Source organism: Rhamphochromis longiceps, linkage group LG2, assembly GCF_057381845.1.
Source record: "Rhamphochromis longiceps isolate RC_006_pf linkage group LG2, R_longiceps_female_GT1.1, whole genome shotgun sequence".
Classification (NCBI taxonomy): domain Eukaryota; kingdom Metazoa; phylum Chordata; class Actinopteri; order Cichliformes; family Cichlidae; genus Rhamphochromis; species Rhamphochromis longiceps.
In genome coordinates this window covers 26,066,892-26,131,484 of record NC_140558.1, presented here as the reverse complement: position 1 = coordinate 26,131,484, position 64,593 = coordinate 26,066,892, and the positions used below count along the sequence as shown (strand labels likewise).

General features: G+C 41.6%; 6 protein-coding genes across 13 annotated transcripts in view; 2 read left to right on the top strand and 4 right to left on the bottom strand.

The window, feature by feature from the left end:
• The first annotated feature begins 9,883 nt into the window (after positions 1-9,883).
• LOC146677298 (integral membrane protein 2A-like) lies at positions 9,884-16,952 on the top strand. The gene is made up of 6 exons (XM_085420371.1): positions 9,884-10,088; positions 10,447-10,584; positions 13,262-13,441; positions 13,540-13,650; positions 14,360-14,504; positions 15,713-16,952. The coding sequence occupies exons 1-6, from the start codon at positions 10,017-10,019 to the stop codon at positions 15,805-15,807; spliced, it is 741 nt and encodes a 246-aa protein (XP_085276497.1). The 5' UTR covers positions 9,884-10,016; the 3' UTR covers positions 15,808-16,952.
• A 208-nt stretch (positions 16,953-17,160) lies between these two features.
• On the bottom strand, positions 17,161-19,028 carry gpr174 (G protein-coupled receptor 174). The gene is made up of 2 exons (XM_085420333.1): positions 18,712-19,028; positions 17,161-18,133 (listed from the first exon to the last, which is right to left on the bottom strand). Exons 1-2 carry the CDS (start codon positions 19,009-19,011, stop codon positions 17,333-17,335), a joined length of 1,101 nt encoding a protein of 366 aa, XP_085276459.1. The 5' UTR covers positions 19,012-19,028; the 3' UTR covers positions 17,161-17,332.
• A 4,215-nt stretch (positions 19,029-23,243) lies between these two features.
• Positions 23,244-28,235, bottom strand: p2ry10 (P2Y receptor family member 10). 2 transcript variants are annotated; one of them, XM_085420318.1, is made up of 4 exons: positions 27,320-27,765; positions 24,929-25,168; positions 24,670-24,850; positions 23,244-24,388 (listed from the first exon to the last, which is right to left on the bottom strand). In XM_085420318.1, the coding sequence occupies exons 2-4, from the start codon at positions 25,075-25,077 to the stop codon at positions 23,540-23,542; spliced, it is 1,179 nt and encodes a 392-aa protein (XP_085276444.1). In that variant the 5' UTR covers positions 25,078-25,168; positions 27,320-27,765; the 3' UTR covers positions 23,244-23,539. The 2 variants fall into 2 exon arrangements, with proteins under 2 accessions (XP_085276444.1, XP_085276436.1); XM_085420310.1 differs by lacking the exon at positions 27,320-27,765 and adding an exon at positions 27,786-28,235 and having other exon boundaries at positions 23,539-24,388.
• A 2,037-nt stretch (positions 28,236-30,272) lies between these two features.
• lpar4 (lysophosphatidic acid receptor 4) lies at positions 30,273-37,433 on the bottom strand. 3 transcript variants are annotated; one of them, XM_085420345.1, is made up of 3 exons: positions 37,137-37,433; positions 31,430-32,179; positions 30,273-31,319 (listed from the first exon to the last, which is right to left on the bottom strand). In XM_085420345.1, exons 2-3 carry the CDS (start codon positions 32,003-32,005, stop codon positions 30,831-30,833), a joined length of 1,065 nt encoding a protein of 354 aa, XP_085276471.1. In that variant the 5' UTR covers positions 32,006-32,179; positions 37,137-37,433; the 3' UTR covers positions 30,273-30,830. The 3 variants fall into 3 exon arrangements, with proteins under 3 accessions (XP_085276471.1, XP_085276486.1, XP_085276479.1); XM_085420360.1 differs by having other exon boundaries at positions 37,141-37,433; XM_085420353.1 differs by having other exon boundaries at positions 37,166-37,433.
• Positions 37,434-48,105: 10,672 nt separating this feature from the next.
• On the bottom strand, positions 48,106-49,754 carry LOC146677294 (uncharacterized). The gene is made up of 2 exons (XM_085381611.1): positions 49,720-49,754; positions 48,106-48,931 (listed from the first exon to the last, which is right to left on the bottom strand). Exons 1-2 carry the CDS (start codon positions 49,752-49,754, stop codon positions 48,154-48,156), a joined length of 813 nt encoding a protein of 270 aa, XP_085237737.1. The 3' UTR covers positions 48,106-48,153.
• A 13,211-nt stretch (positions 49,755-62,965) lies between these two features.
• The window catches only part of cysltr1 (cysteinyl leukotriene receptor 1), a 5,585-nt gene continuing 3,957 nt past the window's right edge, over positions 62,966-64,593 (top strand). For 2 of the 5 annotated variants that reach the window (XM_085420280.1, XM_085420263.1), the window contains exon 1: positions 62,966-63,088. The gene's annotated coding sequence lies outside the window, so the exon portion shown is untranslated. The other 3 variants (XM_085420297.1, XM_085420288.1, XM_085420271.1) reach the window with 3 other exon arrangements.

Sequence of the window (64,593 nt, the reverse complement as noted above, 5' to 3'; positions counted from 1 at the left end):
GAAACTGACTCTACGGCACATTCGTCTCACTTGTTTGGATAGCTAATTCTTTTTGATGAAAATTGCTTTCTCTCTCTCCCTCTCTCTCTGCCTGCCTCTTTCTCTCACTAACTCCCCCTGGCTGCCAGTAACAGTGTGGTTAATGGCTGTGGTAAAAAGAAACAAAAACAGCCGTAATTGATAATGAGAGTCAGACTCTGCATGTGAGGGTCTGAGCCGAGCATCTTTTCTCCCTCGCAGACAGCCCAGACGGGGCAACTCTGCCAAGCAGGACGCTGATTGAACGGGGCACCGGGAAAGTTGGGATTTAGGAATAGATCCCTGGGAATGAGAGCTCTACTTCCCAGAAGGATGTCAAGGGGTGAAAAACTAATCTGCCGGGTGTTAGGGTGTAATTTTCTAATACTGTAATGTGTAACTACCACACGATTTTGGGAATGTTTGGATAGAGCGATGCATAAAAGTGAACGACGCTCCAACGTAAATACACTTTCTGGATGGCTCGCTGACTTGAGCAGGAGTTTGAAATGTGTTGAGTGCTCCTTTCGCTGTTGTTAACACGTATGGTGAGAGGGGGAAGTAGTAATTATTTGAGGGGGGGAAATCCGTCGTTTCACATGCATGCGGTGGAAAGCTGTTGAGGAACCGTCACGCATGTCTTTATCTGTTTCTGTCCCACAGCGCACAATCGTTCTGAACACCAATATTTATTTTTTTTATCAAAGCCACACCGCAGCAGAGGAGGGATTATTTTTAGATTTCCCTGATAAATGAGGGGTTTCGTGTATCTGGATGTGGTCGCAGGCGGCCAGGGAGAAGGGTGAAAATTTAGGAGAAGAAGAAGTTGGGTGGAAAGAAAAAGAAAGAAAGATCTGGCAGAGCTACAAAAGCTTTTAAAACATGTGAAAAATCAGCAGTTCTTTAACAGTTAGCTTGTCATTTTTATTTGCCTCTTCAGATGGTGGCAGCGGTTGTCTTTCAGGCTGTGCCAGCTGGGATTGGCTGCTGGCTCGAAGGCGCAGGCCTGGCCCCGGTTAGCACTCTTATTATCATCACCACACACTGTAATTCACATGCCAATCACAGCTCTGAGGAGCGCAGGACGGAGGGGAGCAGGGGCTGGTTAGAAGGGGGCCGCCGACTGGAGTGATGGGCCGGGCAGGGTAGCGACTGTGTGCTGAATACTTCCAGCAGGCCCTAATCGGACCTTTCATTCCCACATCTCTGCAGAATGAGTCTGGTTAGCGGTATGATCAGTTATACAGGGCTGGCCTGTGTTGAAGCAGGAGGCCGTGCTGGGCTGGCTGCTGTAAGAATAGGAGTGACCTCTGAGGAAGGTCAAACTGTCAGAGTTTGGCTGGTTTGGCCTCGAGTTAGACACAAGCTGGGAGAGACGGCAGAGAGGAGAAGAATATAGGAAATATTAATCTAGCAGAATTCTCAGTTTTTAAGCCAAAAGTCACAAAGCTGAAAATGCCTGTTTAAGCTAAAGAACAGTGGGTTATATGCTGTACATGAATAGTTTAGGAAATTTGTTTTAAGATGAACACTGTAATTCCCTTTGGAAAAATACTGTGCTGCAATGGATGTGTTTTTACTGCAGGGAAACTCTACAACCTTCTCTAGATGACTATCCCCTTTGTAAAATTGAGGATAGTTACTGGATTTAGATGCATCATTACCATTTAAACCATTTAATATGGGTTACACCACACATAGCTTTAACATAAAGATTAACTGTTATTAATTCTAAATCATGCTGGGAGTGCAGGAGTTACGAGATAGATAGATAGATAGATAGATAGATAGATAGATAGATAGATAGATAGATAGATAGATAGATAGATAGATAGATAGATAGATAGATAGATAGATAGATAGATAGATAGAACATTGGGATGTTGTTAGGGAGCCGGGACAAAACACACACACTGTATGACATGAATAATAATTAATACGTTCACCAAGCATCTGCAGTTATGTTTGATGTGAAAGCTGTTTTGTAAAACTGTGGTTTGAATTTAAAAGACTCATTGTGATGCTAAAATACAATTTCACATTCACGTGGTCGACTGTGCTACAGTGCTAGAGATGGTGTGATTCTGCCTTGGAGGGCATTTGTTTGAGCATGAAAACACCACACACATAAAAGACAGATGTAGTTTCTGCATTCTTTTTAATGGCCAGACAGGGGCGACTCCTCTGGTTGCATAAAGTTTCCCAGATATAGAAATTAATGGGAGACAACGCTTGGCTCCCCTGCTCTGTGACCTTTCCCCTATGGTGGCCCTGAGAGGCCAAACGGACTGCAACTTAAGAAAACACCAGCAATAAGAAAAATGCTGCAAAAGCACACAAAACACAACAGAAACAGGAAAAAACAGATTTCCAAAAAGCACAAGGGAAGAGTTTCTGGGGAGACAATAACCCCAGAAACACTTCAGGAACCAAACATGCTAGGTAAGTGTGTTTTAGTCTCATGATTCATATAATACTGATGATGGATTTTTAGGCTAATAGTTAGGCTAACACACTTACCTCTCATCTTTTCTTTCCTCATAAAACCAATAGACCCTCCACTTCTTGTAAGTGTCTCCAAGAGCAATTCTTAGCATATTTTGGTTCCTGTAACTGGTCCGTCGGGTTATTGTTTTCCCAGGAACACTTCCCTTGTGCTTTTGGAAATCAGTTTTTTCCTATTTCTGTTTTCTTTTTCCTATTTCCGTTGTGTTTTGTGTGCTTTTGCAGCGTTTTTCTTGTTGCTGTTGTTTTCTTAAGTTGCAGTCCATTTGGCCTTCCAGGGCCACCGTACCCTTTCCCTTTCCTGATTACTCCCCTGGATCAGTTTTCAGGTCATAGTAAATAGAACATCACATCTATTTTTATATATTATGGTCATTATTAAATTAAGAAAGGAGGAATATCCGTGGTATGCTCATTGGCCAGTGACTTCTCGCACATTCAGTTTCTAAACACCAACACGGTGACAATGAGCTTGAAGGTTCATAACGGGACAAAAATCCAATTAACATCGTTGCATGTAATCAGAAACTGTGTCATGTAATCAGAAACATGCGTAACCATAATCAACTTCGATTTCATTTGAAAAGATGTGCAATTATATTACAGTTACACTCTCAAGGAGTATTTAGCTGCATTTTATCAGTAATCTGACCTAACCCTGGTCAGCTTGTACAGCATTTCCATAAATCATTAGCCCGTGAGTGAGCAGTTTCTCATTTTTCACATAACGCTTTAGCCATTTAAAGGCAGCAGGAGGATGTTGTGGGAACAGCGCTGACATACAGCATCCCCCCTTAAGCTGATATTTCAAACTTGTTATCAAACACTTTCTTGTTCACACGTGCACTGATGTTTTCAACCACTTGTAAGAAATGCAAGTAAATGTAAAGAAAATCTCAACTATAGCACGCAATTTATCAGGTTCCACATTTGAAACTTGCAAGAAACAGTTACTAAGTAATTAGTGGTGACTTTACACATAAACTGGAATAATTTATGTGTAGCAGCTGGAACCTAACCTACGCCCCTTGTAATTTTACTGAAAGCCATCACCGCAAACGACACGACACCCGGTGACAGGAAAATTCACACGCGAGGTTTTGACACCAGTGTGAAGCTGGAGAAACTAATTAATCTTGCTACTGCAGCGCCTGGACCAGCATTTGGGGAAAATTAAGAGTTGTTCAACTTCCCTTCACTCATATCCAGAGTGTCCTCACATATACTGAAAAAAAACTTCTCTTTCCTGACTTTATTCCCACCCTTAGAGACGTTCTGCAGCCCCGCAGAGACACTATAATTTAAACGCTGCCGAAATGGGAGCTCAAAAGACAACATGCTATTTCAATCAAAAGCCCAGCTCTTGCCCCATCATCCCAGCTGCCAAAGCCTGGTGTGACTCTTGTACACACACACACACACACACACACAAGTGGTATTTTGCCTGCCAATGTGCGGTTTTCTTTCACGATGCCTTAATGCCTTGTGGTTAGTGCTCTATCAGGGCCATGAGAAATGATTTATTAGTGGCTCCCGCCTGTATTTATAGATAATGAGCCTCCGTCAGTGTTAATAAAGAGATCCATTCTCAGCCTGGAAAAGCAGCACTGCTTTAAGAGATTACTGCCACTGCTAAACAATAGCTCGCCCTCCAAAGATAGCCATATGTGCTGAAAGTGTTACCGTATATGTCATGGGAATCAAGGAAGAGGGTGGGGCGGGGGGGTAGACAATCCCTCTGCCCTTCTTAGCACGAGCTCATTCATTATGGATACACATTTGTCTTCACGCACGCTTATTTCCCATTATTGTTGCAGTCAGAGCTTTTCAATCTTCTCGTCGGGCTCTCCACTGATCCAGCTTTATGGAAGATCTTTGCTCTGCTTCAGATGTGGGAAAGGAGCAAAGCGGCGCGAATAAACGTTTTCCTTGTAGGCACTTTTATCTGTCTACATGTCAGTGACATATACAAGTCTGAGTGTGTGTGTGTGTGTGTGTGTGTGTGTGTGTGTGTGTGTGTGTGTGTGTGTGTGTGTGTGTGTGTGTCCGTGTGTGTGTGTGTGTGCAGTGATGATTGGGATAAAAGGGGGGACGTGGAGACACTTGAGAGCTTTGTGTTTGTCTGACATCACTCTGTCTCCCTCTGGTTCCAATCAGCCCATCCTCCCCCTCTTAATGACACCTGATAGATTAATGACTGATAAAGTGTGTGTGTGTGTGTGTGTGTGTGTGTGTGTGTGTGTGTGTGTGTGTGTGTGTGTGTGTGTGTGTGTGTGTGTGTGTATGATTTTGTAAGGACTATACATTTCAGAAGTCTAAAGCTCCAGTCAGGATGTAGTTATGGAGCGCTAATTTGAAAGTTGTCTGATTGAGGGCTTTGTGTGGGCCCCTACCTAACACACACACACACACACACACACACACACACACACACACACACACACACACACACACACACACACACACACACACACACACACACACAGGCTATCACTTTCATCCTCACTAGACATCATATTTGTCTTCTTTGCAACATGTTTACAGTTGTAACTTTTATATCATTCCTAAAAATGTTGTTCTGTATCATTGCATTTATCATTTACTGATCTATAAAATGACATACATGTTTAATCAGTGATCTCTTCAGTTAAAATAATTATAATAACAACTGTAGATGTGATCAAGAGACTACAAAGTTTGTTAGAAAAAAATGTAAGTTAGGCAGCACTGCGAGTGAATATAGATTTTTAATATATCGTCCTCAATATAGGCTGGTCTTTAACTAATGACTTTATAAGTGGTCTGTAAATCGGATTTTTAAGGCTTTATATTTCTGCTGGACTCGTTGGTACTGAGCACACTGACACCTAATGGCTTCGCAGTAAGGCCCCGGTCTGCTTTTGACCACAAAGTATTCTGTTGAAACGGTCAGTGGTCACTGGCACGTCAACAGCGGTTGCAAAAGGAAAGCAGTGTCACTCCTCCCCTCTCATTTCCCCTGTCATCCTAGGTTATAAACCAATGGCCTCCCAATGGCCTCTTCCCTAACCTCTGCAGGCTACTAAAACCATATTAGGGGCATGTTAGAGTCCAGCGAGGGACTCTGGCCTCATGGCTCTCAGCCATGAGAGTTTAAGTCTGTCAGTCCTCAGCTGTTCCCACACAATGATGTGAGGATAGTTCCTCTCTGAGTTCAGTTAAAAGAGGTGGAATTAAAAAGCCTTGATTTGACCTCTGTGTCATAAGTGAATCAAAATAGAGATCAAGCTGCTGCCCTCTGTTGGAAAGGCTCTCTCTCTCTGTGTGTGTGTGTGTGTGTGTGTGTGTGTGTGTGTGTGTGTGTGTGTGTGTGTGTGTGTGTGTGTGTGTGTGTGTGTGTGTGTGTGTGTGTGTGTTCCTCCCGTGAACCTGACAGAGGTGACGTTACTGAATCTGGAAGTGATTCGCACAGGCTATGATGCTATTGGCCACAGTTCAGCGGAGGGTGTGTGTATGTGTGAGTGTATGCGTTACCAGTGAAAAATCAACATGGCTGCAGCACTCTGGAGAGGTCTTGCAATGAGGTAATTTCCCCAGAGTTTAACCCTCAAGAACATAACAGACATACATCCGTTTCCATCCCTCTGTTCTCCTCTGCTCCTCCGTCTTTGTTCTCTTTCCACCTGCGCCAGTTGTCTACCTTGAGTTGAGCGCAGTACATGTGTGATTCACCTTTTACTTTTGCCCTTTCCCAAGATTTAAAAATCCTCTCGCTCCAGGGTCCTCTTGTTCTTTTTCTTTGTTGCTTTAAGCAGACAAAAGATGGACAGACAGGCAGCAACATGAGGTCATAAGTTAAGAAAACAGCCATTCATCTTAAATCTAGGCAGCCTTTTGAACATTCAAACTTAGCTAAAACTTTGGGTTTACTTAGTTGAAATGTATGTATCAGTGAATTAAAATTGGCTGAATGGCATAAATGTATTGAATTTGATAAACAATAACATTTATTGTTTTTAATTTGCTCCTAGTAACTGCTAAAAGGCTAACCGCTAAATGATTAAAGTTAGCATTAGCTTGCTAATCTGGCGTTTAAGTCTTTAAGAAAGTAAAGAGGGAAGCACTAATGCTTAGCAGTTGATAAAATTAATTTAGTAACATTAAATGTATAATAGCATACATATTTCACGATAATCCTTCAAAAACAATATACAAGACCTACCTTAAACTGCAAAAAGTTTCGCTAATTTTACATGATTTTAGTTAAATTAGCATATTAGGAATTTAGCTACAAAAAATTGTGAAAAATAAATCGCACAATATTTCCTTGTGTATCCACATAAATATAGCAAAGTTATACCTTTTGTGAAAAGTCAGAAAACCCATGATCCAGTAGTTTTCAAAACCACCTTTAGCAACAGTAACTTGAAGTAACTGTTTTTCAGTAATTGTCTTTTTCTAATTGTACTGCCATGAACTTTAACATTTAACATGCTAACTGGAGTTTTTTTGTTGTTTTTTTTTGTTGTTTGCTGTTTTTTTGTTTTTTTTTGCAGTTTCTCTGCACACTGCATGGTCTGACCAAGCAATTGCTTTTATAGAGGGGCTCACTCTTGCTGATGGTCAGTGCATTTGATTAGCAGGTACTTTCTCTGTTGCTATGGAAGCAGTAAGTGTGTACGTAGTTACAGGCATGCAGAGAGTCCTATGAACAGACATGACTGTGTGTTCACACACTTTATTTAGCTCTAAAATGTCTGTAGCTTGTAGCATTACTTCCTCTTTACAGGTTTATGTTTAGCATGGAAGTTGCTACAAATATTTTCTACCTCTCTGTAGCCAGACTATATATAAAGAGTTATTTACATACTGTCTATGGTTTAGAGTGAATGTATATATTTTTTAAAAACTAGTTAAAAGTGCTTAGGAACTTCATAAGGGAGTCACATATAAAACTTAAGAATAGCCAGTGCAACCCAATCCTACCCTATTATCCCCCAACCACCCCAAAAGAACTCCTTCAGCATGAAATTATTACATTTCCCAGAGGTGAGCCAAGCTGAGAGGATGAAGAGCACAAGACAGGCAGTGCTGTGAGGGAGCAAACGCAGCTTTAGAAGCTGATACTCATAGGAAAGACTCATTTGTCACCCTTGTCTCAGATCCACATGTGATTGCGAGAAGTGTGTGTGTGCGCGCGTGTGTGTGCGTGCGTGCGTGTGTGTGTGTGTGTGTGTGTGTGTGGTGGGGCAAGGATCACTCAAAATTTTGGATGCTGTGAAGCAGCATCGCTGCTCATTCCCCGAGAGATCCGCCGCTCTGTTTCTCCATCTTCTTTTGCTCTCCCGTTCTCTTTGACCACTAAATGTTCTCTCACTGGAGGCACATGGTGATTATGGTGGATCCACATGAAGACATGTCAGTGACGTTATGAAGCACCGAGCAGTGTCTAACGTTTTGGGCTCAACAAAACCCTGTGGCCAGCTGTTACCATAGCAGTATTTTAGGGCTGTGTGTTTCTGTCTGCGCCGTGTGTGTGTGTGTGGTGTGTGAACACCGAAAGGGACAAAGTCATTTGTCACTTGTGGTTTCACATGTCTGGTATTGAAATCGATGACAAATCTATGAGGTGTGTGTCTGTATGTGGGTTCATATTTACTGGCACGAGAGCCGGTGATGTCATGCATGAGAATGTCTTTGTGAAACCAGCTATGCCCCTGCAGACTCCCACACTGTGCTGACTTTGCAGGCGCAGGGTGTGCGTGTTGTGTACACATGTGCACGAGTGTAGCCTTATTGCTTTTGTTGGACGCTTGCTGCAGACCACAGGGGAACACTGGCGCTCAGACTCCCATCATACATGCCTGCCATCCAGCATTATGACACTCTCCCACCTATGTGTGCTTGTGCACCAAAAACACGGCTGTCCGATTGTGTTCAGCTGTGTTCAGTTCCACCTAGGAGGCGTGTTAGAAAGTTTGAGATCTAAACTGGATGGACTGCAACCTTAATCCGCCGCTAATCAGCTCCTCGGAAAACTCACTCAAGCATCAGACTCTGTAGATTGCTCTGCCTCTCCCGGCAACTCCTTCTCAGTGTTTTCCCCCCAGTCATCACTTTACGTTCTACCCGAATCACTCTATTTCACCCCCCACCTGCTTCCATGCCTCTCCCACCCCACCTCACCCCCAGTCATCCCTTGTTTCCCTCCTGGAATGAGAATCCTGCTCTCTCCTCTGTTTTTTCCCCTCTCCTGCTGTTGTGTGTGATGCCGAGAAGCCCTCAGGATTACATATAAGTCTTTTGTTTATCATCTCAGCTATTACTGCTAATGCTGTCTCTCCCTCTCTCTTTTGCAGCGTGTGTGTGGCGTGTCCGTGCTACGCATGTGTGGGCAAGCTCTCAGATCAAACACAGCGTAAGACGAGCCCATAAACAAGCCTTCAGGACCACTTAGGATTTTCAGGCAGAGCCAGTGTTGAGGGGGCGCGCGGAGGGGGAGTAAGGTACAGAAATCAGCTGCTCTGTTTATGTACCTTTCAGTGGTGATTACCGGTCCAATCTGTCTGTTTAACAGAGCAAATATCAGAGCCTTGCAGAGTGTGTGTGTGTGTGTGATGCATACAGTTGCAGTGCAGAGGGTTGGAGAGATGCCACCGAGTTGCGTGGAGTTAAAGCAGCAGTAGGCTACAGCAGTTAAGTGTTTATTTACTCATACGTACAAACCTAACTGAGAGAGAGGAAGCAGAGGGACCACCGCCGGACTGAGGATATGTGTCAGACATACTGTACGGCCTTGGCAGCGGCCCGTGTTTTGCACGCAGCGCAGTAAAAGCTGTGTACTGTGTGTGCTAATGCGAGTGGGCAGACACGCTGGCAGGTAGTGCCCAGCATGCAGGAGGGAATGTGTTTGCAGAGTGGAACATTCGCAGAGATGAATGAGCTGCATTATACACTCAGATATTATTTTTCATTGCATTACAGTGCAGTTGGTCGCGAGATCGAGTCGTTTGTCATGCAAGAAGTGAATGTAGGCAATGTAGCTGACTGAAAGTGTAAACAGTTGTGTCTTTGGGTGTCAGGTTCAATCTGATGAATGAATGGAAGATCTTGCATGGGGAATTGTTTAGGTTCCACCTGCGGCCACTGGATGGCACCAAAACTACACAAACACACCAAGAAACAAATAAAGGATGTGGAGAGAAACTGCTAATAAATAAATTATGAAAGCGGTAAATGTTAAACCGCTACCTGTAGTTAAACTAAGGTAGGTCATGGCTGCCTGCGTATTCTCAGACTGAAGCATATTCTCCAGCCTGTTGTGTGTTTGTTTTTTTTTTGATTCCGCCCCCCTGCAGCCACCGGAAACGCTAGATAAAGCCGAGGCTGGAAAGTGCGTCACACAGCTGAGCTGCGGAGAATAAACGGAACCTGCAGTCTAGCGCCGCAAGTCCCCCTCCCCTGTTATTTTTGTTTGCACAAGAAAAACCCAAGCTGACGTCTGTTCTTCCAGCATGGTGAAGATCGCCTTTAACTCGGCTCTGGCGCAGAAGGCGCTGGGCAAAGAGGTGCCAGCCGCTGTTAAGGTGAGCTAACGGGGCACAGCGCTGCGCCTGAGCCCGGTGTCCGACTTTAGCCTGGTAGCAGGCCTGCTGTGCCGGATCGGCCAGCAAAGCGTGTGGACTTCATCCATGTGAGCATTCACAGGGTTGTCGCGCATTGTTGTGCTAAGTGTGATTTGACACGCGGTGATTTTTGCATAGCGCATAGCGCAGGACACGATGGGACCGCCCATCTCCTGCACAGCTGTTTTTGTGCGGAGGACAAAGATGGGGTGGGATTAAGGGATTGTTTAATCAAAGCTGAATGTGAATGTCATGCTAATATGATGTGTGTGTGTGTGTGTGTGTGTGTGTGTGTGTGTGTGTGTGTGTGTGTGTGTAGGACCCTGAAGTGGCCTCTGCTCCAGTGGGCGCCGAGGGCTCCACAGGTCGCTGCCTGCTCACCTTGTTAGGCATCGCCTTCATCCTCAGTGGGCTCATCGTAGGGGGGGCCTGTCTCTACCGATATTTCACCCCAAAGGTGTGTGCGCGTGCGCTGCAGCTCATTCTTCGTGAATATTCTCTTACACATGTTACCATCTTTTAAAAAGGGGTTGCAAAGAGTGGGAGGGGGTCTTATGAAATCAGAATATTGATTTTAAAAAAAGCATTTAAAATCTAAAGTCCTCTCAAAGTAAGTACCTGTATGTATATGTGTGTATGTGTGTGTGTATATATATATATATATATATATATATATATATATATATATATATATATATATATATATATATATATATATATATATATATATATATATATATATATATATATATATATATATGTGTGTGTGTGTGTGTGTGTGTGTGTGTGTGTGTGTGTGTGTGTGTGTATATATATGTATGTATATATGTGTGTGTGTGTGTGTGTGTGTGTGTGTATATATATATATATATATATATATATGTGTGTATATATGTATATGTGTGTGTGTGTATGTATATGTGTATATATATATATATATATATATGTGTGTGTGTATATATATATATATATATATATATATATATATATATATATATATATGTGTGTATATATATATATATATATATATATATATATATATATATATATATATGTGTGTGTATACATTAGGCCATGATTGTGGTTTCATAACTGTGCATAACACTTTAATGTTGCAGATCCTTATAGTAGATTCATTTTCTGTCCATCCTTATGCACGTGAGGCACATGCCAACAGCTCTGCAAGCAAGTCACTGAAACGCGTAGAAAGTTAAACTACAACCCAAGACTATTTTACGTTATAACCTTTTCCAAATTGTTTCATTTTCACGTTGCAAATACAGGTCAGTGAAATCACCATGCACATATTGTAAAGGTTGGGGGAGGGGGGGGGGGGCATCTGTGGGGCAGACTTTGCAGACTTTGCAGACTGCCTCTGGGAAATTAAGCAGCTGTATGAATTAATTTGGTTATCCACTGACGTTATCAGATATGTTTTCTTCCTCTCATAAACTGTCACTGTCTAGAAGTGATGAAGAATTATTAACACTGGTTTGTACCGTTAGAAAACAGAGTGCTATTGTTCACTCCTTTTCATGTTTAGAGAAAGTGCAGACTTCACCTTTTTTCCCCCAGTTGTTGTGTTGCCAGCAGGAGGGTCTTAGAGTCAATGAGATGAGGCAACCCCACACCCATGCAAATGAAGCAAAGCGAGGTGGGGGGGAGAGCAGTGTGTGAAACTGTAACTGTCAGTATGTTGCTTGAGAAATTCTGATAAAATTGAGATTTCATCACAAGAATCTGTTGCTCTGAATTTTGTCGTGCTTTTGATCTCAGCTGTTTCCTCACTTCTAAGCTTTGAAACTGTAGTGACACATGATACACAGAAAAAGATAACAATGCAGCAAAACTCAATGGTCCAGTTTGTGGATTTGCACAGCATTGAAGTGAATCTTGGACTAAAGTGGAGAAACCCTTGCAAAAAGAATCCATATCAATAATAGGTGCTGCCCCCTGTTTTGGAGGAAGGAAGGTTCAGGGTTTCAGTAGTCGTCATCATGGGCTCATCCGATTAGAATGAAAATAAGCAGTCATCAATCATGTGCAGGTTTTGTTGTTTTATTGTATATTGTATAACGGGTAAAGGAAAGAAAGACACACATGGACTGCTCTCTTCAGGGCTTAAGCAATCAGCATCATGGGCTCATCCGGTTAGAATAAGAATAAGCAGTCATCTAATTATTCTCAGGGTTTTCCTTTTATTCTCCAAATCAATAAGGCAAAGAAGGAAGGAAAGAAAGACACACATGGACTGCTCTCTCTCAGCTGCTGCCCCATGTGGGAGTGAAGAAAGAGTGAGGGGTAGGTGAGTGCAGTCCTTATATAACGAGTGACAGGTGAGTGCAATTAAGGCCAAGCACCACACCCAATCAAAGGTGAGGAAAAGAAACAAGGTGCATCTGGTGAAGTGAATGTGCTGAAAGGTGAGCCTTTACAACAGCCCCCTCTGTTCATTTCATTCTGTTTGAAAGTATGATTCTTTTGATTGGATGCTCTTTGCAAACAAAAGGTAAGAGCACTGGGTGGGCGGGGCTTCTGACATCTCAGCCAGAGCCAGTGTGCCATAATTATCAGCATAATTATCACAATTTGATTTGCAAGAAAATAAATGCCTCACATATGCCAAAAATGTTACTGGAAATCTTTATTATCAGTGCCATGTGGAGAGTGAGTGTGTAAACATAAGCTTAAAACCTGATATTAAAAGAAACTATGATCAATAGTCATGGAAAAACTGTAGGCTTGTTTGTGTAAACGTAGTCCTGCTATATGCCGTGATGTAACTGTGCTGGAACCAAGCAGAACATGCGTGCTTTGGCTCCCCCTGGCAGCCTGAGCTTCCTCGACAGCTGCGTGATTGTTTTTCAGTAGTTGGTGCAGTGTGTGAAACGTGAACTTTAGACAGGAACAGAACACACAGGTTCACAGCTGATATTGCAGATTCACAGTAATACCAGATGATGCGTCTGTGGTTGTAGAGGCAAATCCCAGCTGCACTGCTGGTTGAAAATAAAATAACTCTATTACGGTGCGTTTTCTTTCTTTTTTTTGTAAAATGTACATAAGCAAAGGTTCCAGTGCCCCCACCTCACTTTACATGTTCTTAAGACTAAATGAGATGCATTCTTCATCAGAGGATGTATCATGGCGCGATGGAGTTCAGAGACGTGTCGTCCGGAGCAGAGAGCCAGCCTTACTACTTGCCGCGAGTGGAGGAGGAGGTGGAGATCTCTGACAACATCGCCGTCATCAGCGTCCCTCCTCCCCGCTTCAGGCCCGGAGACCCCGCTTACATCCTGCACGACTTCAACAGGGTGAGGATTGTGGACTCTGTCACACTTGGCGCAGCTCGGTGGATGATTTCTGCTGCTCTAAATTCTTTCCCGATGATTTCATGTGTGTGTGTGAGCAGAAGCTGACGGCCTATCTGGACCTGACTCTGAGGACCTGCTTTGTGATTCCCCTGAACACCTCAGTAGTTCTCCCCCCTCAGGACCTCATTGACCTGTTCTCACAGCTGATGGTGAGTACGGTCCCTCCTAGCAGCACCTGAAGACACAGATGAAAGTCCAGACTTGGATGACGGACAAACCGAACACATAAGTCTTGTTAAAGCTCATGCACACATAAGAAATTCAGGGATGTGTTGTCATTCCACAAACTGTCTGCTCTTTAATCCTTCTCAAATCTGTAATATCTTTAATTTGTACATATGAAGGTAGGTTTTAAATATTGGCTAAACTGTAAAGTTCCTGTAATTCAGTTTTCTATTATTCACTGGCAGAGACTATGCAATAATATCATCTTAAGTGAAACGTAGGTTCTTGACAGGAAACTAAAGATGATAAATGAGCGACTTCCACCCACAGATTGTCCCCTTCTTCCTTTATTCATGCAGTAAACTAGAAGTACGCTGCATTTATACTGCATACTTGTATTCAAAAAGTCTCCATATTCAAATAGGGACTTTTTAAAAATCATTGATGTAGTGTTGGGTAGTTTTAGCATGTGAAGGTGGAAAAAGCTTGGCGGAGTTTAGTTTGCTTAGTGAGGAAATCAGGAAATTTCAACACTTGGTGTAGAGTTGTTTCACAAATCTATGTTTCATCACCTTTTTTTAAAAAAAAATTTATTCAGTTTTCACTGATCTGTTTTATCTGGTGGAAGATCAAAAGTATTTTTTTAATTTAAAAAGGTGCCCTGACAGTCTCATGCTCTGGTCTTTGTTCCAGTCTGACTCTTACCGCAGCTACCTGGTGCACGAGGACCTGGTGGTGACGGAGCGCATTGATGATGTCAAACCCCTGGGCTTTTATATCCGCCGTCTTTGTGATGGAAAAGAAACGTACAGAATGCAGCGCCGTGCCAGCCTGCCAGGTATAGATGTGATGGAAATGTAAAACCTCTGATTAACGTGCAGCTCTGTGGCAACCCCTCGGAAATAGGGTGCAGACCAGAGGAACTTGTGTATATAACATGCATGTCTTTAACTGTATTAAGCTGTAATATATAATCCTCTTTAATCTTTATATTACTTAATTATATTATTTAATCTTTAATTACGACATCACTGCTGTTATGCAAGATTTTTTTGCTTTACTCAGCAAGTGCAAACTAAAAAGTTTGAGTTTGCAACTTTTCCATCCTGTACTTGTCTCGTATTTTAGAAAGGAAGCTACTTGGCTGACATTAGCTCTTTCATAAATAACCAGAACATCAAAATCAATGTCTGTATATAAAATATATCTGAAACTGGACTTTGTCTTACAGTTTCAGGATCATTTGCATTCATAGCTATGTGTAGAGCTGTTAAGTCATAAGCTAACATTAGCGGTAGCTAATGGTAATAAATAACCACACAGTCAAAATTAGGTCTTGTATTTAAAAGACGGATGCCCCCAACATGACTGTGCTCCTTAGTTTCAGGACTACAGGTTTGTAGTCATGAGTTAAGCTTTTTGGTAATATTGATGTAGTAGTGTTGTAAAGTAATCAGCTAACATTATCGCTAGCTAAAAAATAGCCAGACCATAAAAATTACTGTACTGTATTTCACACTGGTTATGTATAAAACTGTATGAGCTAGCTTGTTTAGCAGAGTGTTAGTGTAATTTATTATGATTTTATCTTTTGGCTAACAGAAACAGCTTTCAAACAAAATACGCTGACCACAACATAAAGGAAGCAAGCTGTCACATAATGCAGTTACAACTTTAGGCCTTCATACATTTCTGATGGTTGAGTTATATAAACATGTATCCCTGTATAGTTCTTATCAAGGATGAAGTTAGCTGCTGACATTGATAACTTTTTATTTACTAGGTACACATTAATATTGATTTTGGAGTCACTAATCACTATGGCTCAAACAGAAACTGCTGACTTATCAAGTAGATGCAGAAATTATACAGTGTCAAACACACTTTGGTTAGAAACCGAATAAGAGGACGAGTGTAAACAGGCACCAACCATGCTTGACACATCTTCCTAAATGTAGTTGTGTTTGAAATGTGTCAAACACGCCCACGGCTGAATATTGAGATGAATACTTAGCACTGCTGCTTATTTGTCTTTTTGTTTGTCAGGTGGAGGCATCCAGAAGCGCTCTGCGGACGAATGTTTCACCATCCATCACTTTGAGAACAAGTTTGTGACTGAGACCCGCATCTGCAAGGCTTAAGCATGAATATAGGTCATAGAGAGCGAGAGAGGGTAGGTGGGAGTGGGCGGTGAAGGGAACAGCAGAAAGTTACTTCTGTACAAAACTCTTTCCAGTTTTTGCCTCCCCTGCTTTTAATCTAGTGTTGAGTGAATTTAAGTTGCAGCATTAGAGCCTAGCCCCCTTCTCCTCTGATGTACTCCCTCGAACCCGTGATAGGTCACAAGTGCGTAAGTATTCATTAGCTAGTCTTGTACTGGTTATTACTTTAAGTCAGTAAGCTAAAGTTAGATATACAAGTTTCATTTATTACATTGCTTTCTGTTTTGTTGCTGTAGTTTCCTGCAGACAGATCTTATTGATGTTACTATATAACGACACATCCGCCTCATCCAGAGCAGAGCTATTAGTCATCCTACTGAATATTCTAGTGAGATCATATTAGGCGTGTGTTGCGTCAACCTCCTGTCGCCGCTCTGACCCGGGTGCACGGTGCAGGTTCGACCAGGTATTTGTATTCTGTTACAGCGTGATATAGCACAAGTCAGCATGGAGATGTCTGGTACAGTATACGTGTAACATGCTTGTCCATGGATGGTAACGCAACGCTCTCAAGTCACCACTGTTTGTAGATATCCCCCACAGTGCTGCTGTGTGATAACTTTAGTGTTTCTGATGGTCTCATACCTGATGGGAAACAGTCCAGCACCCTTACAATATATGACCAGTTTTTGTGTTTGTGTTTCAAGCTTCATGCGTGATCCTTAACCAGAGTGATGAGCTAACGATGAATTAGCTAAAGGGAAATTTCACTTAATTTGACTTGAAAACAGTCGGTTATCTAATTTGACTATTATGTATCCGTAGTGTTATAACACGAGATGGCTCCCTGTGATCTTTACACACATCGTGTGCTTAAATGGAAAACAGTCGTCCTTGATTTCTGAAGTCTGTCGAGCACATTTTAAGTCATTTTTTAGTAATTTCCTACTTGATGCCTGCACACAGAGACAATCAACAGGAAGTGTGTTTGTAAAGATGGGGTTTCTGTCTCTGCTTTTTAATTGAATACTAGAAGATATTAGGGGGGGAAACGCCCAATGTTGTGTGCAACTACTGAACTGAACTCCACTTTGTTGTTTGAATAAAGTTGCATTTGTTTACCTACTGAACGTCGCAGTGGCTTTGTTATTATAATGGCGGTGAAAGCGGCACCAACACTAACCCTTTTATCATCCTGCGAAGGACATCGGGTTATCAAAACACTGGATCTGGAGGAAAACTGTCGCTGCATTTCGGGGTTTTCCTCTCTTTCACTTGCTGACACTACTCGCCCTTCATCGAGGAAATGCAAATTGAGAGGGGGAAGGGGAAAAAAACATTTATTGAGAAATAAATAGGTTTAAAAAAATAACATTTTAAAACTCCCATATTTTCACATTCCCGTTTCAGCATAAATGTTATTTCCATAGTTTGCAGGAAGTTGAAGTTTGCATAGTCTTCAGTCTCAGTTAGTGGTTGCGGGGAGGCTGTCGCCACCAGAAGTTTAGTCCTCCTCTTCGTCCTGTTCTCCGGTTATACAGGACAGACGCCGGCTGAGATGTATGCTCTCCGGTATCTCTGGCTTGCTCAGTCGCCTCCAGAATTCATCAGTAGTGAAATAGTACATGATAGGGTCCAGGCTGCAGTTCAGGCTGGCCAGGCAGAGTGTGACTGGGTGACTTCGAAGAACCAGTTTCTGAAAGTCACAGCTGGTAACTTTCTTAGCTTTGACCATAAGGTCGAGAGGCATCGTGGCGTGGTAAGGTACAAAGCACACTAAGAAGACTACAGCACAGCTTAGTATCATCCTCAGCGCTCTCTTTTTCTCCCCTCTGTCAGAAATAGCATTTGCTGTATTTTCCCGAAGGCTCCAAATAGTCATGCACGTGCAGCCTAGCACCAAAACGAGAGGGACGAAGAAGCCGAACAGCTCTAGTAAAATCAAGAGGGCCCACATTGCCAAAGGACCGATATCCTTCCGCAGAGGCAGCTCCGTGAAACACTTATTTGTGTCGTTCCTTTCGGGCAAGGAAGGATCGTGTCTGAGCAGAGGGAATCCGAGGCAGACGGTACAGATGATCAGCCAGATGATCCCACATATTAACACGTCTCCTTTTTGTCGACCCGAGTTGTACAACAGCGGACGCATGATGAGCTCACAGCGACGTATGCTGACGAAAACCAGGAAGTAGATGGAGGCATACATGTTGACGTACTTGAGATAGAAGCAGAACATGCAGAAGAAATACCCAAAGGGCCAGGAGTTATTCAGGTAGTAGTAGATCCGCAGAGGCAGAGAGAGCACCTGAGGAGAGGCCAGAGTGACAAAATTGAAGGCAGAGAACAGCAGGCAAACGCTGATGTACATATTTGCTCTTTGGCGATGATGGTAAGGAGCTCGCTTGGTTATCTAGTAAACAGAAACATTTCTAAATAGATTTTTAAAATAAAATCCTCCCCGTTAGGCAGTTCATTGGAATAAAGAGATGAACTTCTGTAGTTGTTGTGTTCTATAATGGAAGTTTTTTCTTGTGGTTGGAATTCTCCCACAACTCTGCCAACATCTAAGAGTCATTTTGTTTTTTTGACTTCCTAATTTAGTACATGAAAGCAGAACAAAAACTAAAGAGGTCATTACACTAATTTGCTTTATTGCAGTTTTAAAACCGTATTGTAGGATCAGGATTACAACACTAAATGTAACTATTAGAGGCACGAGTAGTGTAACAAGTACTTCTTGCATGCAAACTTCTTCCCTGATTAAAGCTTGACCCCTGAGGACGGCTATGTGGTCACTTAACCACACAACCACATCATGTGATTTCACAGTAATGGTTTAAACTAGAAAGTAAGTGCGAAATACGACTGAAGAGGATTTTTTACCTGCAGTAGGTCGGCCACAGCCAGGTTCATCATGAACACCACGGCCTTCTTGGTCTCTCTGATGTAGGCCCTGAACACCCACAGCGCCAGCACGTTACCCAGCAGGCCCGGTGCTAAGATCACACTGTACACCACGGCATACAAATGGTGCTGGTAGTCTATTATCTCACTGGTATTGGAGCAGTTCATATTAGGAGAACTGACATTCATGTCAGTGTTAAGATGAGCTGCCTTGCAAACCAGCAGGAAGCTTGTATCAGCAGAGCTGCTTGTAGTCCGGTGACGGGTTGGTTTGAGCATCCATGCCGCTGGTTACATCATGCTGCAGCCTGTGCAGCTGGTACTCTCTGCGGCATGTCAGACAGAGGAAGAGTGTCTTTTGTTTTAAGTTTTTGTCCAGCGCTGATGTGTCCTCCAGGCTTCTCTGCGATCCCCAAAGAGTCTGGTGGTCTGGTAGAGGAAAGAAAAGTAAGTTAAGTTAGTGTAGTCGGAGGTGGAAAGCGTTACCAGAAAGAGGAAGAAAAACAACTACAGGTTTCTGTGCTGTCACCTCACACCAAGAGGTTCTGTCTCTGCCTGTGTTTTCTCACACACTGTAGTACAAATCAGCTCTTGACAGCGACGCAGTTGAGTTTTAACTGCTTTATCTTTCGCCTAGTGCAGCCTGGGGATATTAAAGTTACTGTTTTGCATGTTGCATAGATAGCCATCAGAATTGGAGAAGGAACCTTTTTAGATGAGACACAGATGACATTGTGCTCGGCGGCAGCACCTGCCAGCTATAATCTCCCATGTGTTTTTATGAATAACGTAATTAATCAATGATCCTTGATAGCTGTGTTTTTGCAGTGCCCTTTACAGCAAGCGTGCAAACCCGCAGAGAAGTCGGTAAAATCCCCCACGTGCTGCTTCACTGCCGAGCATTATGGTGCCTGCACTGAGTCTGTGTGAAATAACTACGGCGCAAGGCATCAAAGTGAAACTAGCGTGGTTAGCGCAGGCAGACCAGGCAACTGGTTAACAGCCCAGATCAAGGAAAAACCTGTCACTAAAGAGCACTTTGAGATGAGGAGCAGCACCGCGGGTGGTTTTTCGATGTAGGTGACGCCTGTAACGCGCTTCTTTTTTTCCCTCCTTCTTTGTGACACACACACAGAGCAGAAAATGAAAGTAACAGAGATGAAATTTTAAAGCTTTTAGATGACCTTCAACTTAGATTATCTTCAAATGCTTTCGGTTCAAATGGAAATAGTAATGTTAGGGACTGAACAGCCTATAGGTGCACACACCCACAGCTATAAACTTTAGTGCGTATAAACCAGTTTAAAATTATGTTTTTTTACTTACTGTTGTCATCCTCTTTTTGATCAGCTTTTGTTTCTTGTTATCTTATTTCTAATGAGACTTATTAGACCCTAGCAAACCCAGGAACGATGTGGTGTTGTGATCTTCCACATACCTAGTACCCAGACACCTGCTATGCTCAAATAAACATCTCCATGTGTTTATTTCTGGCCTCCATTAGTACATTAATCCTCTATCAGTTTAAAAGGGACAATGTTTATCATGTGGACCCTTAAATCATACACTGTCTTCCTCCCTTCCCCCTCTCTTTAAGCTAGCTTTCTTTTGATTGGCTGCTCCTTGCAACCAAAAGGTTTGAATAGCTGGTGGGTGGAGCTGCTGTGCTAACCGCATTGGGATATTTTTAAGTGACATCATCCAGAGCAAAAAGCAGTGAAAAAAAGAACAGAAACTGTGTTTAGAGTATTCTGAAGCCTGAACTTTGACTCACAGGGATTAGTAATGCATACTCTGATGTCATTATTTGGAACTTTGGCCTTGTTTAGCACTATGAGAACACTATATATGTATGGCAGAATGTTAGCAAAGCATATTAGACCTACTTTAACCAGTTTCAGGACATCTCAGGATCATTTATGAACCATTTTATCGATGTGAAAATGCAAATCAGCCAGTAAAATATTGTTCATATTTGACAAGAAACTTACTGCCACGTAAACTGTTCAGAAAAGCATTTTTTGTTTTGTTTTTTACACCTACTATACTCAAAACACGCAGCAAAAATTGTGTAGCTATTTTCGTGCGTGAGGGGGAAATGGCACTTGCCAAACACAAGACAAACAGTGGTTAACTAACTGCTCTTAGTTCTCTTTATGGGCTCCCTCAGCAGGTTTTTATACACGATATTCGCGTTCCTGTTGCTTAACTAAAAGAACGCCACATTTCTTTACAGGGAAATGACTAAATATAGTGGCACATTTGACTACATTTGAATGCATACATTTGGCTGCTAGCATTGCACTGCTGTTTCAGCTGCAACAGTAAAAAGATGACACGGTTTGAGTATTGCCTTCTCACCCGTGTGTCTGCCCTCCCCTAAAGAGTCACGAGATAAATTCTGCGTTGGAGTAAAATGATTAATAGGGTGGACCTTTTTAGAAAAAAACAAAAAACCTTTATTTGGGAATATATTTTTACTTTCTTCAATGTTAAAGCTATTTATCTAAGACATTTACACTTTTTTTTGTTAGTTTGTACTCCTTGTTTTTGTAAGCGGTTACAAGCCAAAGAAGTTTAGGCAGCAGTCTTTTGATAATGACCTGTTTAGTAACTTGTACCTTTAGCAGTGTGTAAGTAAATGTAGCGGAGTGTAAACAGCGATCCCTGCCTGGGATGTACCAGTGTAAATGTATAAAGTAGTATTTGGGCCTGAACTTAACTCCTCACAATCATACACAAACAAACAGTGGAATTTTATTTGTAAAAAGGTGGGGTATGCTAAGCTTGGACTGCTTCTCAGCTCCCTGACTGCCTTTTATGCTCAGGCCGAGGCCCCAGTAGACCGTCAGCCCTCGGACTGCCTTTTAACTCAGTGACCGCTGACCTGTGTGTTACTGTTTGAAAAGGATTCTCCACTTATTACTCTCACTTATGCACGTACCATGTGCTTCCTTCCAAGGCTGTGTGTTGATTTGTATGATGTGCAAAAGGCCAATCTGTGACAAGCTCTTGTTTCCTTCTCGCAGTAGAGGCTTTAACATGTATGTACAGGAGTCAAACCGAGACCATCTGTTGTGAAAGTAACATGTTTACGGTAACGAGCGTCGAGATCAAGCTGAAATTTCCATCTAACCGAGAGAAGTGAGCTGTTTTTAAAAAGATAAAGCTAAAAAGAAAAGGCAAGTGCTGCTCCCCTACCTTAGGACTCAGTAGTTTTCATCAGGTCTTGCCAGTGGAAACACATAATCTCATCTGCTGTGATTCACCTCCGTCTGTGGGCTGCTGGCATGTAAGCAGCTTTCTGAAGATCTGACCTCGTGTTTCAGAACCAAAAACGCTGCCGGTGAGCATCGGGGTCCCTCCACGTGTGTGTGCCCTGTTCAGATACACAAGAAAATATGCCGTGATCTCCAGGAAGTCCACTGACACATAAAGACCAGACACCCCAATACTGGCCCTCACACACACACACGCACTTCAACATAACAGGCATTCCACACACTGGAGAAACAGACAAGGTCCCCCATGAGCCATGACTCCACATAGAAAGCATCCACACACAAACCCCCACACACTCGCTACTTTCTCCGAACACTTCTGAACATTATTAGCAATTAATAATCAACCTCTCACCTCTGTCTTTAAAGATGCTGGAGAAACGAAAAGCTGATAAGACCGAGGCGTCAGATGAAAAACTCCATCCTCCTTTCTCCTCCTCTAACACTCTTTAATTTCAGTGTCCCGCCTCTTTCTCTCTCTCTGCCTCTCTCTTTCATTCTACCTCTCTATCTATCTTTCATATCCATTAACTTTTGTCTTCACTCGTACTCTTTCCTGTTTTGATTTCTTATCTATCACTCGTTGCATGTGTGTCGCCCGTCTGTGTGTCTGCTGTTCTGGGGATTTTAGCGCGCACACACACACACACAGACACACACACAGAGGGCTTCCTGTGAGCATAGGGGTGTGGTTTACAAGAATTTTCTTTTGACGCTTCTGCTATTACACTCTTAGTTGCCATTTCCTTGTGGACAAAGTCAACACGTCAACACGCACTTTTTTTGTTTTATTGACAGGACATCAAAAAAAATCAATCAAAAATAAATATTTACACCAAAGCCACGACGCAAACTTTCACAAGTTACAATGTGACACTGTCAGAAAGCAAACGCTACACTTTGATGCGTGTGAGAACAGAGAAACAAGAGGCAGGTGCATTTTGGTGGATGATTCATTCTTGGTAGATTTCCTTAGGTGGGCTGCATTTGTGCGTCTGGGGGCTGATGTAGACTCAGAGTTCGCTCAGGCTTGGCCTGTACAGATGGGTGGGTGGGGGGGCGCCTGACAGTTACTGGTTTCAGAGCTGCTGTAACTGCTGCCAACTGCCTTCACCACTTTTCATTCTGAGAGGAAGTGAAGCAAAAATGAGCTGGCACCTGTTTTCACATTTTACCTGAAAGAAAAAAAGTCCAACTCGCAGTGAAGAAACAAACATCAGAGCCAGAGATGAGACTTAAAGCTTTTAATGGGAGTGCATTTCACATACAGCTTTTATTACATAGCTTATATCAAGTTTTATACACACAAACTGAAACATTGGGCAGCGTTTACGATACTGCATGTTGGAGGGTGTTTTCTGCTTGCTTTAGAGGAGGCGGGCTTCACACAACTCAGGTCAATGTCTTTTGGGTTGTTTGTGTTCAGACAGCTGCAACATGTCAGCTGATCATATCCAGCTTGGACCCGGTGTCAGTCGGCTTTAAAGTTCAACAGAATCCTTCATGGACTTTTCCTCTGAGCAATGCTACTCCCTGTATGAGGAGGTGCTCATGAGTCTGCTCTGCAAAGGACACTGGGTCGGTGATGTGGTCGGGGAGGAGATGGAGGACGAGAAGGAGGAGGTGCGCCTTTTGAGGTGCATCCTAAACTCGGCTGTAAGAAAGTAATAAAGGATGGGGTTGAAGCAGCAGCTCAGGCCCGCCATGCACAGAGACACTGGGTGAAACTGGAGCACCACCCTTCTGACGGTGCAGCTGGACACGATACTCTGCTTCACCATCAGGTAGAGCGCGAAGTTGAGGTGGTACGGAGCGAAGCAGAACAAAAAGAGAATGAAGCAGCCCACCACCATCCGCAGAGCACGCCGCTTCTCGCCATTTGTGTGCTTTTCATTCGGTTTCTCCGCCTGGCAGTTGGAGGTGACTGAGTGGAGGCGGCTGCGTGCTGAGGAGTTGAAGGAGTTGTGCTGATCCTGGATCTGCTTCTCCTTGAGTGACCAGAAGATGCGGACGGTGCTGTATGACATGCATGCTAGAGGGATTAGGAAACCACACGCCTCAAGAAAGACCAGCATGGTGATCGTCAACGAGAGAGGAGGTTGGCGCATGGGCAAGTCTTTAAAACAGCCCGCCGAAGTGGCGTTGGAGTCTAAACTCTGTTTGGTGACACCTAAGGGAAACTGGGCATGGGTGCTGTTTAATGCCACTTCATTTTTGCTACTGTTGTTGCTACTCCGCATCAGGATAAAGGGAGAGCAGCTCAGACCAACCACAACCCACACTACAAAGCTGATCAGCAGGTCATAGCGACGCCGCCACCTTCGAGCCGTGAACGGCTTCTGCAGGAACAGACACCTCTGCATGCTGATGCACACCTGAAATCAGAGAGAAATGAAAAGAAGCTACTTTGTTATTTATTCTGAGGCACAGGAAGCAAAGCAGTTCCAAGAAGGAAGACAGAGGCTTTCATTCAAATCACTTTCTGCTTTGGAGTTTAATTTTTAAAACAAAAACAACAACAAAAGTGCTTTGTACTGACATTTGACTGATTTTAAATGTAATGAAAACTAGAAAGATCTCATTTGATTATCCTTGTTCCCTGTGATGAGCATTATCAGGAAATTCAAGGCTTGCTTTCCCTAAACTGCCTGCTTACCAGGAACATTATAGCGGCGTACATGTTGAGATATTTCAGGTAGAAGCAGAACAAGCAGAGACCGCGTCCAAAGGGCCAGGTGTGCGTGAAATAATAATAGATCCTGAGGGGCAGAGAGAGGATGTGGGCCAGGTCTGCGATCGCCAGGTTTATCATGAAGATCACCGCCTTGGTCTTCTTGCTGTTAAACGGCACATACAGAGAGAGTTAGTGAAAACATACCTGAAAATCTAAAGGTGTGAACTTGTATGAGTGTTACCTGATGTATCTGAGGAGGACCCAGAGTGCAGTGGTGTTGAGCAGCAGCCCGGGTATGAAGAGTATCAGGTAGAAGTAGGTGTATATCACGTCCATTTTCTGATTCCAGACCGTTTCATTGTAGTTGCATTCAGTCATATTGGTGACCATATTTCTTTTTCCCTCACAGTGACACCGATGATATAACCAAGCGTGCCTTTCCTTTGATCATAATTTTTTTTTGCTGAAGTACCTTTGACAGCTGAAAGGCAGAGGAGAACTTGTGAAACATCCGATGCACATACACGTTGCGCTTTATCTTTATTTTCATAATTTGCCCTTAATAAAAATCTTGTAGCCTGCGCGTGGAAAGAAAAAAGCTGAACAGTGCTTCATGTTTCCCGTTATGTTGTTGCGAAAGTTGAAACTAAAAGTTTGCTTTGAAAACTGGAATCAGCAGCTGCCAGAGCAACAGTCAACGGTGAACCTACATTTTCACTTTGGCAGGTGTGAAGCCTCCTGCAGTGTGACACATACTTTGTAGCTTTAAACCCAGTTTAACACAGAAATGCTCCAAAAAACAAGAGCAACTGCAAAAAAACTGCATACTGGTTTAATTCAAATCCAATTCAATTCAATTTTATTTATATAGCGCCAAATCACAACAGCAGTCGCCTCAAGACGCTTTATATTGTACAGTAGATCGTACAATAATAGATACAGAGAAAAACCCAACAATCATATGACCCCTTTAGAGCAAGCACATTGGTGACAGTGGGAAGGAAAAACTCCCTTTTAACAGGAAGAAACCTCCAACAGAACCAGGCTCAGGGAGGGGCGGGGCCATCTGCGGTGACCGGTTGGGGTGAGAGAACTGAATGACTGCAAACGTCTATATGTAAAAAAGTATCAAGTCTATTTAGATGAGATGATGTAATCATTGAGTCTAAAAGTGAATGTTAACAACTCATTAAAGGGGCATTCCATGAATTCAGTTCATCCACTTTCATTCGTTGCTGTTGTTCCTGACATCATCATCCCGATGATGTCATTAGCACTACAGGAAAAAAATTTAAGAGTTTGGCTTTTGCTTGAAAATCAACCGGGGCATTCATTTCATGCTATTTGAATCTGTTAGCCACTTTGCAACCCACCTCAGCGATCCCTTTCATGCTGCAACATCAACACCTGCTCTATCCTATGTGCTACTCCTCGTTTCACCTCAGTGTGCACATGGAAAGGCAGAGGGAGGTGTGTCCTCTTAGATCAGCTAAAAATAAATTGCTACAAGTAGAAATATCAGTCTTCCTTCACTATATTTGTTCCTTACTGATCAGTCAGGATATCCCCACCTTTCTTCTTTGGGGCTTGTTTGTGGGAATTTCTAAACAGATTTTGAAGCAGATGTAGCTGCTCTCTGGAGATAAGTGCCATAAAGTCTATTGGACTGGTAAGCTGCAGACCCAGATAAAAACAAGGTGTCATAAAGCAGCAGCCAGCAAAACACAGAAAAGGCTTGCACTAATGGCATATAGCAAAATTACAACAATTTTCTATATGAAGTAATTTTGGTCATCACAGCCAAGCTAATATGAAAAAAAAAATGATTCAGTTAGATTTTTCTCCCCATTCTTGTGTGATGGTTAATTGTTTAAATTATGTGTTTTTACATGAGAACGCCATGAAAAAGCTGTTAAAGTGAAAATAAATCAAAAACTGCTTAGGACGGCAGCAGGAAGTGACCGGAAGAAAGATCGGGGACTGGCTCTGCTTATCACGGGAGGATCATCCTTCCTCTAACATCATTATAAGTCCGCACCCTTTCCTACACTAGGCCCACGAGGGGAACACAGTAATAGTGGTCGTTTTTTAAACTGCTTCACCAGATTCAGGCCTGTTTAGACTTGTCTGACAGCTGCTGAGACTCTCAGTTTAAAAAAGCTCCCTGATGATGCCTGTACGATAAAGAGTTGTGTAATACTATCTGAGGAGTTGTGCTTAAGGAAATTACAGAAACCGAGAATTCATTTTCATGACACACCATGAAACACGTGTAAAGAGTTTCTTATAGCTGTTAAACGTGCTAACATAAAATATCAAGTTGATATGATTAAATATTGGTGATACAGTAACTGGTGATTCGCTTTAGCCAACATCGAAACAAAAACAACAATAACGATAACTTTTTTTTTCAGCGTATCAGAAATTTCAAAGTCTTTATATCTTGTGACACAAAAGCTTTCGTATGCACACGGCGACACATGTACATTTCCAGATTTAAGATTAAATGCAAAGTGAAAGCACTAATAACAGTCCGTTAACATCAGCAATATTCAAAGCATGACTCTGACCGCAGGGCACAGCAGCATGACGCCCTCAGACATGTCTACACAAACAAACACTGTGTCAATACCTCGTTTCTTGTGCCTCTAAATCACCCGTATAGGCAGAAGGTAGAGGTCAGAGCCAGGAGCGACCGCGTGGAGCATCGCGCACACCTTCTACAAAGTCCTCGCGCTGTGCAGCAGAAAAAGGAGTCAACAGATGCCGAAAGAAGAATCTGTCAGCGCACTGCAGGTGAAGACAGCATGAAGCTGATGGTGATGTGATATGAGAGTGTTTGCTGGAGGTGGCGGGATCTGGTGTCACTTGTTCTCTGACTCAACTAGCTGCCAGTTTTGAAGGGAAGGGGAAGCTCTGCCCTATTGCGTTTGAGTGTTTTTCTGCAGTTTGCGACGTCGTCACTAGTGCTTAGCAACGCACGTAAGAGCTAAGACGAGCAGAGTTGGACACACATGTGGTTAAACCAAATGGCAGCAGGAAAAGAGGTTATGCTGAAAGAGCACAGGCAGATGCAGACACATGCTTGTTTTTCTTACCTCAGAAATTTCTGAAGATTTTCAAAAGATCTTTTCAAAGGTGATCTGGTCCGCAGACGCAGCAGATCCCGAGGAAATCAGCCCTCTTCTTTAGCTTCTCTTCTTTGCAGTCTGTATTTAAATACATCTACAGTGCAACACTGACGGTGTAAAAGTTGTCTCAGTTCACTGACAGCCGTTGTGACCAAAATAACTGCACTCATCTGCTTCCCCGTTCAGATTCCGTACTTCCGTTTTTAAATCATAGTATTTATTCAGCAAAATGTAGGTTACCTGGCTCCTAGTCCTCTAAAAATTAAAAAGAAAAATTAAATAAAAAAGCTGCATTTGTGTGTCCTCTGACAATGAGCAGTAGCTTTTAGGCTTTGTTCTTGTGGTTATGGTTTTCGTTCACGAGGCCTAGAGAAAAAAAAGAAGGAAAGCCTTCACGTGCTGTAGAAATGTTTAACCACGCTTCAGCTTTATGACATACACTCGCCATCCTGTTACTTTCACAGCATGAGGCCACACCCAGAGAAAATAACTTGATAACACTTCCCATGCTTGCCCCAGCTGCTTTATGGCTTCTCTGAGACTTCTACAGGGCTGACAAACAGGTGACTATAAAGCCCAAAACAGGAAAATAATCAGCAAACGTGGAACGTGGTCTGTGGTCAGTCTGTCTCAAATTAAAAATTGCTGTTCTTCCAACTTGTTGCCACTAGATGTCAGGACAAGCCACTGGTCATAAATGACTGAGCCATGTGCATTTTTCTCTTCTAGATTTAGGGCAGACTGTTTCTTTAACAAACGTGCTCGAACGGTAAACATCTGACTGTTATCTGTTCAAAAAAATGGAAAAAAAGTGACGCAACACTCTTGGAATGAACCACTCGGGGGGTGAAGCTCATGCATACCTCTACACTCCCACTGTTCTTATTTCCTGGTTTTCTTCTCTCCTCCTGCTACCCTTGACCCCAAATCTGAGAATCCAAAGACTGCTGCCCCTCTGTCGTTCTGCTGCTAAATGCTCCCATCATTCACACAACCAGACGCACCCCCCCCCCCAACACCCTTATTTCTCACTGTGCATACCAATGAAGCAGGTATACTCTGTTACATTGCCAACTAAGGCAATGGAAAGCAAAAGTTGTAGTGCTTAGTAAAGGAATAGAAAAAACTAAACTTGTACCTACATTGAGTGTAATGACCCCAAGAGAATTTATTGAGCTTCTCCAGCAGGGGGCTGTAAGTACACAGAGAGAAGCTGCGAGCCTGCTGTCATCCTCGGCTCTACAGTTTATGCTTTAATGACCAAACACGAGGTGGTGCTTCAAGCATGGTGGCATAGGGACTACTTGTTGAACTACTGAAACTCGCTGGGTTGGAAGACGGTAGAGTTCAGCAACACAGCTGGTTGCTCTACACTGTGTTGTTTACTCTCTGGACCGTTTATAATTCCAAGGTTTGAAGATTAAATAAAGCCCTCCAAACAATCCAGCAATCCAACCCAAACTTGTAGCTCGGTTGATAACAGGAAATTTCACCGTTAATTCTGCATCTGCTTGTGTTATTGATTCCTGCCTCACAGCTGACCTCAACTCATGTGTCCTACACGTGTATGAATACTTCTGCGTCAGATCTACATTGTAACTTATGCAACAACCGAAACTTCATTTTAACCTTATGCCGAAATCTTCTAAATAACCTGCTGTGTACATCCAGAGAAATGTAACTAAACGTCAGGTTGATGCATACCACATAAGGCTGAGGTGTGGGGATAAAAGGAGTTTACTGTTACTATGTAGATTTCCCACAGAAGTATAAATCAAGTTTAATGTAGAGCAGTTAAGCTACAGGTGGTTCCTCCATCTTCAGATGCCAAACTTGACCAAAGTTTAACTTGATTCAGAAGCTTCTTCACAGATTCAGCTGCAAAATCGATTTATTTTGCTGTTGCAGATGCTGCTCTGACCGGATTGTGCATCCTCTTCGGACTTTATGATAAAGATTGGACAAATTCTGCACGTTTCTGCATTTTATACATGCAAATTCAGCAACACTCAAACATCCAAATCTGCTGACACACAAGTGTTTTGTGCTCCATGCAGTTTAAATCCATGATTTTGGGTAAACAGCTAAAGGCGTTCATCTGTACTTGGAGTGTTTGCACATTGCTGTGTGTAAGAGACTTTGAGCAGATCTGCAGTCTAAGGCCGGATTAAGACAGAGAGACCTCATTCAGAGGCAAACAATGGACCATTGCTCCAGTCATAATAAGCATTTGGCCTGTGACACAGCACACAGGCCGAGGTCCTCAACTAAATCAGAGCTGCCCTCTGCGCTGAGGACAAGCTCACACTGGCTGCTTGGTGAAAAACCAAGAAGCTGGAGTAGAAAAACTCCCGCACAAGTTCAAATGTACAGGCTCGCTGACAAAGAGCAGCTCAGAGCAGGTTTGACTGTGAGGACAATCACAAGACCGGAGCAAAGAAATAATGAATGCAATTCAAAAACAGACATTTACTGGCCTCAGTCTTCAACATGATGAGATACATTTGACTCAGCAGGTCAACACAATGCTGTGTTACACAGTAGCATTACTAGTAACACACCACAGTGATATAATGCACTGTGAAAGCTTGAGCTTTATAACAATAATACTTAAGGAACTGTTGTGTTACACAAGTACTAAACAGCATGTGGATGGACATCATCTTCTTCAGAGTCCAGTGGAAGTGTGCATGTCTTATGTTTGATCAATGACATGTCAGAATCTCTTATAGACCCACTTTGAGTCTCTGGATTATTGCAATAGTCCCAGTGTAGTTGGATCTCTGGTCCCTGTAGCGATCGCTCATAAAAACCACAGATACATTCCTCTGATCCCTGGTGCCGGGTTAATCCATAAAGCCCAGGCCATGCCTCAGGACTTACCTCAGGACTTAACTAATCTGGTGAGTTATGTGTTTTCCATTTTCAGGACCAAACAAGTGATTGTTATATTTGTTAAATTCAGGAGTTGCAGTCAAATCCACCCTGTCCTTCTTCTCCTTCTTTCTTGAGTCACAATTGAATTTCAGTGATCTTTGTCTCTTTTCCGTTGCTGGTCAGAGTGTGGGTGTCGCTTGGGACAGCGGTCGCTGTGTCCTTAGTCTCCGTGTCACTGCGGGGCATGCTCTCAGGTCGAGAACCAGACCCTTTGCCTCCCTTGGTCAGGCTCTTCTGGAAGCTCTCCGAGGTGAAGTAGTACACCACAGGATCCAGGCAGCAGTTGAGACTGGCCAGACATAGAGTGATGGGGTAAAGTGTTCGGACAAAGCGCTCCACAGTGCAGTTAGCCAGGGCCTGGGTTCGCACCAGGGCATACAGGAAGAGGATAGAGTTGTACGGGACGAAGCAGATGATGAAGATGCCAAGATGGACAAGGATCATCCGCAGGACGCGTTTCTTACTGTCACAGCCGTGACCAGCAGTCACGGGGCGACGCAGCGTCCGCAGAACCAGCGAGGAGCATATTAAATTGGCCAAGAGCGGGAGGAGGAAACCAACAATCTGGAAAAATAATAATAATAAAAACATTATGAAAATTACACCTTAATTCTACGTCTTGGTTATCGTAATAAAAAAACAAAGTCATCTGTATGTTGTGCGTCTCGATTCACCTCGATAAAAATGGTGATTTTAGACAGGTAGGTCTTCCAGGTGTTCTTGGAAAAGCCCTCGAAGCATGTGGTGGCTTTGTGTCGGCTGTTGATGGTAGAGAAGAAGGTCACCGAAATGCCTCCTCCCACGATGGTGAGCCACACGGCGGCGCACATCAGTGCCGCGTTCCTCCGCGTCCGGATGCCGCGTGAACGGAACGGATAGACTATCGCCAGGAAGCGGTCCACGCTGATGCAGGTGAGGAAGAGCATGCTGCCATAGATGTTAGTGATGAAGGCTGTTCCCGAAACCTTACACAGTCCATCTCCAAAAGGCCAGTTGCGGTTCACGTTGTAGAAGACCTTGAATGGCAACGTGAAAACAAACACTAAATCAGATAATGCTAAGTTGGTCATAAACATCGTGGTCTCGTTCTGCATCTTCATCCGGAAACAGAACACAAAGAGTGCGGCACAGTTGGTTATCAGGCCCGACACAAAGACCACGCTGTAAACCGCAGAGTACAAGTTGTACTTGAAGGAGTCGTCAATCCCACAGTCCACCATTCCGGTCTCGTTGATCACCAGGCTAGCCATGTTGAGAGCTCAGCCGCAGAGGGGGGGGGGGCTCCAAAAAATATATAATAAAAGGGTGCACAACAGCTCAAAAGCTGTCGGGAAACGGGGGTGTTTTAGAGCGGAAATCTGGGGATCAAAGATGTCAGCAGGGGATCCACCAGTCAAGCCCCCTCGGAGTCATCGTCAGTCCTCCTGTGGAGAAAGAAGGAAAAAGCACTTAGTCACTTCCTCATTACAAAACCACTCTAGTTCTCCAGAAAATGTGGTACAACTGAACATGATGCAGATTTCATTTTAGGAATATGGCTGGTTGAAATGTATTACTCTGTGTTTCTACAACTGAATCTCAAGTGTACAATTCTGAAGAAACTACCAGATAGAGCCAAGTATTTAAAAGAAACAAGATACAAACAAAACTACATGGATTATCCATCCAAAACCATCTATATGTACGTATTGATACAGTCCTAAGATTTGGTCATGTTTGTATGTGACAGGATCGGGAATCATGGAGTCGCTCGTGATCAGGTATCACAATATTTTATATTTTAATTCTGAAAGGCACTTATCCGTGAAACATGCCAAAAAGAAAATAGTAAACCTGAATCTTGAACTGCATGATTATTATATATTGTTATCTGGCACTACTACATTTGTAGCTGATCGAGTAGAGTTAGTAAGGTAGGTTGTGAATGTTTCTCTCTAGTTGCTGGTCGACTTTTCTCTGCTTCAGTCAGTTTAGGAGGAAAATAACCTTTTAGACACAAATAACTGTGACGTCTTGTTAAATTCACACTATTGGCTAGCTGATAACATAAAGACATCAATGCTGCTGAAGTGGAACCTCTGCAGAAATTCTTCTCCAGTGCTGTTAATGTCAACTGCAGGTCACAAGTTCAGCCTCTGCCTCCCTGCTGCAGTGCTGTGCGGAGTTGTTTCCACAGGAAGAGGTGAACACGGCACGGTTAGCGTAGTGTCAATAGTGTCAATCGGATGGTAAGTTTCAGTATCGATTAGCATCCGAGTATCAATTTCTCTCATAAATGTAACGCTAATAATGGGTCAATTCAATTAATTCACGGGATTTATATGTAATTATTTGCTATAACAGTTACAAAATTGGGATATACCATTTAAAAGTGCACATATACAGACTGGGAAACTTTACGCCCATAAAAAGAGAGAATATTGAATGAATAACCACGCTACTTTTTAGGGCTGAACGATATATCGCATTTGCGATAATATCGCGACATGATCAAGTGCAATTTTCTAACCGCAAAGGCTGCGATTATACTGCGATTATATTATACAATTCATGGGCTGCATCCTCCTGAGGCCGCATTTGTAGACCGATTACGTCACAGCGACGCGCCGAAGGCTGTCCCCAGAATTCATAGCGCGGCCCAGCTAAACTCCAGTTTCCAGCAATGGCGGCCGCTACTAAGTTTTAAAATTACTCATACTAATCTTTCTGGGTCACAAAATAAACTTTTAACATATTTTCAGGCGAGAAAGTAGTTGTGTAAACATCAAATATCTGCTCGGTTTATCAAGATATCCCATATTTGCAAAAGTGCTTCGACGTTTTCAGAGGCGTCTGCTACCCACCAGCTCGACAGCTAGCCGGGAGCTCGAGGGTTACTGATGCGGCCGAGAACGGCACAACTCCCGGCACATCATATTCAGATCACCGCGGAGTTTCGCTGCTCGGGTTAAACGTAATATATAAGTCACTTAGACAACCTAAAAATGTTATTGTTGGACTTTTTTCAGTGTTTTGTTTGTTCGTGAGTAAATCGGTTTGGCTGAGATTAAAGTTATTAGATTAGATAAAATAAAACTTTATTAATCCCCCGGGTGGGTTCCTCCTTGGTTTTCACACAGCTGACTAAACGTCAAACAGAAAACTTATTAAACAGAAGTATGAGACAGTCGAGAATTTACGCCAGTGTCTGGTTATATTTTAGATAGCAAGAAGCAGACGGCCGAGTTTATTAAACTCCACCGAGACAGCGGTGACGCTAATCAGAAGGCTAGACCGTCCAATTTCACGCCTTTAAATTTTAAAGGCGTGTTTGTGTGTGTGTTTATACAATTGCTATTATGTTTGCACTTTATGTGTAATGTTACTGACTGCAGAGATCAGTAAGATGTGTGTATTTTTTATTTATTAGTTTTATTTATTTAATATTATTTTTTAATTGAATGACTGTCTAGTAGTTCACAGATGTCGAAAAACTGAGTGTGGTAAAGCCACTGATTTTTTTATGTATATTTCTGCAATCTGCACATTGTACTGACTTTCATTTTAATGTTTACACCAGGGTTCCTTGTCAGCACTTTATGCTCAGATGTTTGTAAGCTAAAAATAAACTATTGTGTATGTTCAAATATACTGTTGTGATTGAAGAAGTTAAATAAAAATGTCAGTCATCAATTCATGCATCACCTCATGTCATCATAACAGAGGTCTGTCTTCCAGGAAAGAACAGTTTAAAATTAATGTAATATAGTATTGGCCATACTATATGATGTATTGCTTGTCTTTGTTTAATAATACAGAAGACAAATACCTTAAAAAATAATCGCATATCGCATCGCAATCGCAATATTGGGGCAAAAAATCGCAATTAGATTATTTTCCATAATCGTTCAGCCCTACTACTTTTCATGAAGTCTTGTATGTAATCCCAGTAATCTTTCATATCAAAGATAAGATAAAACAAAAACTGAGGGTGCAGACACATTATGTCAGTATGCTGTGAAACTGCTTCTATCTGAACAGATATTGGCCTTTCACAGCAGTGTCTAATCAGAGGAAGTGAAACAAAATTACTGAATATATAACTATTTCACCATTCTAGCTGCTTTCAGGACTGTGTGAGATAACATAGCTAGAGACCGGAATATGTACTGTAGTGGGATATCTACATATTTCCTTTAAATTCCATTTATGTCCATGAACCAGAGTCAAAGAGTGCAACGTAAAATGAATGTATGGCTGAACTCCAGCTGGAAGAAGTAAATAACCCAGCGTGGTGGAAAGAGCAGCTGAGAGCGGCTCCCACCATCACAGAGCACTGCTGTGGGGTGAAATACAATAGTTTTGTCAAACATTAACAATTACACTGATCTGATATTGTTCCAGACAATGTGTTCCCAAGTTGTTTACTCGATGCTAAATCTGAATGTGTGAGGTCAGAACAGGAAGTAGGCAGATGGAAATGTGTTGGAGAGTGGTAACTATCTTATCTCTGCCACATCCACAACAAATTCATTATTTGGATTGGGGTAATGATTTCCAGTGAATCACAGTGTTCGAGTGGAAGTAAGTTAGAGGAAAGAAGCATTTCCATGTAAAAGAACATGGGCATGAAATTGCTACACAAAATAAGAGTAACTTTCCTTACAAAGTATTACAAATGTGGCAAACTAAACAACGCTTTACACTGAGAAAGAGGTGACGTCACCGAGCAGAACTACAAACCTTTAACTGCTGAGTGATTCAGTTCACGTTAACACATTATTTTAAGTTTCATAAGCAGTGCAGCTGTATGATGTTGGTTTCTAAGGTTTCTAAAGTCAGTTAAAAGCAAACCTCTGTGATGTCATCACACTTTGTGTCCAATTAAAAACAGAAAATTTGGCATTTTAAAGCGATTCCTGCATCCATCATTTTTCAAGCTTCACCTAAAACTCTAATTCTAACTTTCTTTTTTTGGTCTTCCATGGAAATGTACCCATGCTTTCCCACCCAGTTAAATAACCCGACAAGAGCTAAATCTGGGTTATGCAATTACACTAAACAAGCAGTGAGGTGCTCTCAACAGACTCTCCAACGCACGTACAAAGTGATGAGAGTTCAGGCTGTGTTGATAAATAAAGACGAACATATCAAATATGGATTTTCAAGTTCGATGGAGTAAAGCGTACACTAGTCCATCAGCACTGTCCTGTGCCTCCATCAGCCTTTACAATACCCCTACTGTACCCGTCTGCACCAGACGCACGCTTACATATGCACAAGGCTCCACATGTGAACGCACAAACAGGCAAACACTTTAAATGTGCCAGTCCTCCCTCTCTCTCTCCCACACAAACACACTAACACTATGCTTTTCTGTGTGCCGTGGCTCAGGCCCAGGACCCCTGACAGCGTCCCTGATTCACCGTCAGCTGTTGTTGCCTTTAAATGCAGCAGAGCCTATAGAACCGGGAATCTGGCAGCTGAACAGCTTGTTTAAAAGTCAGGAGAACTTCCAAGGTTTGAGCATGTTGTGGATTGCCAGTGGTCCAGCTGAGGGTTCTCAGCCTGGAGTGTGTGATTTCTCGCACAGGTCGTGGACAGCTGCACGGTTACGGGGTCTCCCCCCGTAGCAGCGACAGAAACAGGCCTCTGGAGACTCGCTGATACCAACAGATCGAGTTCAGAGCTCAGCACATATCCAGCTGTTCCTTTCTCTCACATGCTAGAAAGAATGAAAGCACACAGGGCTGAAGGTGGAGGACGAGGAGACGCACAGCGCGGTGTAATAAACGGACATCTTGACTACTTCACAACAGTACATGAAGTCCTCTGGGTGTTACTTAGATCAAAGCAGAAACAGTCAAAAAAAGTCAATATTAGAACTTTTTTATTATTATTAATAAATGTGAACATTTGCTAGTTTTCTTCTTCTATGATCCCAATTCGAGTATTGATTGAGACCTGAGAAAATGTATTGGACCTGTTTATTATTTAACTATTTTATGATAATATATACACAAAATTATTAATCAAATGTTTTAAAAATAAAGAAAACTAAAAGAACAAATATGGTGCTGGACGTAGTGTAATTTAACCAGGCTGTTACATGCACAACAAATACACAAAAATCTACTCATACTATCCATACTGCAAAAAATCTGTAGTAATGAGCATTACAGACAGATGCTAATGGTATTTCTTTCAGCTGCATCACTCCATCCACAGCTTAGGTTTTCTTTGTTAAAGCTGTTAGACATGTTGCTGGTTTCAGAAGCTTCAAACAACCAGAACCCGATAAAAAGGTGTTTTGTTTTTTTCTCCATTAGAGACAAAATCATCGGTTATCATCAGCTATAAAGGGAACTATTGCAGCTTAAAGACAAAGCAGAGCAAACTTACTGACAGCTGAATGGACGGTGACAGCTCACCTCCCGGTCATTGATGTTTGTCGGTGCAGCGGCGCAGCTGTCAAAGGGGGCGAAAAAACCCTCCAGACCTTCTTTTATTTCCCAACTTAAAGGTTTTGCTGCTGCTCCGACTGCAAACTACTTTCCTTAGAGTCTCTCACGAGTTAAACTGTAACCCACCAGCGCAAACCACTGGTTTTTAAGCGAGCCGCAAATCCTGACGACTCGCTCCGTCCGTCCGCTACAAATGTGACCGCATCACAACCCGCCACGCCTGCTGTGCGCGTGCGGAGAGCCGCCCGCACGGTGACAGGAAACGAGACAATAGTACCTCGGCCAGTGAGAAGGAGAGGAGGGGAGGAGGGAGAGAGTGAATAGAGATTTGTGAAGAAGGAGAGGACAAGGAGAGAGGGCCACACAAGAGTGATCCATCACAAAAGTCTTTCTTTTTTATTTTGCTTGGATGAGATAAAGATGGAGAGATTTTATTGGAGGATGTGCGGGTATAAACAGAAGTGCACTAACAAAAAGTTTGTATAACTTCATTGTTCAAGTCAATATTTGGTATGATCATCTATATTCTTCAGTACAGCTTCCTTTTAATTTGCTCAAGTAGTTTTCAGGAATAGTTTTCCAGGTTTGCCAGGGACATTCAAAGCTCATTTTTTTGATGTTGGCTGCCTCTTGTTTTTTGCTCTCTGTCAATATTTTTAATTCCATTTTTTTTATATAACTCCAAATAACAACAACAGTCACCTCATATTTATAGCCCCCTTTATATTGTAAGATGAGAACCCAACAATAATGCAGAGAAAACCACAACAACGATTAACTGGGTCTGGGTCCACATTTGCCTACTCGTTAGAGTTGGCCAGATGGCACAGCAAGGTCGGATTCACCGGAAGGAAAAGTTGGAGGCTGGTACCCTAGAGATTGTTCAAAGGGCAAAAAACCAGTAGCAGAGGAGGTAAGTGAGTTATGTGCATACCCAACCCACACCAGTTGAGAGGACCAGGAGGAGGGGTTTGGGGGGGGTTACACAGCAGAGAGCTGTTTTTAGTTCTGGGTTTAGCCTCTCTGATTGACCAACATGTTGAGAATGAAAACCTGAGCTGAACTCCGAGGCTCTGAGTGCTGAACATTAGGTCTTTCATGCCTGGGAGATGAACTGAGTTCCTGGGTTGCTGACTATTTCTGAGGGAATTACATGCTGCCTGAAAACATCATCAGTCAATAATTAGTTTCAAAACAGTGCAAGTTACAGTGCAGAATTATTTCTAATAAGGTAGCACCAATCTATGGTGAAGAAATGTCAAACGGTCTGAAATATTGTTGAAGATGCAGCAATTCATAAACATTCACTAGGAGTAAGTGCTGCCTCATAATAACATCGCAGTTATATTGAAGTAAAAATTTCAACCACAAGATAACTGCTGTAATAATGGAGATAGATATCCCATCTGCCACAGGATGAAAGGCGGGGTGCACCTTGGACTGTTCAATTGTCTGTCACAGGGCTAACACAGAGAGACAAACAAGCACTCACATCCACACCTACGAGCAATTTAGAAACACCAGTTAACCTGATCACACTAACTGTTTGGGAGGAACCCAGAGTACCCAGAGAGAACCAACACAGGCTCAGGGAGAACATGCAAACTCCTCACTCTCCCCAGCCTATCTATTTCTTTAGCAGGTCTGTTCCTGCACATCAATCTAGGATGGATTACAAGCCCATTTCAAAACAATCTGAAGTTTATCAGCGATCGTGGCTCAAAGAGTTGGCAGTTCGTCCTGTAACCGGAAGGTTGCCGGTTCAAGCCCCGGCTTGGACAGTCTCGGTCGTTGTGTCCTTGGGCAAGACACTTCACCTACGGCCTACTGGTGATGGCCAGAGGGGCCAATGGCGCGATATGGCAGCCTCGCTTCTGTCAGTCTGCCCCGGGGCAGCTGTGGCTACGATCTCCACCAGTGTGTGAATGTGCGAGTGAATGAATAGTGGAATTGTAAAGCGCTTTGAGGGGTCCGAAAAGCGCAATATAAATGCAATCCATTATTATTATCATTCTACTGTGAGAAACATTAGTACATTAAGATGGAACGGCTTGTTTGCAAGGAAAAAGACTCTTCTCTAAAAGGAACATGGTTGCATCCATTAGGTTTGCTAAAATGCATCTGAACAAACCACAAGACATCTGGAAAAATGCTCTTTGGATAAACAAGACCAAAGTGGAGATGTTTGGCCATAATGCAAAGCGCCGCTATTGGCAAAAACCAAACATAGCATATCAACACAAACACCTCATACCAACTGTCAAGCATGGTGGCAGAGGGGTGATGATTTGTGGTTGTTTTGCAGCTCTGTACCTTGGAGGCAAAGACCCCAGTCACCCATCACATGGACTCTTCACCCTCCTGCCCTCTGGGAGGCGCTACAGGAGCCTCCGGACTAAAACCACCAGGTACCGGAACAGCTTCTTCCCCACAGCTGTCAGACTCCTGAACTCTGCCTCCTGACATCTGACCCATGTTAACACATGGACTGGACATACACACACACACAACCACCTACACACACAATGGACAACTGTACCCTCATACACACAATAATAACATGGACTGAACCACCACTCACAACCACTAGCACTTTATGTAGCCTCTGTAGAAATTATCCACATATCTTACTTATCTTAACTGCACTACTGTATAGTTCTGTGTAAATAATCATTCTGTACAATACCATAATTTTTAAATCTACAACTGTTTATAACCTGCATAGTTCACATTTCTGTATAGCTGTATATCTCATATTTCTGTATAGTTTTTCATATTTATATCCTGTTCATAGCCTGTACATAGCTTGTACTACAGCCTGTACATACTTATAGTTATAGCATATTCATAACATACTTCATACCGTGTACATTATAACATACCATAATAGACCCATTTCATATACTTACATATCTATATTATTGCTAATATATATTTGTAATATATCTATATCATGGCTAAAGCACTTCTGGATGGATGCAAACGGCATTTCGTTGCCCTGTACCTGTGCATGTGCAATGACAATAAAGTTGAATTCTATTCTATTCTATTTAGTCAACCACAAAGTATTCTAGGGTCAAATACGGGGCCATGTGTCCAACAGCTGAAGCTTGGCTGAATCTGGGTCACGTAAGTGGACGATGAGCCCAGCAAATCAACAACAGAACGGCTGAAGAAGAAAAAAAAGAGTCCAAATGTTGCAACAGCCCAGTCAAAGTCCATACATCGCCATGATTGAAATGCTGCGGTGGGACCTGAAGAGATCTGTGCATAAACAAACGACCGCAGACCTCGATGAACTGAAGTGTGCCAAAATTCCTCCACAACACTGTGAGAAAACTTCATGTTTTTCTGCTAAAAGTGGTTCTACAAGCTGTTGAATCATGCGGCGTAATTCGTTCTTTACACACTTCTTCTGCTTTACCGCAGCTAACTGTTAAATAACGATCTGAGGTAGTATTTCAATCATTTTGAGACCTGGATTTTAAAAATTATCTCCTGATATGTAAAACCTCAGATCTGACAGAGAGAGTACAGTCTCCCCCCCCCCCCCCCCCCCCCCCCCCCCCCCCTATTATATATAGTATAAATACAGCACAATAAAAAAAAATGGATGTGACATCTTCGGGGTGCCTGGCAACTTTACGGAGCCAAAACATAACAGTCAGCTCTGGTGAGTGATACCTCAAAATAACAGCGTAGTGCTATTTTGGCTGATCAAAGTCCTGCTATTGTTAAAACACAGCCATAATCTGTTGCAAAAAGAGTTATTTTTAACCAGGTGACAGGGCGGTGTTGGCCAGGTTTTCATTGTGTTCAGGCTGGCATGGGGCGCTACAGTATGTGAGCATGTGTGTGCTTGTGTGTCCGTGTGAACAATGTGTTTTTGTGTGACAGAGACACAGAGAGTGAGGTGCTTGACAGAGGGGAAGTGGTCTTTAGGAGTAGCGTCTGGCAGGCTGACCTCTCCACAATAGCAGCAGGGAGGACAGGACATCCTGCTTAAAGCCTAAACTGAGCTGAGACGCACACACACACACAGACACACAATGCTTTGCACACCACCAGATGTCTTTAACCGTCTTAATTGCTGATGTTGAAGAACAAGCACTTAAAGAAGTGTGAGTCACACCGTGTGATAAGAGCATATTTCCTGAATGGTGTTTCACATCTTGACTACTGTAATTGAATCCAGATAGTGAGCCTAAACAAGCTACAGCTTCATGTAATCATCCAGAGGGTATCCCATTAATTTGGCAAGGCCTAATATAAGCCACAGTGGCATGTAAAACAGTGCAAACAATGCCATTTTCACATATATCCTTACAGTGACTTTCATCTGCCACCACCAAATCCACTTTAATTTATTCAGCCATCATCAGAGGGGCTGGATGCTAAAGCAGTATTAATAAAATTAAATGTGTAAATAATCAGAGTATTGGACCTATATTACCTCGACCTAGAGCCCCAAAACGTACCCCAATCACACAAACCCATATGCACTCCTCCCTCCTGCTTCTCTGTGTTTGGTAAGGGTAACTAAGCTGTGCGGCCCTGGCCAGGGCTTTGTGAGTCACACCAACCAGAACAAAGACCCCATTACTGCCACCACCGCCTCCTTCCCTCCCTCCCTGGCCTCTTCTTCTTGGACCCTTCTGTCCAACGCTCCTTTAATGCAATGATGAGTGTATTTCCTTTGCTTTTCTTCCCTTGCTTCTGCCCATCCTCTCATTCACAGGCTCCAGGAGGGTTTAGGGGTAGCCCCGTCATGCCGTACATGCCTCTCCCCTGACAACAAGGCTGGACAAAGGCAGCAAGGCAGTATAACACAGGAGTCTCGAGCTTTGTAGGCTCTTTTTGGACTGATGTTAACAGGAGTACAGTGGGCTTTACTCCTTTACTCCTGTGTGCATGTGTGACCTTAGCCCCTGAGACGGCATTAATCTCTGACCTGATTAGACACTCGATTGGGCAGAGCCCAGATCAATGCCGCTGGCTTTAACTGAGGCCTCCGAGAGCTACTACAGCTTGAGATCGAGGAGGAGTTGTTTACCCCACAGCACTGATAGGTGCAGCATGAGCAGCCATGGGTGAGTGCCCGTTTCTCCAGACTGAGAGGCGAGGCAGACAGGCTGACCAGACTGACCTCAACCTGTTCAGACTGAGCTGTTTGTCTTTGTGATATAATGGGCTGATGTTCCTCATTTCAAGGGAGTAAAAAGTCAGCTCTCAAAGACTGTATCAGCTCTTTTCCAAACATGGTCTTCTTGAAGGGGAAAATTGGCATTGCTCCAGGGGATAATTGAATTTAGTTTAATTTTAACCCTCTTTACTGTGTGATACAATAGATAAAAGCACTGTGTTACCATAGCTGTGTTGAGTGCTGAGCTTAGAAACAGTAAAAATCCATAAATACCTCTAATGATACATGAAAAAAGGACGTCCTTCATCCTAATAGCATAAACAATATAACCAAAGCTTTGTATTTAAAGTTCGGTTGTATATACTGTATATACAGCTGTTCATTAAGCAACCTACATGCATAGCTGTCTCTTAGTTAAAATTATCTCAGTGCAATAAACAGCTTTTTAGGGCCGGAAGGGGTGCCATTAAGAGGGGGCAATGGGGGCACTGGCCACCACCCAAGATTTGCTGCCCCCTCCAGTGGCCCCCCACTGGCAAGCGGAGATGGGCGTCCGATTACTTTTTTCAAGTAACGAGTAGTGTAAGAGATTACTATTGCAAAAAAGTAATTAGATTACTGTTACTTTCCCGTAAGCACGCTGTGTTACTCCGTTACTGCGTTACTGCGTTACTAAACCTTCATGATTTTGTTTGTGAGAGTGTCTCATGACAGTGACGTAAGCATGTGCGACGCTCGTGGCAGCAACAGACGTGTGCAGATCAACAATGGATAATATGGAGTGATGGAGAGAGTACGACCGTGCAGTTTAAAGCATGGCCGTACTTACATTACTTTAAGTTTTAGTCCGTAAAAAGTGACAAATAACATTAGCGTACACTGTACACTCTGCATGGGAAGAAAACTTCTGTCTACAGCGAAAAATCAAACTTCAAATCTGAGCGAGCGCCTAGCACGCCGCCACGGGAACGTGACATTCACAGAGAAACCCCCGGATCCCCCTGCGGACATGACTGCGACACCAGGCAAACCTCCACCTGCTCCACTCCTGCTAAACAGGTGAACATAGATTTAAGAGCGACAGGACTTAGTGCCGCTGAATCTTTGATTTTATTTATTTTCTGCTGTGTTTTACTTGCATCTATTTGAAAGAGTGTAAACAGAATATGCAGAATGTGCAGAAAATAAGTTTAAATGTTAAACAATTTCTTCAAGTCAAAAACTGTTTCATATAGTTAAATCTTTGCTTAATGCGTAAAATTAAAAGATTAATGATTGATTCAATTTCATATGATGGATTATGAATAAAAAATAGAATTGGGCTGAAAGGTCTGTTGCTTTATTACGTATTCACGTTGTGTATCATGTTTTTAAAAAAATTACTAAGTAACTAATTACTTTTGAAAATGAGTAATCAGTAAAGTAGCGGGATTACTTTTTAAAGAAGTAATCAGTAATTAGTTACTAATTAGTTTTTTCAAGTAACTTTACCAACACTGCTGTCAAGACTGTCCTATGCTGGTATTAATTCTAATAAACGTGAGCAAACGAGAGCGACACCCTACAATGAGTTGAAACATTAACTTCTTATTTATTCCTGCTTAAAACTGATTATTATGAATTTCAAAATCTTATTTGGTTTTCAGTGTTATCATCTTTAACAGCAGGAAATTAACTAGGCATATATTTCTTGTCTCTCTTTTTGACATATTTGTCAAGTAACCTGTATTTGACAACACTATAATAAAACTGGAAATTCTGTATTTGGTGCGACACTCCACATGACCACTGCTATGAAAACATTCTGGAGACGCAACTGCAGCAGAAACTTGAGAAATCTCTGCTGGAAACATGTAACAGTTTATAAATATTTTATTTATACATCAGAATTAAGGAGGAAAAAATACTTTTCCTGTATATTGTGAGTACGTTTGCAGGTAAAAAAAAAAATCAGTTAAATACAGTGAAATGAACGTGTGTCACAGCTCAAGGGATGGACATGCTAACCTGTCTAGAACAGGTCTGCAACCTTTACTATCCTAAAAGCCTTTATGTGCGTTATCTTTCTGATTTCTCATCCACAGGAAGAGATCCATGCCATCACACAGATTCACCAGAATAAATGAGAACAAGGCGTCAGGTGGTAGAAGTAGGCTATGATGAACTTTTTTTGCTGTTGTTTTTTTTTTAATATACATTTATATTCACACTCAGTCTGAGTGTGGTTTTTTTTTCTCCTCCTCTTACCTCATGTTATGTATTTTGTTGTTTTTTTTCCTATCAGCCTACCTTTCTGACATGTCTCCCCAATGTGATGTTTGTGTAAAGTTGGTCAGAAGGTTCCTTTGTGAGTGCGCATGCGCCATTAGCGTGCTGCCTGCTGTAACCCTAATTTCCTTCGGGATTAATAAAGTATTCTGATTCTGATTCTGATTAACAACATGTAAAACTGTAACTTACTGTCAGTTTAATCAGTTGGCGAAAATCTGCACATTAATTGATAGATTTCTTTACAGACATCATAGCTGCAACAGTGTGACAAAGCATGTGGCTTAATGATCTGGACTGATGGATTTTTCTTTCTTTGACACTGGAAAAATGAAACAGCCCAAATGAGGGCGCTGTTGAACTACATGTCAAAACAAGAGGCCATTCTGTACTGTTATATGTTACTGACTGTTTCATTGGTAACAAATGACATGTTTTTGATGAACGTATCACAACCTCATCTTCAAGAAATGTTAGGACAAATAAATCAGGTCCTATCAGGACTGTTGGCAATGAGTGGATACAGGTTTGGTCCATTTGCTAATTAGGAAAAGTCAAACACAGAAAGAGTTTTAAAGTGGCCGACAGGCAGGTTGTTGGTGACTTTCACATGATAGAGTTTTAAGCATAAAAAAAAGAGTAGATAAACTCGAGGAGCATGGCAGCCTTCCTGAGAATCATGGTTAGCAGGATCAGAGAAGAAGTGAAACCCAGGCCACAAGCACGGAGGCAAAACAGCAGACGCATTATTATTACAGATAAAGGCAGTGGGAGAAAACAGGAACAGGAGAAGGAAAATACCCAAGGTATGAAAAATTTCAACTTCAGCCTTATATTTAAAATTGAAAGACAACACATCAAAGATCAAAGCTGAGAGAAGATGAAGTCTAAATGTCAGAGGGCTCATTACAGACATACAAACTTCGGTCCGTAAACCTTTGATGCAAACCGGTCGAGCACAAGGCCCATGTTGATTTGAGATGAAATGACCCAGTTACCACGGTCTCTCCTTTACAGCCTGTAGTGCAGATGAACCTTGACTCGTTCGAGAGAACAAACAGGACATGTTGTTATTTTTAAAAGTGTAACCTCCCACATTGTTCCCCTGTGAGTGACAGCTGCGATGCCAAAGTAGTCTGCGTAGGGCCACCACTGCCAAACATCACGGGAAGGAAGCGGCCACCGAGGCCCCTCTTTCTTAAGCTGTTCCTCGCTTTTCAGCTTTAATTGATTTCTTCCAGGAACACTTGAGTTTGCAGCTACACACTGATACACACAAACACAGTAGTAAATAGGTTAGCATAGAAGCAGAGTTCCTCAATCCTCTTCAGTCTTTTACACTGTGTCAGGAGCTCCTTGGAGTGGATTATGTAAAGAAGCAGAGCAAGCAGCTCTGTGCTTCCTTCTGCTGGACACACCGCACACTGCAAGAACAAACTCTGGATTCAGTCACAAGTACGTGGAAGCTGCTGCTCACATTAACTTTGAACCATGTAATGTGTTCACCCCTCTCTGTGGTTGGAACTTCCTTAATTTCATCATGTATGGCAGCGACAGAGCACATATTTCTCGGCACTGACTGCTGTGTGTGACGTGGTTATGTCGCAGATTCTATCCAGATGTAAGCACCTGTCGTTATCTTGAATCTCTCATGTGCTTTGTGACAAATGTGAGGAGTTCAGGTATGACTGTGGTGGTTGGTTAGATCATGTCTTGATACAGCCCTGCCTGCCAAGCTGAGTGTTTGTGGCTTTGGTCCTGCCCAAAGTTACCCACATTTCACTAACCATCCATCAAATCGTTTAGGAAAATTACTTTCCAATCAGCGTGTGCGCATTTGTACTATCCACATAGTAACAAATTAAATCAATAGAAGACATTACGGAAATTACACTGAGGCCATTTCCATTCATTAGAGCTTCCTGGTGACCCATCCCAGTTTGTTGTTTTTGTTGTTGTTGTTTTCCGTTTTGCCGCACAAAAGAAATGATGAAAAGCTGCAGTGAACTGGAAACCTTTTAGAAAAGACTGTTATGAGCTCTAGTGTGCGGTTTTACCACGGCAAACCTTTTATTGTGTTGCACTCTGGTATTAACACCATTTCCTGGGCTGGCTGCCAGTTTAAATAAGGGAGAGACAACAAGTGAGCGCGCATTTGCACGTAAAGCTGATCATGTCATATAAGCCTCTCAAAAATCAAGTGTGAAAGCCGTGTGTGTTCAGATTCCCATTTAAAGGATGTTTTGTCCTGTTGCAACACATTTTGTTGTACCAAAAGTATTTGTTTTTTTAGTAATATATGTCAATACATCATTTTAAACTCCAAGCAAATTTCAGGTGTTACTCCAAGTAATGTTAAAAAAAACTAAACTTGCTTTTAGTTTGTGTTTACACATGAAAAGTTGCATTTAAAAGAATTAAACAGTCTTTTTATGTCTGACAGTCAGACGTTCCTCTGCTCAGTTCATAAAACACTGTACATAAAAGATGGGCATTAAATGTGGTTACTGAAAAGTGAAACGGCTTAAATGTGAACTCTTTTTGAATCGTCGTGCCGAGCAGGGTGTGACGACTTTGAATACAAAGAAAAGAAGAATTGTTTAGAAGTTTATGAGAAAATTACACTAATTCATATTTGATATGTGACCTCAGTAAAGAGCTTCCTAATGAGTTAATGGTTATAGTCACATGTTTAACTCTTACTGAATATAACATTACATTAATTTTGTCAATTATAGTCCCATTAAGACTCAAACAGATGCAGATAAAGCATGTTTTAGTGCATGGCTCCGCCTGTAACAGATAAAACACAAAAATTCCGAAGATTAACCCCTCGATGCCTAGTGTACCACATATGATACAAAGAATGTACTGAAAAACCTGAATAAACTCCACAATGCAGCTTTTTCCCCCAAATGCCAGATAAAGCAAATATGATACAAATTAAAAGTCCATCCATTCTCTTTTCCTTGTATCCTTATCAGAGTTGCTGGGATAAGCTGGAGCCTACCTCAGCTGTCATAGGGCGAGAGGTGGACTCAAATTAAAGGTCAAATTAAAGGTCATTTATGGAAATTAAAATGTTATTAATTTTTAAAGCAAATTCCTCAGATCATTCATAAAGCTAATTTTCCTCAATGATGATCTGTTTCTGAAAAATCACTTTCATTTTACTCTGAAGCTCCTGAACTGGATAAGTGGCTATGCAAATGGGAATTCAGATGATGGGTTAGTCACTGATTAGTTGTCTATTTATGACTACTGTAAGTATGAAACACTTGTATTTCCTGTTCCAGCTGAACAGAAGGCCTAGTGTAACTTCTACTTTGCTTTCTGTAGTCAAATTCATGTTTATTAACATTTTAAAGCATTCATTTTTACATTAGTATATTTTTTTTTATTGGTTTTATAAATTAAAATCAAATAGTCTGTATGACAGATTATTCGCAGAAAAGCTTACATAGTCTGGCTTGTAAAATAAGTTTTTATAAATAAGATTTTGTTTTTGTATAAATACAACCATTTCTCCTCCTCTTACAAAGGTCTAATGATAAGAACTCTTTTTCCTCTGTGGTTGACCATAGAAGATGGTGTAATGCAGCCATGAATTCACCAGCCATAACATCTTCCTCAGATAACACGAGAAGGTAGGCAGGGAGGGGGGAAGCACGATGCCAGGAGGGGAAATCTGAGCATCCTGAAATGCTGAGGGGTCCTGCAATGTTTTGCAGTGTAGCAAAGACGTGAGTTCCAGCAGCACAAGCATCCAGGCCAGACGGCAGCTGAGCTGCGCCCAGCGAGAAGTCCTGAATCTCCGAGTCTGCTGAGGCCAGCGTGACACCAGCGTGGCCTCGAGTCCCAGCAGACCCAACAGCAGCAGAGAGGCCAGCTGATGTGCATCAAGCAGCTGATGACAGAGCACTTTTGCGGCCTCTCTCCACCAAACCAATTTCCCGTCCTTCATAAAACTCACCTCCTCCTTCCAGCCCGCCTCCTCCATCCACTTGCCCAGGGTCGCTCCCAGCTGAATCGCCCAGTGCAGCAGCACCAGGCTATCTGAGTGAGCCAGTTGGCTCAGGAGGACAGTGGAGGGCTTGGTGGAGATGTGAGGGGAGCGCAGGAGCAACAGAGCACGCAGGCTGAATACACAGCCCAGGAGCAGGGGGAGGCCCACCCCATGGGGGAACAGCAGCACCGTCACCAGCTTCAGCAGTAAAAACCTGCGTAGCCATCCTTTGGAGGCCGGGTGCACCCCTTTTGTGACTGAACCAGGAAGGCAGAGGCAGCTTATCTCCCAGATCGACTTTAAAAGTTGATGCGACCTGCAGAGAGTGCAGCACGGGGCGGTTAGCTCAGAATGACATAAAACAGTTTAGACACTAAATAATTCTCTAAATTGTCGCTGCCTCACCACAGACTCACTGCTGACTTATCTCGTCTACATAGATTTCTTAATGCTGTTCTCTATTTTTATGAGTAGGCAGTACTACTCATGAAGGCAGAAACCCAGGCAAGCAAACAAACCACTGATAAATTTCTCAGCTTTACAGGAGTCTTAAGATGACTCATGTTAACTTCATTTAGCCTATAAGTCAAGTTACACTGAAAAATACAGCAGTAAGTTATGCTTTTAATTGGAAAATAAATATAACGTGCAAACTTTTAAAATTTCCTAAGCAAAATAGCTATATACCAGTTTATGTGTATAAAAACTCTCATGATTCACAGTATGTATGTATTCAAACCTTAGCTAAAGCTATCTGGAAAACAATACGTTTGAAACTGCTCTTATTAATTATAAAAGTTAGCTTCATTTAGATCAGGGGTGGGCAACTCCAGGCCTCGAGTGCCGGTATCCTGCAGGTTTTAGATGTGTCCTTGATCCATCACAGCTGATTCAAATGGCTAAATTACCTCCCCAACATGTCTTGAAGCTCTCCAGAGGCCTGGGAACAAACTAATTATTTGATTCAGGTGTGTTGGCCCAGGGTGAGATCTAAAACCTGCAGGAAACCAGCACTCGAGTCCTGGAGTTGCCTACCCCTGATTTAGATCATTTCCTCAGCTTTGTTAACCTTCGTCTATCGCTTCTGATATCTAAGGAACTCACCTGTGTATAGACAGGAAGTCGCGACTGAAGGTCATTGCCCTGTTTCACCTCTTGTGCGTTGATCTCTTCTTTTAAAAAAATCACATTTTAGCCCCTCATCCCAGCCCGGCTGCCGGCGTGGGCAAATGGAAAACAGTGAGTGTGAGGAGCCCCAGCTCTCTTTTCCTTATTAGTGCCGGTTGCTTCAGCTCAGTTGGCTCATTCTCACTCTGTGGTGTCATGTCTGTGAGCAAAGCTGAATCTGACTCACAAGGGCAGAGGATCTGTGCCCAAGAGTTATCTTTTCACAGCGGACATCAGCCTAACCTGTATGTTTTTCAATGTGGCACAGAGACAAAAAGGAGTTTCCTCAAAGAGCCTTTTATACAGACTAATATCAAACCAGTAACTAATACAGCTTCATATAATTTTGTCTTTATTCTTTTTAGATGTATGATTGAAGAGTTGACTAAACAGCCAGCATGTGCTGTCAACATCTCATGTATTGCTGTAGGGCAGGTAGAGACATGCACACAACAAGGATATGATCACTACAACTGCTGCCAGCTAAGAATGACTCATGACTTGACTCACTTTGACATTAGTTGTATTCAGTTCAAGTTTGTTTATACAGCACCTAGTTACAACAGCAGCCACCCAAAGTCACTTTGTTCTGCAAGCTAACAACCGCACGAAAACCCCAACAATCAGATGATTCCCTATGAATGAACTCTATGCAGCAGTGGGAGGGGAAAACTCTTGTAAGAGGAAGAAACTTCTGGCAGAACCAGCTATGGGTTGGGGGCGATGGGAAAGACTGGACATGTAGCAGTGGGGAGAAAAAAGAGGTGACTGGAGAAGAAACCAGCGGATCACACAAAGTCCGGGAGTCTGAGCCTATAGCGGCGTAACTAAGGGACGGTTCAGGGTCACCACATCCGACACAAAGACTAATCTTAAAAGTAGAGAGGGTGTCTAACTGGCCCAAATGGACACAAACGGTCTAATGGCTGAAGGCTGTTAGGACGTTTTTGTATGAGGAGAAAGCTTTTAAATTAAACTCTGTGATTAAGAGGAGGTAATGAAGAGAAGCTAGTACAGGAGAAAAATGCTCTATCTTTCTGCTCTGTTGCAGTACTGTCACTGCAGCTTTTTGGATTAACTGCACAGCCTGATAATAATGAATTACAGTAGCCCAGCCTAGAAGTAATGAATGCACAGACTAAGACGGGATGTTTCTGCGATATTGGGCAGATGAATGAAAGGCTGTCCTAGATATTTGTTAATGTGTGGATTGAAGGGCATATGCTGTTTAAAAACAACTCTTGGGTTCCCCACAGTGTTACTGGAGACCAAGGTACTGCCATCCAGAGTAAGACATGCCTAGTTTAACTAGATGATTTGTGCCCCCTGGCTTCACAGATAAATAAAGCTTGGTATCATTTGCAAAGCAGTAAAATTATATACTGTGTTTTCTAATAATACTGCCAGGGGAAACACGTATAACGTAAATAGCGTTGCTCCCAGCAAAGAACCCTGAAGTCCACGATTAACTTTTGCATGTGAAGAAAAGCCATTTACATCCAAAAATCTGAGTTTATCAGATGTGATTGAAACCACTGCTGCACATTTCCTTTAATACCAATCCTATTATTGGAAATATTAAAGATAATAAAGGAAAATGCCAATTTTATTTAACCTCCTAGGACCTGGTGTACACATATGTGGACATCACATTCTGGGTTGTCTAGACCAGCGGTCCCCACGGACCGATTTATGTCTGACAATATTTTCACGGACCGGCTTTAAGGTGTTGTGGATAAATACAACAAAATAAAACCAGTAACGGTACAAAAACAGAAAATTTATTCATAGCACACAGGAAAAGATCCAGGGAAACCGAGTTAACGATAAAAAAATAACGATAAAAACTGATAAAAACCCTGAAAACCATAAATTTCACACCCGAGCCTCAACTCTCGCAGCCCAGTACCAAACAACTCCCTGGGATTGGGGACCGCTGGTCTAGACCACAATACTTAATTTTGCTCTATAAGGGCCTAATATCTCTTACGAGAACATTACACTGCCACTGGTCTATCGAAATTTAAAACGAATGTTCTCATATGTGGATATCAGACCCTTATAGAGAAAAATCAGGTAAAAAGATAATTCTTTGATTTTACATTCATCAGCTCAAGTAGCAAAGCGAAGTTAAAAATGCATGCCATGAAAGAGTTCAGGTCTTAGGAGGTTAAGGTAACAAACTGTATCAAATGATGCACTGAAGTCTCCCAGGACAAGCACAAAGATGAGCCCATGGTCAGAGGCCATGAGAAGGTCATTAGTAACGTTCACTACTGCTGTTTCTGTGCTCTGAATCCGGACTGAAATTTCCTCAAGTAGATAAGTCCTTTGCAAAGTTAGATTAGTTAGTTGTTTCACAGCTACTCTTTGAAGACGTTTTCAATAAGAGAAAGGTTGGAAAAGCTCAATGATTAGATGAGACATTAGATAAGGCTTGGCACGTGGTGCCTAGGGACAGCATGTTGCTGCTCTGGATGAAGTAGTTATTGGAGAGAGTTTGCAGAGGCTGATGGGAAGGCAACTGTCTAGATAAACATCAGTAAACAATAAGGTAGCTATAATTAATGAGGTACTTGTCTGAAGGTCGTAAATATTTTTTCCTCAAATGCTTACAATGTTGTTATTATGAAAAACAAAACAAAACATAAAGTTTGATGGAATTCTTGGGTAAAAGAGCTCCAAGGCGAATAGGTTTACTGCAGAAAAGGAACCTCGTGTTGTTCCTCTTTCTTTTATCAGTGAGAAACAGTAAGAAGTCTGCGATTTGTGAAGGTGTTTTTTCATACAGCAACAAATTATTTATCCAGGCTGATTGAGAATTATAGCAGCAAGGCAAACTTGTCTAATTTGTCCCTTTCTTTTCGAGAGAAGCCACGCTGTCCAGTATTGCATGAAGTGAGGCATGCGTCGCTCCTAACAGGAGCAATAATGCAATATTGCTCCTAACAGGAGCAATAATGCAATATTTGCCAAAAATGCCACAAACTTTGCATATTGGATTGCTTCATGTATTTGTTGCTGTGCTTATCGCTCATAACAGGTGCAAATTTATTCTGTCTCTAAGCTGGTAAACACTTGTCTGCTGGCTGGACTGAGAACAGCCGTTTTTACTTTTAGTCTGGTGCATTTTGCATGCAGTGTTTACACAGTGAATAAATCAGACGAGTATGTTTGTATCAGACTAGACATGACAGTTCGTTTGTGAGTTCTCATACGCATGACTTTGCCAAAACTAACAAAATTATGTTTATTAGTTTCGATGCTTATATGAAAAGAGAACGGATTTATGGTAGTGGCAAGAGGTGGAGGGATGAGATTCTAAACTAGCCTGTTATAAAGAAAGTAATGTTTCAGAAAATAATGAAACAATAACAAGGAACAAAAAGGAACGAATACTTGCAAGTAATATTACAGTGGCTCTAACATGATTTATCCAGGAAAACATTGGGTGTTAAGATTTAAACACAAGATTTAAGATTTAAAAATATTTTTTCCCATCACTTCCTCTGTCAGCTTCATTGTCCAGGATGCAAAACATATTCAGTTCAATTCAATTTTATTTATTACAGCGCCAAATCACAACAACAGTCGCCTCAAGGCGCTTTATATTTTAAGGCAGACCCTACAATAATACATTCAGAGAAAAAAACCAACAATCATATGACCCCCTATGAGCAAGCACTTTGGCGACAGTGGGAAGGAAAAACTCCCTTTTAACAGGAAGAAACCTCCGGCAGAACCTGGCTCAGGGAGGGGCGGGGCCATCTGCTGTGACCGGTTGGGGTGAGAGAAGAAGGACAGGATAAAGACATGCTGTGGAAGAGAGAGAGAGATTAACAAGTGTGATTCAATGCAGAGAGGTCTATTAACACATGTTGAGTGAGAAAGGTGACTGAAAAGGAAATACTCAATGCATCATGGGCATCCCCCAGCAGTCTACACCTATAGCAGCATAACTAAGGGAGGATTCAGGGTCACCTAAACAAATATAGAAAACATTTTACAATACATGCTGAGGCTAAGCATCGAAAATGATTGTCATTGTGACATATCAGCATGTCATCACACTGCCAGCTCATGAACCGTCTATCTATCATCAGCAAGGAATCCGATCTTTAAGTGATGACATATGAACCCTGCTTCGGGGTCAAAACTACTCTGCGTTTATTAAGGCTGTTGTGTGTTTAACATGTTTTAATGCTTTTTATCTTGTTCTATTTAATCTGAACAAGCCTCTAAAAAAGTCAGTGATCACTGTCGGCCTCGCTCAATTTTATTACCACTGTTTATTTTAAAGCTTCGTTTTTAAAACCTTATTGTTACTCCCCTCGAGTCGTAATAAAGCTCAACTTGTTCTTTGCGTTTTAACTGACATTTATTTCGGACAGGAGGATTCTTCGACATGCTTTAACATGTAATGATGTCCAACCACAGCCGATACAATGCCGTCAGAACTAAAAAGAAATACAAACTTAAATGAATATTCTTAATAAAGCCCTTAAGCATTCTATATAACAAAACATTCCAACAAAACAATCAATAAAATACACATTACACCTCACACTGCGGTAATTGCACTCAAATATCACGCAACACTAGCGTATTTACATACAACGATAATAAACAAAAGAAAACATTTACCTCATTGGCCTCACTCAAAGGGAATAAAACTTTAATCCTTATGTCGTGGGGAGGTCCAAAAAAGGCACTCTTTTATTTATCTTACTGTAGACGTGCAAACCTTGTGGCTCATCTCTCAATTAGCTTGCTGAGTGTGACAGCCAAAAAAATACCCTCTTAGCAATAACAGACGGAACTATAGAAACGGTTCCTATCTAATTGCACAATTAGCACAAATAACACATTTAAACATATAAATCTAAAGAACAAAACATGAATTACTATTTATTTATTTATTTATTATTTCTTAATATTTCAACTACTAATTGTTTCAGTCTTACATATCTAATAAAATGAACTTAAATGCGAGAGTTGCCTATGACGGCAGCTCACTTATGATGTAACTACAGCCCAGCTCACGCAGCATTAATGACTAACCTCGTATTGTGGATGGATTATCTCAGTTATTCTCCTGACTGAAGTTTGGTCTGTTTACAGCATCCTGCCATGCGACTGTATTTGTCCCTAACCATCGGGAACCCTCACATTAACTTTTATTGAGTGGAAAAAGTTAGCGTTCCTCCTCCAGCTTCACTGTGTTTATGTTATGCTAACTTAGCTGTGTATCTAGCAATCATGTAGCACATCATTATATACCAGCTAGCCCAACTTGAGTAACCCTACAAACATCACTGCTGTTTAGTTTTCTGTCTTCATTTATGTTGGAAGTGATAGCAGAGCTGCACGTCTTAATTTGTCTCAGAAATCTCTCAGTCAGAATATGCTATATTATATTTAGATGGAAACTAGCGAGCTAACTTCCTGCTAACTTCTAACTCTGTTAAATTTAATAAATTCTGTTTTCATGGATGCCTGGATGTTAAACTTAATTGTTACACCTGGTAGAGCAGCAACGCTGATCATTTTATTAAAAATGACAGACTTTAGATAGTTTTCAACTCTCAGTAATGCCGCAGTGATCGTTTGACTTTGGGACCTGTTTGGGCCCAGACAAAGCTAATGACTTCAGACAAAATAGGTTATAAACAGTTCACCAAATGAATACCCTCTGTTCCACATCAAAACCGTTATATATAATCTCAAATGAATAAGGATCCTTCATCTGTCAGTCTGTCTATTTTTGAGAAATGTTCTTCTAATGCACCTCTAGTTGGTGACTCTTTGGCCCAAGCTGGAAATGGTTAGGATAACCAGTGTGTGTGGGGTGGTGGTGGTATTGGGGGTGCCCACGTACACTGAGCCACATTTCTTTCTTGTAATTTCTTTAAGCAGCCTCCAGGAATAGTTCACTCTTAAAAAAAAGTTTTCAAACAGCTATTTGAAAGGGTCTAAAATGATCTTCAGACTGGGTCTTGCTACAAAAAATGTTTCCAGTTAATTTAACTGTCTCTGTTTTCCTGTGACAAATGACATCAGTCACTCACATATGCTGTATGATGAGTGGCTGTTGAGAAAGTCTGAAACCCACAGTCTGCATGTTCTGCACAGTCACATTTTGAGCAATCGCACACACACGTCCTTCTAGCTGTCTTCATTTCAAAATGAACTTTACAGTGGCCCTGAGAGGCCAAACGGACTGCAACTTCAGAAAACACTTGCAAAAAAAAAAAATGCTGCAAAAAGAAAAATGCTGCAAAAAGAAAAACACTTGCAAAAAGAAAAACGCTGCAAAAAGAAAAACGCCTGCAAAAAGAAAAACGCCTGCAAAAAGAAAAACACCTGCAAAAAGAAAAATGCTGCAAAAAGAAAAACGCCTGCAAAAAGAAAAACGCAGCAAAAAAAAAATGCTGCAAAAAGAAAAACACCTGCAAAAAGAAAAACGCCTGCTAAAAGAAAAACACCTGCAAAAAGAAAAACACCTGCAAAAAGAAAAACACCTGCAAAAAGAAAAACGCTGCAAAAAGAAAAATGCCTGCAAAAAGAAAAACACCTGCAAAAAGAAAAATGCAGCAAAAAGAAAAATGCTGCAAAAAGACATCCAGGCATCCATGAAAACGGAATTTAAATTCAAATTCAAATTCAAATTTTATTTGTCACGTACACAGTCATACACAGTACGATATGTAGTGAAATGCTTGGACAACTGCTCGTGACCTAAAGAAAACAAAAAAGGAAAAGGCTATGAATAAGATAGGAAATAAATATGAAAAATTAAAAAGGGTAAATTTAACTAGGAAGGAATAAAATATAAATTAAGGTTAAAAATGAAATAACTGTACAACACAAATTAGAATGAAGGGTAAATTTAACTGGGAAAGAATAAGATAAAATATATAAATTAAAGTTGAAAATAAAATAACTGTACAACAAAATACACAATATAGAACTATATAAGAATGTATGAAGAAATCTAAATATAAATAAATATATACACAATAACAGCAGCTGTACAAGTATTAACCGGAAATGAAGAATATAGTGACCAGTGTTGTGCAAAACCAAAGTCCAGAAAGTCCAGTGTGTGTGTAAGAACTGTATGTGTGGGTCAGTACTGTGTGGTGGTGTGATTGAGAGACCGTATCGCCTGTGGGAAGAAGCTCCTCCTCAGTCTCTCTGTGTTGGTCTTCAGGGAGCGGAATCGCTTTATGACATTTATGACATTTAACGGAGTTAGAAGTTAGCAGGGAGTTAGCTCGGTAGCTTCTATCTAAATACAATATAGCATGTCCTGACTGCGGGGTTTTGGAAACAAATTAAAACGTACAGCTTTCTTATCACTTCCAGCATAAATGAAGACAGAAAACTAAACAGCAGTGACGTTTGTAGGGTTACTGAAGTTGGGCTAGCTGGTATATAATGATGTGCTACGTGACCACTAGCGACACAGCTATGTTAGCATAATATAAACAAGCTAACTTTTTTTCCACTCGATAAAAGTTAACGTGAGTTTTCTCGGTGGTCAGAAACAAATGTAATCGCATGGCAGGATGCTGTAAAAGGACCAAACTTCAGCCAGGAGAACAACTGAGATAATCCATCCACAATACGAGGTTAGTCATTCATATACTGCTGCATGGGCTGGGCTGTAGTTACATCCTAAGGTTTTAAAAACTGAGCTTAAATAAATGATTAGCGGTAATAAAAGCCGAGGGAGGTCAACAGGGATCACTGACTGTTTTAGGAGCTTTTTGAGATCAAATAGAAGAAAATACATAACATTAAACATGTTAACAACACAAAAGCCATATTAAACACAGACTACTTTAGACCCGGAAGTAGGATTCGTCACGTCATCACTGAACAACCGGATTCAGGGTCTGCAGCCTTAAAGTACGCAGCCTTAACGGTCCTCAAGGGCCGCGTACTCAAAGACAGCTGAGGCCGGAAGTGCGAGGCTTGTAGGCTTGTGAAATGGGACGGTCTAGCCTCCGTCACGCTGCCCAGGTTGCCTAGCAACCATGATACTAACAGCTGGAAACGTTTCATACAGCTTTGTTTGACAGAAATGAAGGAGAACATATTTTGTACATTTGTTTCTATATGAGCTTTGTGTGATTTGATAAGTATCTGAGGCTGAGACCACAGGGCTGTAAAACATGATTGTTGGGCTTCATTTCTGTATTGAACAGTCATTTAAGATTAACTAGTAAATAACAATTAGCTAATGTTGTTCATGAGACTAAAGTCATCTCACTTTGGTAATGTAAATATAATATGGCCAATATTATAGTTATTATATTAATCATTATTAGTTATTACAGCAGTGAGTTTGAACTCCGTGTCAAATACTGAGCTTCAGTAAAGATTCAAGTTGCATTTATTTATATTTCCTATCACCTTAAATCTTTACTCAAAGACAAGTATCTTTGACAGTATATATATAGATGTATTATATATGAGACAAATATTGTTCTTTTAATATGTTGGCATTACTAAATTTGGCTCATATGTGTAAAAAGAAAATGTACGAGCTGTGATAACTGTTTCTGATAGAATGAAGAGTAGACTGATATATTAAATATTCCTTTATTGGGTGAGAAAATCAGACCATGTCATAACTGCTTTAAGTCATACAGAATAGATATCAGAGCCTTAAACAGGCTGGCTTCTCCTAAATGGGTCAAACTGGGCAGAAAGTATACAAACACATAACATCCTTATAGAATATGATGTAACACTATAGATCAACTTACCTCAGAATATATAAAGCATATAAACAATTACAGCAATATGATGCAACAAACACAGCAGCACTACTAATCCTCATACTCAATACTCAAAGCTTCATAGAACTGAAACAAACATTTCTTTTTAGCTCCATTCTGCTGCTGATACATACTTTAGGTTTCTGAATATTAAACTTGTTGCTGCCTTTCATAGTGTGTAACTTGAAGGCCCTGAGTACTTTCTCCCACACTGAAAACACTGGGATGATCAAATTATTTGAACATTACCTAATAAGACTGATTCAGGACAGACAATTAGTTATTCTAAACTTTTCTAGCAGTCCTTCACAAACAGGGAACAGTCTGTCTATTCTCTCCATCTGTCAGCTGCTGCTGGCTCTTCCTCCTCCTCTTCCTCACACACTGCTGAGTAGGGATGGGTATCGTTTAGGTTTTATCTGATACCGGTGCCAAATCGGTACTTTTGAAATGGTGCCGGTGCTCAAGCGGTGCTCAAACCGGTGCTTAAAGAATGGAGAACACAAAATTGGTCCAAAAACCTCTCATATTCAGCTGGTTTTTTGTAAAAAGATAACAATGTGTGCCTTTTCTGCAGCTATGGGGCATATATGGTATCACTCTTAGCCGGAAGCAGTGCTTAAACAATGGAAAAAATACAAACTTTGTCCAAAAACCTCTCATGTTTAGCTGTTTCCCTCTTTTTCTTTGGTCATTTTAGCCTTTTTGGCCAGGGTGAAGGGAGTATCTGCCATCAAACAAGAAGACAGCCGCATGTAGCTATGATGATGTTTGCTAGTTCACCTTACATGCATTAATGTAATAACGTGGTTAGCCTACTCAACGTAAATTACACACGAACAACATTAAGCTACTCACGCAGAGAAGAACGGCTGCTGCTGCCATCAAATACGGCACATTTCTCAGCTTTTAAAAAATAAAAGCTAAGCGTCGCCAGGTGTTTCATCGGATTCGAGGTGTTACCTCCTTTGACAGTATCACAGTATCAGCTTAAAGCACTTGTTGCAGGCTGCTGAGTTTGCATATTTTGCTGTGAAGTACAGCCAGACTTTTGACCGCTTCGCCTTGGGCATTTTTAATCTGTAGCTGTGCATAAAAGAACGTACGTACCTGGCCCTGCCTACTATCCTCGGAAATGTAAAATGATTGGCTAGAAGTTTATCACAGCTCAGGGGAAAAAAAGCACCAAAATAAAGCACCGAAATGTGCGCTGCTTTTCGGTCTGGTTACTACCGTTTATGTCAGAACCAGTGCCATCATGGCACCGGACACCGGTACCCATCCCTACTGCTGAGTTTGTCCTGGTGAATCATCAGGGGTGCAAAGCCTCACAGATGATGTGCAGCAGTGGGTCCCTCAGTCTGTCCTCATTCTGGACACTTGCAGTTGTCACACATGGAAATCAAATGTGTGATAAGCTGCAGGATTCAAACACAAGTGTAACTTGTAAGAAACAGAGAGAGAGTGCAGGACAGACAGGTGACAGTCTCAGGTGTATACACTGCTACAAAACAGCACCAGAGAAGGAGGATTTAGTGTTTGTGTTATTACGAGTGCTAAACAAGAAGGGTTCCCAGATGGTACAGTGGACACATGTGTGATTCCTGTGATTAAGGCATCTTTCTTTCAGCTTAACGAGTGAACCGTCAGCTCGTTCAAACACACGTTAAAGTCCGTTTGGCTCGACACCACCGAACAGAGGCAGCAATATAGCATGGCTAACATTAACAGTGCAGTGAATCCTGCTTGTGCCGTGATATTCAGGACTGCAAACCGAGCAGCATCACTGACTTTCAGCTTGTTGTGTTTGTGGATATATGACTGACTTTAATTATCCATAAAATCATCAGATTCTCTGTAAGATTAAGGTCGACTATCGAACGGCATATAAAGTAAAGGCTTTAAAACCAAGTAAACGCTGAAAAAACAAACATCGCTAATGTCACATAACTTTGCCGGCATGTGGCCAACAGTAATGTTTTAATGTTCTTCATTATTAAACATTTGCACATAAATAAGTGACATCATATTCAGTACTTACTTTTGAAAGTTTACTCTTTGGCCGCCCCGCTTCCACTTCTTTGAAGTGTCTCCCAGTCCCAGTGCACTTGTTGGCATGTTTTGGTTCGTGCAACTGGTCCGTTGGGTTATTTTCTCCCCAGAAACATTTCCGTTGTGTCTTGTGTGCTTTTGCAGCGGTTTTCTTTTTGCAGCGTTTTTCTTTTTGCAGCTGTTTTTCTTTTTGAAGTGTTTTTCTTTTTGCAGCGTTTTTCTTTTTGCAAGTGTTTTCTGAAGTTGCAGTCCGTTTGGCCTCTCAGGGCCACCGTACAATTTATAATTTACGATAATCTGTTAGTAGAAGATGCAAAACACTAGACTGAAAGAACACTTGGCTAGTCTACACAATGAGCAGATTTACTAGTAAAACTCTTGAAAATGTGCCTCTTGGTTGGCTGATTTATTTGAATAAATGAAATGTTAGTGAAGATGAAGAAACCCAGGATATATGAGCCGTCTACAGTGTAACAGTAGTTACATCTGACTGATAAATATCTGATAAATAATATCAGTGATGATCTAATCAATGATTTGATTGGAATCTGCATGACCATTTAGGTTAACATGCTCACGATGAGACTCACATACTTAAAGGACACTTGACTTAATACAATTCTAAAAACATCAGGATGTTAGAACAAAGGACTCTCACGAGTCACGACTGATGAGCATCTGGAATCCTCTTGAGCAGCTGGTGTCCTCAGTTTCTAGATGTTTACTGACCGCTGTCAAAGAAGGGGAATGCTACACATAGGTAAACATGACTGAGCTGTGTTTTTTTCCTAAAACAGTTCATTGTCTCAGTTGAAACACTTGATATGTGCTCTCTTGTGAATAAAATATAAGGTTATTACATTTGGAAATCTGTGCATTCTGATGTATTTTGATTTTAAACAACATTTTAACTTTGTTTTTTACAATCGTGGTTGTAAAAATGTTGACACAGATGTAGACTAGATACACTTTCACACAAAGTGTGTCCTCATATCTTTACTTCCACTGAAAGTGGCCTGTAAGTTGTTCTGCTTTTGCAGGATGCTACAAACAGCGCTTACACAATGTTAACAGCTCAGATAAACAACAGTTTCCCCATGAATATTTCTTTTGTATGATTTTGGTTTTATTGCTTTTTATACACTATTAGATTTATCTGTTTGTTTGTTTTTTCATTTGTTTGTATTCACTAAACTAGTCTGGTTTCGTCTTTGTTTGAGAGGTGTTATGTGGTAAATGTGGTAAAAATATGAAACAACAATGCTGAGTGTCATATAACCCTACATACTCTGCATGAGGACTATAACGACTAGCAGGGGGTCATCTGAACGGACCGTATTCTTACATATGTGCAGCATACACTCTGGCTTAAATTCTTTATCATGATGTGTAAAATGAAACTGTACCATTCAAAGATGTGTCACTATTTCCACTGACCCAAAGCATCCCGGATGTTTGAAATAATATCTCTAGATCAGCTAACAAGAACTCTGTATACATGCACAATGTCAGCGACTAGAAAACCACAAAGCTTTACATGTTGTTTGTTTCCTATGAGTGTTCTGGCAGGGTTCTGTCTCAGAGGTAATTGCTGAGGTAAGTGGTAATTTCAGAGATAAAGTGACCTACATAAACATCTGCAGGATAGCACCGGCTCTGCAAAAACCCACAGAATGGACCATTTTTAAAGTCAGATATCACATCAATCATATGAAGATGTTCTTTCTCATATGATTTGAAACAGATTTGAGTTTCAGGGGATCACACATATATTTAACAGTGATTTGAACCTCAACAAATCTCTCTTTAATCTATAACAGCTATATTTTGCAAATTATGGAGGTGAATAATGACAGACTCAACAGTGTAACACTGGTTTAAAATGATTTAATTAAATGGCGGCTGCTCTCATTTCCATGAAAGGATTGGAGCTGCTGTGAAGTCAGAAGTGTTGTTGGGCCCATTTCAAGTATGTAGGGTGGCTACATCCAATAAACAGAAGTTGACAGGAGTAATACCTAAATCTGTGACTACTTCCAAAAGAAGTCATGGATTCCTCTAGCATTAATGGTTATCACAAAAGAGGTCTGTGTTCCAGTTTACAATGCAGCGACTGCTTTAAACACGCTTTTATGTTTGGTGTTTTTTTTTTTAAATGTGAGCATTAACCCACAGATAAGTCAGCTCTGTCAGCGCTTTCTCTTTTTTAGTGGGTTATTTTTTTCCCCAATCATTGCTAACCCAGTGTAAGCCACATACCAAGCATCAAACCTAGCAACTAGCTAGTGAATGTCCATCTGTTCATGTCCATCCATCTATTTTCTTCCACTTATCCAATTCAAGGTCATAGGTGGGTGGCTAATGGAGATGGATTTGTCGCAAAGCCCTGCCACGCGGGACAAACGCTAGGAAGAAGAAGAGGTGGGTGGCTAACACAGAGAGGCAGACAACTGCTCATACTAAAAGTAAGTGTTGGGGAGTAACGGAATACATGTACCGGCACTACGTGTTTAAAGTTGATTTATTCTGTTACAGTTACCATTTAAAAGGGTAGTATCCAGAATGCAGTTACTTTGTTGAAACAAAGGGATTACATGGTGGTCTTTTCCTGTTTCACATGTTGGGCCATGCTCCCTCAATTTTTGGTAATTCCACGCCGCTGGAAACCCAAACAAAACACGCATTAAGACGCTCTAATGCCTGTGTCTCAATCTCGCGGCCCATGTCACCCCTACTTGCGGCCTGCATATTGACGTAATGAAATATTTTTTTGAATTATTGTTCAAAAAATTATTTAATATGAAGGCAATAGGCAGAGTGTTACAGGCATAGAGAATGTAGCCTCATGGGCAGTGTAGCCCAGTTGTAAGTAAGCTATTAAGACTTGACTGTACACTGTGTTCGTGTAAAAAGTAAAGCCCGACACGGAACCCGACGTATTAGCGATGTATTAGCCAGACGTCCCTTTACTACGGTTCAGAGCCGCGGATCTGTTTTATATACACGCGGAATAGTTTTCTATATGACATCGCTGCAAAAAGTGCAGCCTTACCTAATGTCCACCCTACTGTTACTCATCTATATTAAGATTTAAAAATCTAGTTGGTATTGGTATGGCAAGTAACCCTCAGTGATAGTAATAAATCACACAGCAATAGGACATTCATGTGGTTGTAAAAAGCATGATAATATATTAAGTAATCCAGAGTATTCAGAATACGTTACTCTGAGTAACGTAATGGAATACGTTACAAAATACATTTTGGGGCATGTATTCTGTAATCTGTAGTGGAATACATTTCAAAAGTAACCTTCCCAACACTGCTAATATTCACACTGAAAGCCAATTTAGAATCATCAGCTAGCCTAGCATGCCTATAGATGTGCATATAGCATGCATAGCCTTGCAAGCACATTGACGTTCTTGTGCTGAGGCAGCAGAGCTAACCACTGTGTTGCCCTATGACCGTCGCAGAGAATTTAGCAAGGAAGATAAACTAAAACTAATATGCTGTTAGCGCTCAAACACAGGCTAAAAAGTCGGATCTATCTAACTTGTGTAGCTAATAAAGCTTAATTTAATCCATCTATCTGTAGCTATTCATATATTTAACTGTGGATTTAGCATGGAGGGCTTGATCTTATCCCAGCTGAAAATGGGTAATAAACAGAATACCTGCCGCTCAGGTCATGGTCACACCCACAGCCAATTTAGAAATACCAAGTAAACTGTTACACATGTCTTTGGGTCACTGTAGCAAGCCAGAACACCTGGAGAGAACTCACACAGGCGCAGGAAGAACATAGCAATTAGCAGTTACACAGCTGTGGCAGCCGTGGTATTGGGGGAAACAAGGCTCGTCTTTTTAGGCTTTTCCAAAGAGCTACAAGTTAGCTGGAAATGCTGAGGCGAGACAGCAAAAGAGCTCTGTGTAAATGAGCAGTCAGTAAAATTCTGAGTAAATGAGGT

Bases quoted from the DNA above. Each gene is read 5' to 3' on its own strand.
- LOC146677298 (XM_085420371.1), top strand. From the start codon at position 10,017: ATGGTGAAGATCGCCTTTAACTCGGCTCTGGCGCAGAAGGCGCTGGGC. The intron at 10,089-10,446 runs GTGAGCTAACGG...GTGTGTGTGTAG, and splicing joins AGGTGCCAGCCGCTGTTAAG to GACCCTGAAGTGGCCTCTGC. The intron at 14,505-15,712 runs GTATAGATGTGA...TTTGTTTGTCAG, and splicing joins GCGCCGTGCCAGCCTGCCAG to GTGGAGGCATCCAGAAGCGC.
- gpr174 (XM_085420333.1), bottom strand. From the start codon at position 19,011: ATGCTCAAACCAACCCGTCACCGGACTACAAGCAGCTCTGCTGATACA. The intron at 18,134-18,711 runs GTAAAAAATCCT...GCCTCTCCTCAG, and splicing joins CTGTGGCCGACCTACTGCAG to GTGCTCTCTCTGCCTCTGCG.
- p2ry10 (XM_085420310.1), bottom strand. From the start codon at position 25,077: ATGGTCACCAATATGACTGAATGCAACTACAATGAAACGGTCTGGAAT. The intron at 24,851-24,928 runs GTAACACTCATA...GCCGTTTAACAG, and splicing joins GTCCTCCTCAGATACATCAG to CAAGAAGACCAAGGCGGTGA. The intron at 24,389-24,669 runs GTAAGCAGGCAG...CTCTGATTTCAG, and splicing joins ACGCCGCTATAATGTTCCTG to GTGTGCATCAGCATGCAGAG.
- lpar4 (XM_085420345.1), bottom strand. From the start codon at position 32,005: ATGGCTAGCCTGGTGATCAACGAGACCGGAATGGTGGACTGTGGGATT. The intron at 31,320-31,429 runs GTGAATCGAGAC...TTATTTTTCCAG, and splicing joins AAATCACCATTTTTATCGAG to ATTGTTGGTTTCCTCCTCCC.
- LOC146677294 (XM_085381611.1), bottom strand. From the start codon at position 49,754: ATGACCTTCAGTCGCGACTTCCTGTCTATACACAG. The intron at 48,932-49,719 runs GTGAGTTCCTTA...CACTCTCTGCAG, and splicing joins GACTTCCTGTCTATACACAG to GTCGCATCAACTTTTAAAGT.